Raw genomic sequence first — 72089 nt, 5'->3', positions numbered from 1 at the left:
ACTGTAGGATCTGGGGTGAGGTGGCAAATTGTATCTATATACTTGGCTTGGCAATAGGAAGCAGATTGTGTTGTTTTAGTGATTAGATATTTTTGACCTGTAATGCCTTACAAATATCACCGATGGGACTCCTACTGTTTTGTTCTGCAGATCATTTTGGATAGGAGTGTACAAGATATGATTTGTAAGTTTCCAGTTAACACGAAAATACTTGTGTTGATAGAGTGGAGAACAGTCATAGCCTACAGGATGACATTGATCTGTTGGGAAATGAGGCAAAGTGGTGGCAATGGAATTTAATCTTTGGAAGTGTGAGGTGATGCACGTGGGGTGGACTAATAAGGAGTTGGATATAGACAATAAAAGGCAACGACTTAGACACATTCAAAATGATGGAGGAACTTGGCAGGTCAGTCAGCATCTATAGAGGCAAAAGAATAGTCAAGGTTTCAGGTTGAGTCTCTTTATCATGACTGGGATATCCAGGGGTGAGTTACAGACTGGAATCTAATCAATAGGTTCAGGGTGGTCTATATATAGAATAGTGGATCCCTGGACTATGTTGCAGGCTGGGATCTAATCAATGGGTTCATGGTGTTTTTTATATTGAATAATGGATACCCAGGAGTGAGTTACAGGCTAGGATATAAGCAAGGGATTCAGCTGGTATCCATACCAATCTGTCATGGTGAGTGTTGGTAAAGACTGAACCCAGGTCCGGAGGAACGACAGAGTCCCATGTACAGTTTGAATACAGAGTTAATACATTGGAATTCCAAAATTACTTCAGTGGCTCAACTAAGTGACACACTGAGACGAAATGTTCTCAAACTTGACCCACTTAAATGATCACAGAACACAGAAAGCCCTTGCCAGTCAAAATCAATTTGTGAAGATTAAACCGAAAATACCAGGGATTAATGACTCGCATCAAGACAACAATTCACAAATTCAGCTGCTCTTTGTAACCTTCAGCACACAGTGCCCCCTGTCTCCCCCCACAGGCCGGAGGTGCTCATTACATACAATGCTCAATATCTGGGAGCAAGAAACAGGCTGGAATCTGATAAAGAGGTTATGTGGTTTATATGTAAAATACTGGGTACCCAGATGCTTCAGATTCCAGCATCTATAGTCCCTCACATCTCCAAAGTGTACCTAGGGGTTGGGTGAGCAGTAAGGTATGTTTGGATGGAGGCAGGGATCAAGTAACAGTGGACATTTCACAACATATAGAACCCAGTCTCTAACATCTCATGTCAAATGATAAGGTCAGATGATGAAAACAGTTCCCACATTCCTTTCATTGTAGTTATTATTTACAGTCAGCTGCTTACATTTTGCTGTGGGACAGCATCGTACAGCTGGAAGGGGCCTGTCGCGGTCAGTCTCTTTATTTATTTATTGAAATACAGCAACGAAAAGGTCCTTCGAGCCATGACGCCCAGCAAGCCTTGATTAACCCTAACCTAATCAGCAGACAATTTACAATCACCAATTAAACTAACAATTGAAACGTCTTGTCTTTGGACTGTGGGAGGAAACTGGACACACAGCCCAGGGAATCATCCACTATCACCGAATGATTCCTTACCTTCAGCTGTCGGATAGCAGTCTCCCCTCTTGCTTACTCCGAACACTCTGATTCATTCGCTCTTGCAGAAGCTTCAGGGACTCTTCCAACTTTTCCTGAAAGTCAGAAGATGCAGAAGATCTGAGAAATGAACCTGCCGAATCTGCTGACCGAAATGGGGTGGGGGGTGGCAGAGGACTGGGGGGTAATCCCTGAACCCGTGGGGGAAATAGAATCATTCTTTCAAACCTTCCTACCAGTCATGGTCACCTCCCCTTCACCCTTCATCTCCTAGTCCCTCTCTCTCATTCCCTTCCTCAATATTGTCCATACCCCATTCTGCCCCTCCCCCACCACGCTGCATTTCCCCATTCTCCCACACCTCCCTCCTGTTCGATCGTCTCCAATCTGATTCTATTTGTCTTCTTTCTACTGCTGCCTCACCTCAACCTCTCCCCTCCACACCTCCCAATTCTGCCCGATAAAGTTCAAAGTAAATTTATTATCAAAATGTTTCTACATCTTATGTTGTTTAAGATTATTTTCCTTAGAAGCATTTACTGGAAAATTAAGATATAAATAGAGTTTATGAAAACCTATATGAGTCCATTGGATGTGGAATCAGTTCAGTGTTGAGGTGAGTGAAGTTATCCACAGTGTTTCAGGAGCCTGACTGACCTGGTGACTAGTACCTCTCGTACCTCCTTCCCAACGGCAGCAGCCAGAGAGCATGGTCTGGGTGAGAACCCACCTCCCCTCCCTTGCAGCCTCTCAGCTGTCAGACATCCCTCATCTACACTCCTCTTTCCGCCTCTCCCCATTCCTTCCTTTACCCTTGACCTTTTCTTCCTTCCCTTTCCCTTGCCATATTCTCCGATTTTCCTCCCGTTCAAAACGTCTTTTCCTTCGTTCTCAAACAACTCTCTCACCTCTAGACGGGACAATCCCGTATCCCTGCTCTGTCCCTATTGTTTTCCTTCCTCCCCGACCTTCATCGCCCTCTCTCTGCGCTCTCCACCTTCTCAAAGTTTCCCTTCTCCGTCTCCCTGTACTTTCAGCACTTACCCACCCGCCCCTCTCCCTGACCGCATGGCGATGAGTTCAGGCGGGCGATCTCGCACCTTGTGCCCCTGGGCTGCCTCCTTTATCAGGATGACATTGTGCATCTTGTGCTGTGCAGACAGGCCACACACCAGGCAGATCATCTCCTGCTCCTCCTGACAGAACAGTTTCAGCTTCTCGTCGTGCACCTGGCAGACAAACTCCTCCTACCGCTCGGCCGCCCCCACCCTCAGCTGCCTGACCTTCTCCGCGACGTTGCTCAGGATGTGAGCGGGCCTGGTGTTCCTCTGGGCGAACACCTGCCGGCACTGAGGGCAGGAGACATTCCCCGAGACCCTCTCCCAAACCTGAGAGATGCACGCTGCGCAAAAGTGATGTCCGCACTCCAGAGAGACCGGATCGGTGAACACCTCCAGACAAATGGGACACGTTAATTCCTGGACCAGGTTTGCAGAAGCCATCTTACTCCTCTCTCCCCTACTAGGAACTTTCAGTTTCAATTCTGAGTAAGTGTAGCACTTCCTGTTTTGACCCCTTGTCACCTGCGAGAGGCTGCTGATGTGGAATTGCAAACAACAGGAATTCTGCAGATGCTGGAAATTCAAGCAACACACATAAAAGTTGCTACAGGCCAGGCAGCATCTCTAGGAAGAGGTGCAGTCGACGTTTTAGGCCGAGACCCTTCGTCCTGAAACGTCGACTGCACCTCTTCCTAGAGATGCTGCCTGGCCTGCTGCGTTCACCAGCAACTTTTATGTGTGACGTGGAATTGCTGTTGGTTTATTCTGCCACAAGTCCCGAGCCTGTCTTGCAGACTCTTCACGCAGATCAGACTATTTCACCGCGTGTGGAGGTAGAGAATAACAGAATGCAGAATGAAGTGTAACAGCTACAGAGAAAGTGCAGAGCAGGTCAACAATAAGGTGCAATGTCATAACGAGGTAGATCGTGAACTCAGGGGCTGTACTCGCGTCTTTCTGCAGATGCTCAGTAGAGAGCATTCAAACATGTTGGTATGAACGGTATGGACACTCCACTGCGGTGGGCAGGAGACTCTGTAACAGTTTAAAAACATACAAACATAGAAAACCTACAGCACAGTACAGGATCTTCGGCCCACAAAGTTGTGCCCAACATTACCCTAGAAATTACTAGGCTTACCTATAGCCCTCTGTTTTTCTAAGCTCCATGTACCTATCCAAAAGTCTCTTCAAAGACCCTATCGTATCCGCCTCCACCACCGTTGCCGGCAGCCCATTCCATTCGCTCACCACTCTGAGTAAAAAAACTTAACCCTGACATCTCCTCTGTACCTACTCCCCAGCACTTTAAACCCGTGTCCTCTTGTGGCAACCATTTCAGCCCTGGGAAAAAGAATCTGACCATCCACACGATCAATGCCTCTCATCGTCTTATACACCTCTATCAGCTCACCTCTCATCCCCCGTCGCTCCAAGGAGAAAAGGCCGAGTTCACTCAACCTATTTTCATAAGGCATGCTCCCCAATCCAGGCAACATCCTTGTAAATCTCCTCTGCACCCTTTCTATGGCTTCCACACCCTTCCTGCAGTGAGGCGACCAAAACTGAGCATGGTACCCCAAGTGGGGTCTGACCAGGGTCCGATATAGCTGCAACATTACCTCTTGGCTCCTAAATTCATTTCCCGATTGATGAAGCCCAATACACCGTACGCCTTCTTAACCACAGAGTCAGCCTGCTCAGCTGCTTTGAGTGTCCTATAGACTCGGACCCCAAGATCCCGCTGATCCTCCACACTGCCAAGAGTATTACCATTAACACTATATTCTGCCATATTTGTCTTACCAAAATGAACCACTTCACACTTATCTGGGTTAAACTCCATCTGCCATCTCTCAGCCCAGTTTTGCACCCTATCAATGTCCCGCTGTAACCTCTGACAGCCCTCCACACTATCTACAACACCTCCAACCTTTGTGTCATCAGCAAACTTAGTAACGCATCCCTCCACTTCCTCATCCAGGTCATTTATAAAAATCAGGAAGAATAAGGGTCCCAGAATAGATCCCTGAGGCACACCACTGGTGACTGACCTCCATGCAGAATATGACCCGTCTACAACCACTCTTTGCCTTCTTTGGACAAGCCAGTTCCGGATCCACAAAGCAATGTCCCTTTGGATCCCATGCCTCCTTACTTTTGCAATAAGCCTTGCTTGGGGCACCTTAGCAAATGCCTTGCTGAAATCCATATACACTACATCTGCTGCTCTTCCTCCATCAATGTGTTTAGTCACATCCTCAAAAAATTCAATCAGGCTCGTAAGACATGACCTGCCCTTGACAAAGCCATGCTGACTATTCCTAATCATATTATGCCTCTCCAAATGTTCATAAAACCTGCCTCTCAGGATCTTCTCCATCAATTTACCAACCACTGAAGTAAGACTCACTGGTCTATAATTTCCTGGTCTATCTCTACTCCCTTTCTTGAATAAAGGAACAACATTTGCAACCCTCCAATCCTCCGGAACCTCTGCCGTCCCTATTGATGATGCAAAGATCATTGTCAGAGGCTCAGCCATCTCCTCCCTCACTTCCCACAGTAGCCTGGGGTACATCTCATCCAGGCCCGGCGTCTTATCCAACTTGATGCTTTCCAAAAGCTCCAGCACATCCTCTTTCTTAATATCTACATGCTCAAGCTTTTCAATCTGCTGCAAGTCATCACTATTATCACCAAGATCCTTTTCCATAGTGAATACTGAAGTAAAGCATTCATTAAGAATCTCTGCTATCTCCTCTGGTTCCATACACACTTTCCCACTGTCACACTTGATAGGTCCTATTCTTTCACATCTTATCCTCCTGCTCTTCACATGCTTGTAGAATGCCTTGGGGTTTTCCTTAATCCTACCCACCAAGGCCTTCTCATGGCCCCTTCCGGCTCTCCTAATTTCCTTTTTAGGTTTGTCAAAACTACCCATCGACAACAGCCTACTCGCCATCAAGGACTTAAATAATTAAAGGGGCTGGAAGTATCATGAAGGATCCTACCCAAACTGCTCATGAACTCTTTGTCTCACTCCCATGAGGGAGGGGGCTGCATAGCATCTACACCAGGAGCACCAGGCTCAAAAACAGTTACTTTCTGCAAGCAGTAAGGCTGATCAATACCTCCATCCGTTTACCCACACTACACCTTCCCCCACCCCAACACCACTACTTCATCATTTCCTGTCGGTCACCTCATGTGAAGATACTCCTGTGCCGAGCGTCACTTTCAATCTGTGTGTGTGAGCGATCTTCAGTATTTATATTTATTATTTTTTTGAAAAAATTCTTTGTCTTATTGGAGGTGTCTGTGGTGTATCGGTATCCGCAAAAGGACTTCGGAACGAGAGGTCCTGGGCTCCAATCCGGCCGGCACCTTTCACACTTTCTATCGGTGCCAGGTTGAGCGTCGAGCTGGTATTCGATCTCGTAACACAACCAAACGATGAAAAAATGGCAAGGTCGCCACCCGATGCGCCAAACAGGACGTAGGGAGGAACCTGACCTTTCTTTACCTTATTATTTTCAGTGATACATCAAACCCAGAGTAACAATTATTTTGTTCCCTTTTACATCTGTGTACTGGAAACAAAATTAAACTGTCTTGAATTTATCACACCTGCGAGCCCGTTAATAATCTTATAACTGTGGCACAGAAGCTGGCCTTAAGCCTGGTGGTACAGTATATGCTTTCAGACTTTCGTACATTCTGCTCGATGAGAGCAAGGAGTTCCTTAGACCATGCTGAAATTCAGAAGACTGAGAGAAGAACTGACAGCAGTATATTTTTTCTTTAAATTTTAGTAGAATCATATTTTAACAAAATAAACTTTATTCGTAATAAAATATTTACAAGATTCAACCATGCGATGACCTTCCATTTGTTACATTTACTGCCAATGCTTTCTGAACTGATGTCTATGAATGATATGATTTGCATTCACACTCTTCTCTTCAAATCTTTTTATTGTTATTATATTATTCAAAAATAACATGAGTACATCAAAGTAAACAGCACTTACAATGTCTCAAGGGGGAAAAAAAGCATTATTTTAAAGATTGAAAAATTTTTGGTGATAATAAAAAAACCCTACCTAGCAGAAAAAGTGGGGGAAAACCCCCATTAGGTGCACAACCCCGGAACCATGCGTCATACCAAAAAACTTCTAAAAATAAACATCAAACCGCCAGCAAAAAAACCCAAAAAATTTACAATTAGATCGTGGAGGGAATCTATCAATTAACTCAAATGATAATAGCGAGCAAATGAACCCCATCTTTTCTCAAATCAAATAGAGGTTCAAAGGTTCGACTTCTAATTTTCTCCAAACGAAGACATAGTATCACTTGAGAGAACATTGTGACAAAATGGGAGCTGATGTATCCTTCCACTTCAACAAAATGGCCCTCCTGGCTATCAATGTAACAAATGCAATAACATAAACAACAGGAATTCTGCAGATGCTGGAAATTCAAGCAACATACATCAAAGTTGCTGGTGAACGCAGCAGGCCAGGCAGCATCTATAGGAAGAAGCGCAGTCGACGTTTCAGGCCGAGACCCTTCGTCAGGACTAACCGAAGGAAGAGTGAGTAAGGGATTTGAAAGCTGGAGGGGGAGGGGGAGATGCAAAATGATAGGAGAAGACAGGAGGGGGAGGGATGGAGCCAAGAGCTGGACAGGTGATAGGCAGAAGGGGATACGAGAGGATCATGGGACAGGAGGTCCGGGAAGAAAGACGGGGGGGGGTGACCCAGAGGATGGGCAAGAGGTATATTCAGAGGGACAGAGGGAGAAAAAGGAGAGTGAGAGAAAGAATGTGTGCATTAAAAAGAGTAACAGATGGGGTACGAGGGGGAGGTGGGGCCTAGCGGAAGTTAGAGAAGTCAATGTTCATGCCATCAGGTTGGAGGCTACCCAGACGGAATATAAGGTGTTGTTCCTCCAACCTGAGTGTGGCTTCATCTTTACAGTAGAGGAGGCCGTGGATAGACATGTCAGAATGGGAATGGGATGCGGAATTAAAATGTGTGGCCACTGGGAGATCCTGCTTTCTCTGGCGGACAGAGCGTAGATGTTCAGCAAAGCGGTCTCCCAGTCTGCGTCGGGTCTCACCAATATATAAAAGGCCACATCGGGAGCACCGGACGCAGTATATCACCCCAGTCGACTCACAGGTGAAGTGATGCCTCACCTGGAAGGACTGTTTGGGGCCCTGAATGGTGGTAAGGGAGGAAGTGTAAGGGCATGTGTAGCACTTGTTCCGCTTACACGGATAAGTGCCAGGAGGGAGATCAGTGGGGAGGGATGGGGGGGACGAATGGACAAGGGAGTTGTGTAGGGAGCGATCCCTGCGGAATGCAGAGAGAGGCGGGGAGGGAAAGATATGCTTAGTGGTGGGATCCCGTTGGAGGTGGCGGAAGTTACGGAGAATAATATGTTGGACCCGGAGGCTGGTGGGGTGGTAGGTGAGGACCAGGGGAACCCTATTCCTAGTGGGGTGGTGGGAGGATGGAGTGAGAGCAGATGTACGTGAAATGGGGGAGATGCGTTTAAGAGCAGAGTTGATAGTGGAGGAAGGGAAGCCCCTTTCTTTAAAAAATGAAGACATCTCCCTCGTCCTAGAATGAAAAGCCTCATCCTGAGAGCAGATGCGGCGGAGACGGAGGAATTGCGAGAAGGGGATGGCGTTTTTGCAAGAGGCAGGGTGAGAAGAGGAATAGTCCAGATAGCTGTGAGAGTCAGTAGGCTTATAGTAGATATCAGTGGATAAGCTGTCTCCAGAGACAGAGACAGAAAGATCTAGAAAGGGGAGGGAGGTGTTACTCACTCTTCCTTCGGTTAGTCCTGACGAAGGGTCTCGGCCTGAAACGTCGACTGCTCTTCTTCCTATAGATGCTGCCTGGCCTGCTGCGTTCACCAGCAACTTTGATAAATGCAATAACATGTTGGTCGGACACAGAGATACCACGGATATTTTGAGGAATTATTCCAAAAAGCACAGTTAATTCGTTAGCTTGTAAATTAATTTTAAGTGCTTTAGAAATTGTCGAAAAAACTGACTTCCAGAACTGTTCTAGTATAGAACAAGACCAAAGCATGTGTGTCAGTGTAGCTGTCTCAGTTTTACTTCTATCACAATAACTATCAACAATAGGAAATATTTTAGACAGTCTCTCCTTCGTCAAATGGTAACGATGTACAATTTTAAATTGAATCAGTGAATGACTAGCAAAGATGGAAGAAGAGTTAACCAGCTTCGGAATCCGCGTCCAATCCTCTGTCATAAAAGTCAAATTGAGTTCCTTCTCCCAATCTTGTTTAATCTTAAATAAAGGACGCCTATCCTATTGTAATAATACATTATAAATTCTTCCAATACAACCCTTCATCGAAGGGTTCATACTCATAATAGTATCTAACAGGTCAGCCTCCAATATGTAAGGAAAATTACTTAAATATTTTTGTAAAATCTCTAACTTGAAGGTATTGTAAAAAGTGTGAGTATGAAAGAAAATATTTATCAACTAATTGTTCAAATTTGTGTTGGGCATGTGGCCAAGTGGTTAAGGCATTCATCTAGTGATTTGAAGGTCACTAGTTCAAGCCTCAGCTGTGGCAGCGTGTTTGTGTCCTTGAACAAGGCACTTAATCACACATTGCTCTAGTCTGTGCGAGGAGTGGTGCCCCATACAGACTTCCAATCTGTGCCTCATAAGGCAGGAAAATGCCCGACGGAGGCCTCTCATGGTCTGAGTCAACGTTCCCCCTCCCTCGATGTTCCCTCCCTGTTCAAAAGACATCAATCTATCTTCTTTAAATAAATCCAAAAAAGAATTAATACCTTTATTTTTCCAAAGTAAAAAAATTGGATCACTCAAAGAAGGCTTAAAAAATAATTTCTGTAAAATAAACTACAAAGTTTATATTTTTTAGGATTAAAAAAATTGCGGAACTGGAGCCAAATTTGTAAAGAATGCTGAATCACAGTATATAGGTTTAAATTAGCAACTTAGCTAATAGTATAGGTAAAGCAACTTCCAATAACGAGGTTAAATAAAACTGTTTCCCAGCTTTCAGTTCCAGGTCTACCCAAATTGGCTGATCGTTCTTATCAACCCAATATAACCAAAAGGACATGTATCACACATTAACAACCCAGTAATACATTCTTAAATTAGGCAAAGCGAGACCTCCGTCCTTTTTCAACTTTTGTAAGTGACATTTACTAATTCTTGGTCTTTTATTATTTCAAATAAAAGATAAAGTAACAGAATCAATCCGATCAAAAAACTTCTTAGTCAATAAAACAGGGATATTCTGAAATAAATATAAAAATTTTGGTAAAATCACCATTTTAACTATATGGGTACGACTGACAAGTGAAAATGTAAGTGGACTCCATCTACTAAATAAATACTTCATAGAGTCTACCAAGGAAATGAAATTAGCTTTATAAAGATCCTTATTTTTTTTAGTGATTATAACACCTAAATATCTAAAAGAGTCTGTGACTTTAAAAGGAGTATTATCATATATAAGAGACAGATTCATTTAAAGGAAACAATTCACTTTAACTAAAATTTATTTTATATCCTGAATAATCACCAAATTCATTGAATAATTTTAGTAAGGCAGGAATAGATTCTTTGGGATTGGATATATAAACCAATAAATCATCAGCATAAAGAGAAATCTTATGAATGGTCTCATTCACAAAAATCCCATGAATATTTTTGGCTTCACGAAGAGCAATAGCAAGGCGTTCTAATATTAAATTAAATAACAAAGGACTTAATAGACAACCGTCTTGTCCCCCGTGAAAGCTGAAAAAAAGGAGACCTACAGTTGTTAGTGACAACAGTAGCAATAGGAGCTTTATATATCATTCTAAATCAATTATTAAAATTAACACCAAAGCCAAATTTCTCTGAAACATTAAATAAATATTTCCATTCGACTCGATCGAATGCTTTTTCAGCATCCAAAGAGATGACGCATTGTGGAATTTTAAAAGAGGACGAATATATAATATTAAGTAGTCTCCGAATATTTAATAAAAGAATAACGACCCTTTATAAAGCCTGTTTGATCTTTAAAAATAATTTTACCCAAAATATTCTCCAACTGATTGGCCATTATCTTTGACAGAATCTTAGCATCGACATTCAATAATGAAATAGGTCTATATGAAGCACAGTAAGTAGGATCTTTATCTTTTTTAAGAATTAAAGAAATAGAAGCCTCATAGAAAGTAGAGGGTAAATCACCTTTCACAAAAGAATCCTTAAACATTTCCAACATATCCGGAGAGAGCAATTTTTCAAATTTTTTATAAAATTCTACAGGATAGCCATCAAGTCCAGGGGCCTTACCAGATCGCATTGAAAAAATAGCTTTATGAATTTTGACTTCAGTAATTTGGGCATCAAGAGTTTTTTGATCCTCAACAGAAATTTTAGCAGAAGCAATCTTTCGTAAGAAAGCATTCATATCAGAACAGTCTACTTGACATTGAGACTTATAAAGTTCAGTATAAAAATCCTGAAAAATCTTATTAATTTCTTCATATTCCCAAGCCAGGGTACCATCTTTCCTATGAATTTTCAAAATCTGCCTTTTGGCTCTAGCCATTTTTAATTGAGATGCGAGCAATTTATTTTTATCTCCAAACATATAAAATTGGCTCTTTAACTTAAGCAAATACAGTAGCCTTCAATGGGATGAGTTAATAATAGGTTATATTGCGATTGAAGTTCTACCCTTTGTTTAAATAAATCAATATTAGGGGAAATTGTGTAAATATTACCTAATTCTTTAATTTGTTTTGAAATCTTATCTAGTTCTGCTTTAGTCTGTTTTTTAAGCTTAGCTGAATAAGAAATGATCTGACCACGTAAAAATGCTTTAAATGTATCCCATATAATTAAAATGGACGTAACCCCTATATTATTAAAAAGAAAAAATTCTTTTATCTGGATTTCAATGAAACTGACAAAGTCAGAAATTTGCAATATTGTCTGAGACATGTGCCATGGTGAGTGGGCAAGAATGACATCATCAAATTCAAAAGACAAACTTAAAGGTGCATGATCAGATATAGCAATAGCGTCATATTCACAGTTTTTAACACTAGGCAAGAAGCGGGGACCGATTATAACATAATCAATCCGCGAATATTTTTATAAACATGTGAAAAGAAAGAATATTCTCTACTATCGGGGTGCAGATACCTCCATAATTCAATCAATCCGAAATCGATCAAAAAGGAGTTAATAAGTGACGCAGGGAGTGATTTGGAACTCGCTGATCGGTTGAGCTCTTGTCAATCATAGGATTTAAACAACAGTTAAAATCCCCACCTATTATCAACATATATTCATTTAAGTCTGGCAGTAAAGCAAAAATCTTTTTTAAAAAAGAAGGATCATCTACGTTAGGACTGTACAGATTGACCAAAACAACTTGTCTGTTACAGATCACTCCTTTAACAATTAAAAATCTACTATTAGAATCTGACTCAATATCCTCTTGAATAAATATATTGGATTTAATAAGGATAGCCTTTAGTTTTACTCTGAGAGGTAGAGTGGAACTGTAAACCTCTCCACCATCCAAAAAATCTATTTTGATCTCCCGTCCTGATATGTGTCTATTGAGCAAAAAATTCTATCAGGTTGGAATCGGTTAATAATTTTAAAGTATTTTTTCATTTGATAGGATGATTCCAACCACGTACATTCCAACTTATTACATTAATCGATTTAAATACCATACTATAATTTTATTCTACTTTATACATACGCAGAGCACATACCAATACGGGACGATCAAAAATGGTGATGATGAAGAATACAACCACAAAGAAAACACGCATGCTGTGGAACCATCTACTGAGAAAAAACTCCTTACTCTAACCCCACCCACCTCTCCGAAAGCCCAAAGAAAAGGCAAGCAACCTATGGTAGAATACAAAGCCAGGGACCACTCTGTCTGTACGGGAAAAAAAACTTCATTAAAAGAATTTTCTTTCCCTCTCCCGGTTAGTAAAAAAAACTGTGCGACCTTGTAAGAAAAACGATAAAGTCTCAACAAAGGAAAGTATTTACATTCCAGCATCTATTAAACAAGAAAGAACCAAAATAATATTATCTCTTAAAAAGAAACCAGAATAATCAGCGCCATTTTGAAGTTTAACATTAAATCCCTACAAACTTTAAATTCAGTTATAAGATGCTATAATAAAGCAGGAAAAAAGTTAATAGCGTATTTAACCCAACTAAATTTTCAAAAATACTAGTTAATAATATCATAAATAATTAAATCTTCCCAGATATATATATATATATATATAAAGAAGCCCCATTAGCAGGAAAAAACTACCAATTAGTTAATTAAGAAAGGAACAAAAAAAAACATCAAACCAGATATTAGGTTAAATAAACAAATCCCTTTATCTTCCTTTCTCAGTCGAATGTGCGAGTAACTTGGACCATAACTCTTCTTTCCAAAAGAAAACTAATAATATGCAATAATGAACAAATCTCATTTTCTTTTATTAGTCTCTCAATGGAATATCCAAGTAACCTTCATAAATCTTCTTTTCGAAATGTGAATAATATGTAGATAACCAAACAACCTTTCAGATAGTTCATTCAGTAGCAGCGTTGGTAGTGGCAGCAGGTATAGTTTGAACGAAGTCCAGTGCGGCTTTTGGATCAAAAAATGTACGGGGAGGAGAGTTGGGAGGCAAAATTTTAATTCTTGTCGGGTAATGCAAAGAAGGAAACAGTTTCTTATCATATGCCTGTTTCATTACCAGAACAAATCTTGATCTTTGTTCCATTACCTCCCTCAGATAATCTTCATAAAAACGGAGCTCAGATTCCTTGAATCTAAAAACTCTGTTTTCTTGCCTGTCGCATTATTTGATCTTTAATTTTAAAGTGATGAAAACAAATCAAAATAGATCTTGGTTTATTTGGATCTTTAAATTTCGAAGTAAATACTCTGTGTGCTCTTTGTATGGCAGGCGCTGTGATAATATGGTTGGAAATAAAGTATGAAAAAGCTTAGTAAAGTAAGCAGTTAAATCTCCATCTTCAGCTCCTTCTTGCAACCCAACAATTCGTATATTCCTTCAGCGAGACCTAGTTTCCAGGTCTATAATCTTATTTTGATATCTTTCCAGACGGGTTGTAGCTTCAAACAATTTTTGCTTAGTTATCTTCAATTCCTTTTCGTGTGTAATAACTTGAGTTTTCAAATCTTTAAGTTTTCCCAGAAGTGACTTCATTTCATTACTATTCTTTTCCAGTTGACCTTTAATTGCCCTATTCTGATCTTTAATTGAATTCAGTGTCCAAATGATATCTTCAGCCCGTGGTGGCATTTTGTCAGATCTTTCCTTTTGCACCTTTCCTTTCCCATTACCTTTGTCACTAGGTTCAGACAAGTTCTTCCCACTTCTTGTAGACATAGACATATTGTTCCCCCTCAAGAATCAGCAAATAAAACTGGAGAGAAACAAAACTAAGAACAGCACAAGATTGCTGCTACTCCATTCGCAGGCAGACATGGTCTCCTTGCATACACACTCACCAACAGCCCTGCTGCCAAACCTGTGGCTCTCCGGGGATGATATACTACTATGATAATTGAGGGGCTTCCTTGCCCCATGCTGCCCCTCCCTCTCTGGTACAAGAAGATCCCTACGCTGTGTTCCTGTCCCACCGAGCTCTTGCGGTGGCTGCAATGAGCGTCAGTGCGTCCCTCAGCACGTACTCCTGCGGCCTGGAATGCGCCAGTTGACAGCATCCCTCACGGACACCTCGATGTGCCGGCAGATAAAATTATGAAAAGGAGAGATGAGACAAAAGAATGAAAGTTATTTCCAATGGTCAGTGAGACTGGAACAAGGGGGCATAGCCTCAAGATTAGGGGGAGCAAATTCAGGACAGAGATAAGGATAAGCTGATTTTCCCAGACAGTGGTGAATCTGGAATTCTTAGCCCAGGAAAGCAGTAGAGACTACCTCATTAAGTAAATATTAAGATACAGTTAGATAGGTATTTGCATCGGAAGGGAATTAGGGTGATGGGGAAATGGCAGGTAGGGGGAGGTACAGCTCCCTCATAGAAGATCAAAGATCTCCGGAACTCTCTTCCTCAAAGGTGATAAAAGAGGAATTTTCAAAACAGTTTTAAGATGGAGGCAAAGGACAAAAGGTTGCTATGATGAGGTGGGACTGCAGAGTTGAACTGATCAGCTACGACCCCATTGATCAAGGAACAACTTTATTCACCAGATACATTTCCATGTATTAGGAATTTGCTGTGGTGTGTTGATCAGGATGTGACATGAAACAGAAAACAGCAACAATCTGCAATAATATCGAATTATGTAAACAGTAAAGTTATAGGTGAAATACAAATATGAAATAAAATGTTTGTAAATACATAAATGCCAGCTTGTATTTACAATGTAAACAGGATGATAAAATGTGCTTGAAAGTCTTTACAGTGCAGTGCAGTGCCGGGGGTAAAACACAGATGAGGTGTGGAGGCTCCGAGACTGGTTGATCAGATTAACTGTATAATGGGAGAAAAGTGATTTTAATAGCACCATGGAGTTTTACAGATTTTCCTGCCCACATGCAAATATGACAATACAGGACTGGGTGGACAAATGGTCTCTACCTATTCTTCATCCACAATAATGCTCTCAGCAGGTTTGCCTCGAGCCCTCCTTGTAAAAATAACCTCCTGTCTCGGGATAAAGCAGTTCTCCTGAATTCCTCAGCTGACTGACAGTGGGCTAATTATTTTGAGCCGGTGGTGACAGGCTTGCTGTGGTCATATTCCATACAGACACCAGGTGACAGGGTTGCAATTCCTGTTTTAAAACATAGAAACATAGAAAACCTTCAGCACAATACAGGCCCTTTGGCTCACAAAGTTGTGCCGAACATGTGCCTATCTTAGAAATTACAAGACTTTCCCATTGCCCACTATTTTTCTAAGCTCCATGCACCTATCCAAAAGTCTCTTAAAAGACCCGATTGTATCCACCTCCACCACCGTTGCCGGCAGCCCATTCCACGCACTCACCACTCTCTGAGTAAAAAGCTTATCCCTAACATCTCCTCTGTACCTACTCCCCAGCATCTTAAACCTGTGTCCTCTTGTGGCAGCCATTTCAGCCCTGGGAAAAAGATTCTGACTATCCAGACGATCAATGCCTCTCATCATCATATACACCTATATCAGCTCACCTCTCATCCTCCGTCGCTCCAAGGAGAAAAGCCCAAGTTCACTGAACCTGTTTTCATTTTGACCCTGTGTGACCAGAGACAAGTCTGCAGACATGGAATTGTTGTTGGTTTCTTATTGTCACATGTACTGAGATACAGAGAAAACCTTGTCTTGCATACTCTTCATACAGATCACGTCATTAGAGTGTGCATAGAGGTAGAACAGTAAAAGAACATAGATCAAAGTTCAACAATTATAGAGAAACAATAAGTTGCAAGTTCATAATGAGGTTGATTGTGAGCTCAAGAGTCTATGCTAATTAAGCAGCAAACCAGTTAACCAACTACAATGAAAATCCAATGCAGGTAGACAGTAAGGTACAAGATCATGACAACTGTCTCAGGCATGGAATGACTGTCACAAACCAAGCTCCACACCTCACCCCAGCCCCGCCGTCAGATGTTGGTGGCTCTGTCTGCCCTTTGGTCCATGTGCAACAACCAAAAGAAGTCTAACTGACTCCCAGGCCACGCAGACAGGATTGTCACTGGAGTGGAGAGAAGTCTGTGGCTAGGTGGTTGTTGGTGCTGCCCAGAGATCGGTGCTTGCAGATCCGCATGGAGTTGGGGATTGGCATTGATGTTCTCCTCTTGTAGGAGGAATGGAAGGTTGGGAAGGAAAACCAGAGCTTAGAGTCTGGGTGTCTGAAGATATTGATGAGTTGCTGGACTGGAGGAGATTACAAAATAGTGAGGGGGTGATGCTGTGGGAGGGATCTGAAAACAAGAGTTTGATGAAACACTTCAAATCTAGGGGGCAGTGTAGCTTGGTGAGAGTGGTGGTGACAACATTCTTGTTGTGGACATGGTCGTCCAGTAACTTTGGAGTCAGATGTTGTGTTTGCAGGTGTTGTCACTGAGTAGATGAGACACGGGGGTGGGGGGGGGTCTTGGCAGGGGTATCAGAGACAAGGGGTGTATGTGGTGGGGGTTGGGGTAAGAAGACATTGATCTCTGTAGTTTTAGACTCACCTTTAGAAGTGTTCAGACCCCCACCCCACCTGTTTTACAGGCTCCACACCTTCAGGTACATTATCTGTGCAATACAGTGTTCATCAGCTCATTATCTTCTCCATGCATCCACTGACATCTGGAGTGTTTCATATCGGGATTGGAATTCTGGAGATACTGGGAATTGGGGAGTACCTTCTCAACATCCACTGACCAATTGCCCACCTTCTGATCTGTGCACAGTGAACACTCCCCGTCCTCAGCTCCAACACGATAGGTACATTGGGAAAGATACCTGTACTGTGGAGGGGTAAAGGCAGCCTGGTGAGGGTATTAGAAACGTAGACTGCAAAAAAGTTATTTGGAAATCTTTGGGTGCAGTGAGGCAGGGGAAGGGATAGTGATGAATAATTCAAATGTGAAAGAGAAAATGATCTGGAAAAGTGATACTGGAAAGGTGTCTTCATTGGGGGGGAATCAAGAACAAGGGAGAAATCCCTCTGGGAGGAGAGGGCGAGCAACTTCAAATTCCTGTGTGTTAACGTATGAGATGACGTATTCTAGGCTCAGCATGTTAAATACAATCACAATGAAGGTGAGTCAGTGACTTTACTTTATTCTTTGCTTTATTAGGAGGGTCAGACCGTCACCAAGCATTTTAAGAAACTTCTACAAGTGTCCTGTTGACAGTTTCTGTGGTTGCATTATGGTCTGATACAGGTATTTGAACATGCAGGAATGTATGAAGCTGCAGAGTAGTGACTCTGTCCAATGCGTCAAGGACACATCACTCCCCACCTTTGGTAGTATTTACATGAGACACTGCCTCAAGAAGACAACATCTATCGTCAATGATCCGTATCGTCCAGGCCAAGTCATCTTCTCACAGTCACTATCAGACAGGAGCTACAGAGGTCTGAAATCCCACACCAACAGGTACAAGAACAGCTGCTTCCCTTCAGCAATGGTCCCCTCAGTCAATGGTGAGGCTTCACAGCATAAGATCCATTGGGAACCCCTGCTTTAGAAAGACACGCTCAAAACGATGGAGCAACACATCAGGTCAGGCAGCGTCTATACAGGCAAATGAATTGTCAAGGTTTCCAGCTGAGTCGCTTTATCAAAACTGTGATATCCAGGGGTGAGTTACAGACTGGAATCTTATCAATGGGTTCAGGGTGGTTTATATATAGAATAGTGGATCTCTGGAGTAGGTTGCAGGCTGGGATCCAATCTCAGGGTTCAGGGTGTTTTCTATATAAGATAATGGATACTCAGGATTGAGCTACAGACTGGGAAGTAGTCGAGGGGTTCAGCTGATAGCCATATAAATCTGTCATAGTGAAGTCTGGCATTAACTGAACCCAAGTCCGAAGCAACAACAGAGTCCAATGTAGAGACGGAAACAAGAGATCATACATGGGAATTCCAGCAGAATATCCGTGGCTTGACTGAATGACCCCACAAGACGAAACAATCTCTAAACGAGGATCCCTTAAATAATCACAGGATGCAGCAAGTCCATACTGGTCAAAATCAATTTAACATGATTAAGCAGAAAACACCAGGGATTAACCACTCTCGTTAAGAGAATAATTTACAAATTCAGCTGCTGTTTGTAACCTTCAGAGCACAGTGCTCTCCGGCTCCTCAGACAGGCCGGAGGAGCTCATTACATAAAAGGCTGGATATCTGGGTGCAAGTAACACAACTGGAGTCTAATAAATATTAGAGATTCAGATGGTTTAGATATAGAATACAGGATATCCAGATACTACAGATTCCAGCATATACACTCTCTTGCGTGTCCAAAGAATACCCAGAGGTTGGGTGAGCAGTAAGGTATGTATGTATGGTTGTTTGGATGGAGGTTTGAACCAAGTGACACTGGACATTTTACAACATACAGAACCCAGTCTCCAACTTCTCATGTTGTGGTAAACCATATATATGTTGTAACTGGGTTACCTGTCTGGACATGCCCCTCTGCTGACTGCCCCTGTGGCTCCTCCTACAGATTCCTGAATAAAGCTGATTTCGCCTTACCCCTCCCCCTCATTCCAGGGGCAGACACTCAGCATGGAGGTCGTATTGTACAGCGAATAAAAGCCTTTCAGTATTTTACCCAACTTCAGTCTTTTGGAGTTATTGAAGGTGCTTCACATGTCAAAAAATAAGGTCAGGTGATGAAAACAGTCCACACATTCCTTTCATTGTAGCTATTATTTACAGTCAGCTGCTTGCATTTTGCTGTGGGACAGCATCGTACAGCCGGAAAGGACCTGTCACTGTCAGTCTCTTTATTGTCTGGTTGAAACAAGGCGTAGCGAAGGCCCATTGAGCCACACTGCCCTGCAAAGCCCCGATTTATCCCCAGCCTGATCACCAGACAATTTACAATGACCAATTAACCTACCAACTGAATCGTCTTTGGACTGTGGGAGGAAACTGGACGGGTAACCCAAGGAAGCATCCACAAACACCGAATAATTTCTTACCTTCAGTTGCCAGATTACATCCTCCCCTTCCTGCTGACTCCGAACACTCTGATTCATTTGCTCTTGCAGAAGCTTCAGTGAGTCTTCCTTAAAGTCAGAAGATGCAGAAGAAGACCTGAGAAAGGAGCCTTCCCAGGATGCTGGCCTTCTCCATTTATCCTCCAGTCTCTCTCTCTCTCATTCCCTCCCTCAATGCTGATGCGCGACAGAGAGCGTTCTCACCTGTATCACTGAATGGTGTGGAAGCTGTACTGCGGCGGGCCAGTCGACAGCATTCCTTCACGGACATCTTGATGTGCCGGACAGTAAAAGCAGTTAAAATTATGTAGAGGAGGGGTAAGACAAAGGAATGGAGGTTGTTTCTACTGGTGGGTGAGGCTGCTCTTCCCAGACAGTGGTGAATTTGTGCAATTATTTGCCCCATGAAGCAGTGGAGACTACCACATTAAGTAAATATTTAAGACCCAGTAAGATACATGTTTGCATAGCGGGGGGATTTGGGTGATGCGGGAAAGGCAGGTTGGTGGAGGTGCAGCTCTCTCATACAAAATCGAGGGTGTCGGTGCTCTCTTCCTCAAAGTTAGTGGAAGTGGAGTCTTTGAAGCAATTTTGAAATGGAGGTAAAAGGTTGCTGTGATCAGGTGGGACTGCAGAGGTGAGCTGATCAGCTACCTTCTTGATCAAGGCACAAATGTATTCACCAGATACATTTCCATGTATTAGGTATTTGCTGTGGTGTGTTGATCAGGACGTGACATGTAACAGAAAACCAGCAGCATTCAACAACTATAATCAATTATGTAACCAGCAAAGTTAGAGGTGAAATACGAATATGAAATTAAATGTGTGTAAATACATAAATGGCAGCTTGTACTTACAATGTAAACAGGATGATTAAAAGTGCCTGGGGGCTTTACAGTGCAGTGCAGTGACGGGGGTAATAGACAGAGGAGGTGTGGAGGATCAGATTAACTGTATAACGGCAGAAACATTTTTTACATGGAGTGAAGTTTTGTTTGAATAGCCCTTCGGAGCTCAATAGATTTTTCTGCCTGCTTCTTAATTCTCGACACATGCAAAGATGGGAATACAGGACTGAGCGGAGAAGTGGTATTATTTTGAGCCTGTGGTGACGTGTCCTGATGAAGGATCTCAGATCGAAAACTCGGCTGTTCACTCTATTCCATAGATGCTACCTGATCTGCTGAGGTCTTCCAGCATTTTGTGTGTCTGTTGCCGAGGCTCGCTGTGGTCATATTCCGTACAGTCACCAGGTGGCAGTATTGCACTTACTGTTCGGATCCTGTGCGACCCGTGAGAAGGCTGAACACGTGGAAATGATAATGCCACATGTACGGGGACACAGAGAAAAAGGTTGCCTTGCATACTGTTCAGACAGACAAAATATTACAGCATGTATAGAGCCAGAACAAGAATACAGATTAAAGTTACATGGTTAACAGTTGCAGAGAAACACACACAGAATAGACAATAGACAATAGACAATAGGTGCAGGAGTAGGCCATTCGGCCCTTCGAGCCAGCACCACCATTCACTGTGATCATGGCTGATAATCCACAGCCAGTATCCAGTTCCTGCCTTATCCCCATAACCTTTGATTCCGCTATCTTTAAGAGCTCTTTCCATCTCTTTCTTGAAAGCATCCAGAGAATTGGCCTCCACAGCCTTCTGGGGCAGAGCATTCCATATATCCACCACTCTCTGGGTGAAAAAGTTTTTCCTCAACTCCGTTCTAAATGGCCTACCCCTTATTCTTAAACTGTGGCCTCTGGTTCTGGACTCACCCATCAGCGGGAACATGCTTCCAGCCTCCAGCGTGTCCAATCCCTTAATAATCTTATATGTTTCAATAAGATCCTGGAGTAACTCAGCAGGCCAGGCAGCATCTATGGTAAGGAGTGCAGTCGACGTTTCAGGCCGAGACCCTTGCTTGTGTAACATGCTGTAATGTTTCACTGCTAGTGCAATGCCTTCTCTATAGCAGCAATGCTTGGGTTATGACTAGAGATAAAGGGGTTTTGAATGTTGGGGTATCTAATGAGAGGAATGTTGTTCTTTCTTGTGAGTCTGGAAGAGAGATTTTCGTGGTCGTTTGCTGGGGAGAGATGAGGAGAGAAGACACGAATGGAGAAAGTTGGTTGACTGCCAGATGGAATGGACTTGGAGCGAGGGTCCGAAGGTCAGCGACGATCCGAGGAGGTCGAAGGTGGACAACTGGCTTATCAGTGAGCTCCAACATTGTTTCATGAGAATGGACCCTTTTGCTTTTATTTGTTTTTTTTTTACTAACTATATAGTCAAAGTAAGAATTATATAGCTCAATCGTTTAATCGCATATTGTGTACTGTTTGTTATTTCAGGGTACTGATTTGTAATGGGGACACAGTGCACAGCATCCACCCAGACGAGATTTCTAAAGTTTGGCCGGGCCGGGACCTATATTGAGCTGCTAGCTGAAGCGAGCATTACACTTGAATTTGCAGCACCTGCAAACTTTCTCTTGTTTTATAACCATGGCATAGAAGCTGGCGGTAGGTGCTTTAAGACTTTCTGTCCCATGGGAGGGAGGAGTCCTCTGGAACTCGCTGAAGAATGGGAGAGATCCTATCAAAACACTGACAATTATGAAAAGGATAGATATAGAGGCAATAAAGCTGTTTTCATGGGTATATGAGACAAGAAACAGGGGACATAGTCCTCTGAAGGTGAGGATGGGAGAGCAGATTCAGGATTATGAGGAGATAATACGTTTCTCAGAGAGAGTGAATCTGTGCAGTTCTCTTCCCGGGGAAGTTGCAGGGGCCACCTCATTAGATATTCTTCAGACACAGTTACAGTAGATTTGATTATTACGTGGCAGAGAATTTATTGTCATGGGGAAAATGTAGATAGGTGGATCTGAGTCTATGGTCAGGTCAGCCCTGATCTTATTGAATGGTGAGCAGATTCAAAGGCCAGATTGCCTACATTTGCTCTGATATTCCAATGAGAAGAGAGAGTGTCGAGTGTGTGGCTGGTTGTCCGGTGGCATTACCCTGGAATAGAAGGTTGTTGGTTCAATTCTGGGCTCCGGCAAAGTTCCCTGCATTCCCAAGGAATCACCTACAAATTTCTGATTCATTAACCTCAAACCTGTCTACACTGTTAGTGGGTACAAAGTACTGAAGTCGATTTTGGTGGAAACTCTGACATTGACCTTGGTGTCCTGGGCATCATTTACTTACCACTATTGCCAGACCTGGTCATACCCACACTACGTTCTGTGGGGTCTTGCTGCCCAGAGGCTGCCCATCTACTGTACTGCAAAATCCCAGTCCTTTATCCCAGGGGCAGCAATGACCAATATCAGAGAACATCTGTTTATGGTGAGTGGTTGAAAGTCTCGGGGAGATGTCAGATGCCTGGTTTTCAGCAGGTGTCTGGAATGCATTGCCGGAAGAGGTTGATACAATAGGGACATTTATAAAACACTCCAATAAGTCCATTCAAGTGAGAAAATTAGAGAGAGGAGTTATATTATTTCTGGACTGGGTTTATATAGGTTAGCACAACGTGATGGGCCAAAGGGCCCATACTGTACAATACTGTTCTGTTCTACTTTCATAAACATCTGCATCATAAAACTAGCTTCACTGTGTTTGAAGCACTGAGAGACAAGCTGAGGAGGGGAAAGGGACTATGGAAATGTAGTTTTTTTCTTCCTTGTTTTATCCTGAAACCAAAAATAAACTCTAATTCAGATTTCATGGATCTTCTGAAAAGGAGAGAAACTGGACAAAGTATTGGTAACTAATAAGATTGACCTTGTAATGTTGAATCATGTGTTTTCTCCCTGTCTCCTGTATATTGCCATCCAACATCTCAGTGGTTTACTTAACGGATACCAGAATGAAGTGAGTTGTCTCAGGAGGAAAGGTTCCATCAGCTCAGGATTTGTTGGAGATGTGAAATAAAAATGGAAAATGCAGGAAACACTCAGCAGGTCAGGCAGCAGCTGTGGAGAGGGAAACTCATTTGATATTTCTGATCTGCTTATGTGTTTGCAACATATTTTCATTTATCTTCGGCACTCTAACCTTTAGTGTAGAAGAGAGAGAGGTGAGTGATTGGATTGGAATTGGCTTATTTTTCTCAAATGTACTGAGGTGCAGTAAAAAGTGTGACCTGCATACTCTTCATACAGATTAAATCATTACACAGTTCATTGAGGCAGAATGAGGTAAAACAGTAACAACTACATTGAAAATCCAATGCAGGTAGACAATAAGGTACAAGATCATGACAACTGTCTCAGGGTAGACTGACTGTCACAAAACAAGCTGCACAACAGGAGAACCACCACGCCCCCCCCCCCCCCGATCCTGCCCTGGCATCAGATGTTAGTGTTTCTGTCTGCCCTTTGTGCCGTATGGAACAACCAAAGGAATTTTAAGTGAGTCCCAGGCCACGCAGACAGGATTGTCACTGGCGTGGAGAGAAGTCTGTGGGTAGGTGGTTGTTGGTGGTGCCCAGAGATCAGTGCTTGCAGACCTGCATGGGGTTGGGGATTGACATTGATGTTCTGCTCTTGTTGGTGGAATGGGAGGTTGGGAAGCATAGAGACGGTGGGAAGGAAACCCAGAGTGTGGGTGTCTGGGAATTGGGAAGTATATTCTCAACATCCACTGTCAAATTGCCCAACTTCTGATCTGTACACAGTGAACACTCCCCATCCTCCGCACCAACACGATAGGTACATTGGGAAAGATACCTGTACTGTGGATGGGTAAGGCAGCCTGGTGGGGGTATTGGAAACACAGACTGCAAAAAAGTTATTGGGAAATCTTTGGGTACAATGAGGCAGGGGAAGGGATAGTGATGAATAATTCAGATCTGAAAGAGAAAATGATCTGGAAAAGTGATACTGGAAGGGTGTCTTCATTGGTGGGGAAATCAAGAACAAGGGAGAAATCCCTCTGGGTGGAGAGGGCCAGCAATTTCAAATTCCTGTATGTTAACGTAGGAGATGACTTATTCTAGCCTCAGCACATAAATACAATCACAAGGAAGGTGTGTCAGTGTCTTCACTTTATTAGGAGGTTCAGATTGTCATGAAACAGTTTAACATACTTCTACAAATGTCCTGCTGAGAGTATCCTGTGGTTGCATTATGGTCTGGTACAGCAATTCAAACATGCAGGAATGTGGGAAGCTGCAGAGTACTGGACCCTGTCCAATACATCACTGACACACCCCACCCCACTTTGGTCGTTCTTACATGAGACACTGCCTCAAGAAGGCAAAATCTGTCACTGACGATCCCGACCGTCCAAGTCATCTGCTTGCACCTACCATCAGACAGGAGGTACAGAGAATCAGTTCTCACATGCTGGTCTGGACCTGAAACATTAACTATGTTTCCACATTGCAGAGTGCTCCGATTTTTCTGGTTGTATTTCAGAGAATCGGTGCAGTGAGATCTGCTCAGTGGGTCCAGGGAAGTCTGAGACCTCGGAGAACGTGTCCCACTGTGTTAAGTGGTGAGCAGTGTGAGTGGTTCAGAGTTTTTGCCTGATTTGTTATCACATGGATTTAAGATGAGACAAAGTTTTTCAGTGAAACTGTCTGTGTAAGTGTGGAGGTGACACATATTGTCAGCATTGTAAAATGACACTTGGCCACGCTCATAATCCAGGTAAACCCCCAGTTTTCGGAGTTTTATTTCCAGATGGGAGATGACATTTGGTATCTTCACTGAATTAGAAGAGACATCAATAACCCACTGTCCCTGTTCCGGTGTGTAGGAGATGCTTCCATTCCTGTTTACAGACTCTGTGCAGACACCCACAACCCAGCTAATCTTATATCCAACATACACCTCCCAGTAGTGCCTCCCAGACATGAAACTCTGTGAACTCAAAACACACAAATCTTCTACAAATCTTCTCGGGTGATCCTGACGATTTTGATCGGTGGTCACGTACTGCACACTCATCAGATCCTGAGAGAGGACGAGATCATTGTGAGCTGTATCCAGGTCCAGTGTTAGCCGCTCTGGCACTGAAACAAAACAGTTACAGTGAGAAAACCAGATGGAACCTTCCAGCTGAGATGACACTTCACCTGTGAGTCTGTTGGGTTTATACACCGTGTCCAGTGCTCCCCATGTGGCCTCCTGTATACCGACATAGATTGGGAGACCATTACACTGAGCACTTAGGCTCCATTGGCCAGACAAAGTGGGATCACCCAGTGGTTCTCCCTCGACTGTCTCAATGAGACCACACTCTGGCTGGAGGAACAACACCTTATATTCAGTCTGGGTAACACCAACCTGATGGCATGAACATTGATTTCTCAAACTTCCAGTAATGCAACCCAACCCTCTCCTTCACCATTCCCCATCCTCTTTTCCCCCTCTCAACTTATCTCCTTGCCTGCCCATCACCCCCTCTGGTGCTCCTCCTCCTTCTCTTTCTTCCATGGCCTTCTGTCCTCTCTCATCGTTCATCCTTCCCCAGCCCGGTATCTCTTTCACCAATCAACTTCCCAGCTATTTAATTCGTCCCTCCCTCTCTCGGTTTCACCTATCACCTTGTGTTTCTCTCTCCCCTCCCCCACCTTTTAAATCTACTCCTCGTCTATTTTTTCTCCAGTCCTGCCGAAGGGTCTCAGCCCGAAATGTCAACTGTACTTTTTTTTCCATAGATGCTGCCTGGCCTGTTGAGTTCCTCCAGCATTTTGTGTGTGTTGCTTGGAAGTGCCAGGATCTGAGCTGACAGTGATGACCATCGTCTCCTCCCTCAGCCTAGGAAGTGTGGGGCCCCTGGAGGAGATTTCAATCCCCATTGATCCCTCCATCCTACTTTACACTGTACAATGTCACAGTGAGTTATTTGTTACAGAGTAGTTCAATCCCCTTCCTCTGCCCAGCTGACTGTATTCTATGATGTTTTATGTGGCTGCAGTTCTCTTTTTAAAAGCTAAACAGGACAAGCCATGACAGCTCCATTCCCAGTGACACAGCAGCCCGTGAGGGGCCAGGGCCCAGTGGAATTTTATTATTTAAACTGCAGATGCTGGAGATGTGAACCCAAAACAGAAATGTATCAGTACAGGCAGCATTTCCCATGGTAGAGTGATCAAAAACAAGAGGGTGGAGGTTTAAGGGGAGGGGAAGGAGATTTAAAGGTGATATGTGGGGTAAGTGCTTTAAACAGAGATTGCTTGCTATCTGGAACATTCTCCCAGAGGAAGTGGTGGAATCAGATACAATTGCCAGGTTTAAGAGACATTTAGACAGACATGTGAAAAGGTCAGGCACAGAGGGATATGAGCCAAATGTGGGCATGTGGGATTAGTGTACAGTAGATGGCCAGAGTGGGCTGAAGGCTTGCTTCTGTACAGTAGAACTCTACGACTCTGTGAATAACCAGGACTGGGAAAAAAAAAGTCAAAAAATGCAGATGCTGGAAATTTGAAATAAGAACAGAGAATTCTGGAATCATCAGATCAGGTTGGAACTGTGAAAAGAGTGTGGAAAAACTGTGAATTGATATTTTAGGTTGTAACAACGATTTGTACTTAGAAGTTGATTTGTGGCAAATTCAGCACCAGATATCAAGGGTATCACTACTTGAAACTACAGGTCAGTGTCAGAATAAGCGGCAAAGCGTTCGGATTTGAAAGGAGGAGAAATTTCTTCCCTCGGAGTGAGTTGAACCTCAGGAATTCTCTTCTCGCAGAAGCCAATTCTGTTTAAGTCACAGAATTTATGAAGGATGGAGGTGGATCAATCTCTAGATATGAAATGTATCGGGGGTAATCTGAGAGATGAGGGATGGTGGAACAGACCTGATGGGCCGAGTGGCCTTATTCTGCTCCTATGTCTTATGGTCTATTAGGAGAGAGCAGGACCAAGGTATTGAGACTGATGATCATCCATGATTGTGTGTGTGGATCAGTGACGATGTTTGCATGCTCCAGTGTTGGCTGATAAATGTGATGGATGTGCTGAGTTGGGCTTCAAATGTGCTGAAGGCTTCCACGGGGCTGCACAACAAGGGACAACCTGGGGATTATCCTAGGAAACACTGGCTGGGAGATGCAATGGGTTCACCTGTAAGCTGCCTCTTTGGAGGCAAAACTTTGAGCAATATGTATTGCCAAAGGTGAGATATCCCTAAACTGAGTGTTCCAATCCATCAATCAGTGATGGAGGGAATTGAAGCTGCCTCAACTAGGGATGAGGTAGGGAAGGGTGTTGGGGAGGTTCTGGATGCATTACAAGACAGTGCATATGTCAGGTTGTGTGTGTCAGAAGCAGAAATGTTGTACACAATGAACACATGCCTGATAATCAGAATCGGAATCCTTTAATATCGCCAAATATGTGGACACATATAGGGAATTTGACGCAGGTTTCTCTGAGCTCTCGCTGTAGAGAATTAAAAAACAAACAAAACAATAATGCGAATGGTCGTGAGCTATATACAATGAGGTATACCTGTGTATGTACAGGTGGACTTGGTCTATAATAGACTAAAATTCAAGTGTTCATAAGACTGATGGCATACGGAAAGAAACTGTTCTTGTACCTATTTGTCCTGGCATACAGTGATCCAAAGCGCCTACCAGAAGGAAGGAGTTGGAACAGGTGATGTCCAGGGTGTGATGGGTCTACAATGATGCTGCTCGCTCGCTTCCTGACTCTAGATGCGTATAAGTCCTGGATCGAGGGCAGCTTCACACCAATAATCCTTTCCGCAGCCCTGACGGTTTTTTGGAGTCTATTCTTGTCTTGTTTGGTAGCTGATCCAAACCAGACAGTGATGGATGAACAGAGAACAGACTGGGTTATTCCTGAATAGAATTGAATCAGCAGCTCCTGAGGCAGGTTGTACTTCCTGAGTTGACGTAGGAAATACAACCTCTGCTGAGCCTTTTTGATAAGAGTGTCCCTGTTGGGTGTCCACTTCAGGTCCTGGGAGATTGTGACACCCAGAAACCTGAAGGTCTCCACAGCAGACACAATACTGTTGAGTATAGTGAGTGGGGGGAGTATTGGGGGGCTCCTCCTGAAGTCATAAGGAATGGTAACTAATAAATGCAGAGGGTGGCATCTGGAGTTTCTGGAATTACAGTAGAGAAGGCGGGGCAGTGGGGAGAAGGGGAATTACAGAGAAAGAGAAAGATACCTGGTGAAACCACGGCTCTCATTTCCTTCCACACTTTGAGATACCTCAGTCTTCCTTCAGCCACATCCTCAGGAAGATCGACAGACACCACTCCAGGACTGGAAACCGGCAACTCACACCTACAAGGTCAGGGACAGAAATTAGTGACACACATTATCAAAGACTCTGTCTGCACTTCTCACAGCCTCAGTAAACAGCCAACATCATCAGAAACCCCTCCCACCCTGTACACTCTCCCTTTTCCCCACTCTCCCTTTTCCCCACTCCTCCCATCAGAGAGAAGGTACAAAATCATCAGATCACCAGGCTTAGGGAGAGTTTCTATCCTGCTGTTGTAAGACTATTGAACAGCCCCCTTGTATGATATAATGGACTGAAGACCTCACCATCCATCTACCACGTCACGGCCTTGCAGCTTATTGTCTGTCTGCACTGCACTCTCTCTGTAACTGTAACACTTCATTCTGCACTCTTTTGCTGTTTTCAACTGTAATACAATACTGTGCAAAACTTTAAGACACATTTACACAGCTAGAGTCCCTAAGACATTTGCACAGTACTGTAGTAATTTTCTGTATTGCACTGTACTGCAGCCGCAAAGGAAAAACATAACAAATTTCAGGGCATATCTGAGTGATGATAAACCCGATTCTGGTATGGGTTTCTATTGTGGACTGACAGTGGGAAGGGGGCAGGGAGAGGGGAATCCTGGTTGGGACAAGGGGAAGGGAGAGGGGACAGAGCAGGATGCACCAGAGAGACGTTCTGTAATGATCAATAAAGGAATTGTTTGAAATCAAATGACCTTGCTTGGTGTCTCAGGGGTGGGTACGTCTGCACCCGTGTCACCATCCCTCAGCACTCCTCCTGTCTCACCTGTGCCACACACTTCCCATGACTCTCCACTCTCCACTCCCAACATTCTTTGCTCCCACCACACTTACAAACTCGCTCTCCACTCCATGTTAACATAGTACTGTGTACAATGCTCTTCCGAGTAGAAAATAAATTTTTAGTTGACCTTTCTTGGGGGAGAAAAAATACAGACAGTTAAGCTTAGCTTACCTTTCTTGAAATTACTCTTTCTTTCTCTTGCATAAATTTTAAACAACTCATAAGGCAAACATAATAAATGTCTCAGTTCTGGGTCGAACTTGAGATCAGCACACATGAATTTCACCTTCAACTGAAATGAGACAATGTCTTTCCTTACTCGTGATGCTTGTTAAACAAGAAAAAGCTTGCTGACACATGTAAGAAGTTGAAAACTGCAACAAAATGTTCATTGCTTTCCAATGAATGGCTTGAAACTTTTCTTTCACAGAAATCCAGAACTTGTCCCGGGGCAGGTCAGTAAATCTCATCTTGAGTGCACGATCAGACTGCATCTCACAAAGTTCTTCCTCTTCTCTCAAAGTCAAGTTCTCAGGCTGAGCAGAAGATTCAGAGAAACGGTCTCTCATCTAGTCATGCACTTGTGTTGAAAGGGAGGAAAAATACTGTTCAATTTTGTTCTGCAGTTATTCTAGGTGGTTTTCAAAAAGACTCGTGACTTTCTGATATCCTTCCTCACACTCAAGCACAAGCAGCTGTGGAAACATTTCAAGGTTTTTGCAACATGATTTTTCCAAAGATTCAGTTTCTTTTTAAATCTAAGATTCTTGTCACTTGAAGTCAAAACGTTTTCTCCAGTGCTTTGCAGAGACTTATTTAATTGGTTCATATGATGAAGAATTTCTGTTAAGTTGGAACATAGCTTATTATTAACATCCTCAATCAAAAATCAATTAATGAGAACTAGAAGTGATTTTTATATTTATAGCGATAAATTGGGTAAATTACTGGCTAACCAATTGAAATTTGATTCGGTTAAACGTCAAGTTACTAAGATTCACAAACAGGATGATACTTTCACAGTTGATCATGCTGGGATAAACCAAACCTTTCAAGAATTTTATACCTCTTAATATCACTCTGATTTTCCTCATGATTCTAATTTCATGCATGATTTTTTAAGTAAATTGAGTTTTCCGAAACTATCACCCGAAGATTGCTTATCATTAGAAACTTCCATTTCAGAGGAAGAAATAATAACTGCAATCTCTTCATTGAATTCCAGTAAAGCACCCGGTCCAGATGGGTTTACAGTGGAAATTTTTAATTTTTTTTCCTCCATTCTTTCTTCTAAGTTGTCTAGAATATTCAAGGAAGCAATCAGTTTAGGTAAATTACCACAATTGTTTTAGGAAGCCTCTATTTCCTTAATTCTTAAAAAGAATAAAGATCCTACTGATTGTGCATCATACAGACCGATATCTCTTCTGAATGTAGACTCTAAAATTTTTTCAAAAATTCTAGTAACTAGGTTGGAGAAGGTGTTACCTCAAATTATCTCCATGGATCAAACCGGATTTATTAAAAATCGTTATTCATCCTTTAATATTAGGAGGTTAATGAATATTGTTTATAACCCCTCACCTATTACCCTGGAATGTATTATCTCATTAGATGCTGAGAAAGCCTTTAACAGAGTTGAATGGCCTTATTTATTTAATGTTCTTGAGAAATTTAATTTTAATTTGACATTTATATCTTGGATTAAATTGTTATATTACTCCCCGGTAGCCTCGGTTTGTACAAATAATTATAGATCTCCTTTTTCTCGTCTTTTTCGTGGTACTAGGCAAGGTTGCCCTCTTAGTCCTTTACTATTCAATATTGCTCTTGAACCTTTAGCAATTGCTATTCGTGACACGCCAAATATTGTTGGTATTACCCGTGGAAATGAAATACATAAATTATCATTATATGCAGATGATTTGTTGTTATACATCTCTAACCCGGAGAAGTCAATTCCTGCTATCTTAGATCTGTTAGCTCAATTTAGTAACTTCTCTGGTTACAAATTGAATCTTAAAAGAGTGAATTATTCCCTTTAAATAAGCATGTACCTATTTATGGATGGTTACCATTTAAATTGGTTACTGATTCATTTATATATTTAGGGATAACAATTACAAAAAAATATAAAGATTTATTTAAAGCTAATTTTTTACCTTTAATTGATCAGATTAAACTTTTATTTACTAAATGGTCACCAATCTCTTTGTCTTTGATTGGTCAGATTAATGCTATTAAGATGATCATTTTGCCCAAATTTTTGTATATATTCCAATCGGTTCCAATTTTTATCCCAAAATCTTTTTTTGATAATGTAGATTCAAAAATTTCCTCATATATTTGGCAGAATAAAAATCCTAGGTTAGGTAAAAGGTATCTACAGAAATCTAAAAAGGAGGTGGGGGGGCTCGCCCTCCCGAATTTTAGGTTGTATTACTGGGCAATTAATATTCGATATTTAAAATTTTGGTTACGAGATTTGGACGTATCTTTAAACCCTTATTGGGTAAATCTTGAATCTAATTCATTACAAGGGTTTTCCTTGGGTTCGGTTTTAGGAACTTTACTTCCTTTTACTTCTTTTAAATCATATAAACAAATGAACAACCCAATAGTTAAGCATACTTTACGTATATGGTTTCAATTCTGAAGATTTTTTGGGTTTAATCGATTTATTCTAGCAAGTCCTATTATATCAAATTTTCTTTTTCAACCTTCCACGATGGATCAAGCTTACTTTGATTGGAAAACCAAAGGTATAATATCTTTTCACGATTTATTTTTGGATAATTGTTTTATGTCTTTTGATCAACTCTCTAATAAATATAACTTACCCAGATCTCATTTTTTCAGATATCTACAGATTAGAAACTTTTTAATTACTGTCTCCCCTAATTTTCCACACCTATATCCAATGGACACTTTGGAAAAAATCTTAGATTTAAATCTCCCTCAGAAAAGTGTAGTAGCAATTATATATAATATAATTATGAATCTATGTCCTGATGCTTCTAATAAAATCAAAGCTGACTGGGAAAGAGAACTTGAGATTAATATACCGACCGAAAAATGGGAAAAAATTCTTCAGTTGGTGAATTCATCCTCTGTATGTGCTAAGCAAAGGTTGATACAGTTTAAAGTACTGCACAGGGCTCATATGTCCAAAGATAAACTATCTTGTTATTACTCTTATATTAATCCAATATGTGACAGATGCCATTCCGAGATAGCTTCTTTAACCCACATGTTTTGGTCATGTCCCTTGTTGGAGAAATATTGGAAAGATATTTTTGATATTATTTCAATGGTCCTAAATATAGACTTACAACCTCATCCAATTACTGCTATCTTTCGACTACCAATGATAGACTTAAATAATTTAACCTCTTCATCACAAAGGATGATTGCATTTCTTACTTTAATAGCTAGAAGGTCCATTTTGTTGAATTGGAAAGAGATTAACCCTCGTACTGTATTTCATTGGTTTTCACAAACTATGGTGTGGTTGAATTTGCAGAAAATTAGAAGTGCGGTTTATGACTCCTCCATTAAATTTGAAAAAACTTGGAGGCCATTCATTCAGCATTTTCATTTGATGTAATTTGATCATTTCCAAACTTGTTTTATCTCTCTGTACTGTTGTTGGAGGGGAATGGAGTCGTCGACACAAAGGTTTTCTTCTTTTCCATTTTTAAGTTGTTAGTTTTGTCCAAGTCTTTTAGTTTAGTTGATTAATTTTGTTTTTCTTTGGGGATGGGGTTTGCTTTTTTTTTTCGTTTTGTTTTTTTTTTCTTTTTCATGTTTTTTTCCAGTTTTTTTTTTGCTTTGTATTATCCATTGTTAGTTCTACATGATTGGGAGCTTTGTTAATTTACACTATTTGATTTTACAATTACTTTTTTTAAGTGTAACAATACATCTCCTACTATTTGTATTATTGCTATGTTTTGTTTCTATATTTTGAAATTAATAAAAAGATTAAAAAAGAAAGAAAGTTTTGTTCTGCAGTTATCCAAGTGGTTTTCAAAAAGACTCGTGACTTTCTGATATCCTTCCTCACACTCAAGCACAAGCAGCTGTGGAAACATTTCAAGGTTTTTGCAACATGATTTTTCCAAAGATTCAGTTTCCCTTTAAATCTAAGATTCTTGTCACTTGAAGTCAAAACATTTTCTCCAGTGCCTTGCAGAGACTTGTTTAACTGGTTCATATGATGAAGAATTTCTGTTAAGTTGGCTAGTTTATGGAGCAGTTCTTCATCTTCAAAGCACTCAGCAAAATCTGGCCTATTATTTTCTTGAAAGCACTCCTGCAATTCAGCTTTCAGCTTAAACACCCTGTTGAGAACTTCCTCTGTGAAGCCACTGGATTTCCACATGTAACAGGAGACTGGTTTGCTCCTTGTTGAGGTTTTCATACAGTTTTTCAAACATTCTCGAGTGAACTGGTCTTAAAGCTACTAAATAAGTTGCTTACATCAAAGTTGCTGGTGAACGCAGCAGGCCAGGCAGCATCTATAGGAAGAGGCGCAGTCGACGTTTCAGGCCGAGACCCTTCGATGAAGGGTCTCGGCCTGAAACGTCGACTGCGCCTCTTCCTATAGATGCTGCCTGGCCTGCTGCGTTCACCAGCAACTTTGATGTATGTTGCTTGAATTTCCAGCATCTGCAGAATTCCTGTTGTTTGCGTAAATAAGTTGCTTCCTATATTATTTTACTGACTGTGACATTATATTCAAAAGCTGGAATCTCTTTGATTCCAATAGTCATTTAAAATAATCAGCACTTTTACGTTTCATACAGTTGTGATTTGTCGTTAACTGTCTTTTCAATTTTGCTGGAGCCATTGCTACATTTGTAAGTTGTTTGCCCAGACTAGGCACAATGGAATCAGACAACTAGGATCACCAGTCCGTGTAAAACCCATTGATAGGTAGTTTTAATGTAAAGATGGACCTTTATTTGTGTCCGTTGTTGCACTAGTGCAGTGAAATGACTCAGAAGATTGAAATTCTTCACCATTAACCTTATCAGAATTGTCCGTAGGCCTAGGCTAGAATCCTCCTCTTCCATCTCATACCTCCACTTCAAAAATCGCCACACTGGGCCATCCCGAATGAAAATTTCTCTTACTTTCTATACACTGGTACTTTGTTTGCTCCCATCAGTCAGTCGGTGGTGTGTCAGGGGAGGGTGTGGGAGGTAATTCAGGAGGGAGAGGCTGACGTCACAGCCCAAGTTGGGCGAGTCTATTCAATGCTTGGAAAATGCACTTCACACTCAACAGACTACCAGCCTCCCCTCTGAAATACAATGTTCACCAGTTATCAGCCTACCATACTACCATCCATGCACTACAATGCTCACCAATTATCAGCCTACCGTCCTCCCCTCCGTGTAATACAGTGCTCACCAGTTACAAATGACCTCCCCTACCTCACGGTAAAAATTGAGAATGCACTCAAGCAAATAAAAATGGCCCGGCAGTGCATTCCCATACTGGGCTGAGAGACCTCTAACGAGATTGTGAACGGGTCTGCTCGGTCACTGCCCACCACTGTGAGTGCTCGCATCACACGTTGTACTTAGTTCAAAAAACAAAGTTTTTTTTTACATGATCTCTTGTGGAACCCCTAGCAACCTTTCACGGAACCTCGGTCAAGAAACTGAGCGTTAGAGACACAACAGCACCCGGTGTCAGAACTTCAGCTAAAACTTACTCACCTCTTCAAAAGGGCTTGAATATCCTGAGGGGAAAGAGAGAGAATAGGATTGAGTGAAACTGTCCTTGAAACTCTCTGGAAGGGTTGGAGTATGAAGGCTAGACACTCAACCAGAGGAAAGACTCAGGAACTAATTTGATTGTTTTCCACAGCAAAGCCCTTCACTCTGAGGTTACCTCTCTACGTCCTCCAATACCTTCTTCTCTTCTCAAATACAGAACTGTTTGAACAGCTACTTCCCTTCAGCCATTCAGCTGAAATCAGCAAAACCCAAATCACGACAGTTTATCATCACTGTGACCACTTTGATCACTTGCACTAAAATGAACTTTGTTTTAATTATATTCTTCCTTATAAAAGTTGTGTATAATTTATGTTTCAATTATGTTGTGAGGAGGGGCCGCTTTCTAGGATCAGAAAAGGCTGCAGAAGGTTGCAGACTCAGTCAGTTCTATCATGGGAGCTTGCCTCCCCAGTATTGAGGACTTCTTTAAAAGGCAATGTATCAAAAAGATGGCATCCATTATTAAAACAAAACAAAACACTGGAGGGTGGAGTGTCTCTGTCAGTGAGGCATCTCTCCAGCTCTCTCTCTCTCTCGTGGTCCTGATGCAGTGATGCACCACACTGGGGAATGGGGACTAGCACAGGGTCTGTGGTTGGGTGGGAGTGCAGAGTGGGGAGGGACTGGGACCAGGCCTGGAATGGGACAACTGGGGACAAATGTGGGAGGTTGAAATGCAGGGTAGTGGGATGCAGTGGAGGGGAAAGAATGGGCAGAGAGTGTGTTAGGGAAGAGGGAAGCACAGAGAGGGAGAAGAAAAAGGGACAGGGGAGGATGGGGAGGGGAAGGAGATGAGGGAAGGGGGAGAAAGGTGGATGATGTGAGACTGCATTGGTGGTGAATTGATCAGCAGCAGCTGGGGCAAATACAGAGTTGGTTGTTACACAAGGGAGAGGTAGGTGGGACCGGTTTTGGGAAAGGAGTATTTGGAGGAATGACATCATCTGTGCCTGTGCAGACACAGGAAACACGGGGTTGCCATTGTGATTCAGGACAGCCCATTCCCAGAACAATTTCCACACTTATTTATTTAGACATACAGTGTGAACAGGAGGTTCCAGCCCGATGGGCCATCCCACCGAGTAGCCCAACAACTTTAACCCAGTCTAAACCAGCCCACTAACTGATACGTCTTTGAACTGTCGGAGGAAACCCACATGCACATGGGAAGGAGTACAAACTTTCTTTCTTACAGAGGACACTGGAACTCAACTCTGAACTCCAACACCTTGAGATGTAATCGCGTCACGGTCATCGCTATGCTACCATGCCACCCCGCGCCCCCCCCCATGGTATTTATTTGGACTCAATCAATCCTCACCCCCATGGTGCTGACGGCGCCACCTGGTGATGATTCAAGCAATTGCTCTGGGATTTCCACATTCAGAGAATGATCTCCATTCCAGCAATCACACAGGGGTCAAACCCAGGGACAGGATGGCAAGGGCAGGGTGTGAACCCACCGCTGGTTATTCTCTGAACGTTTCTGAGTTTCTATTGAACTGACTGCATTCAGGAAACCAGTATTAACCCTAGTTGCCCATATAATTAAATTCACTCACAGGTATTTATGACAGTTTGGATCCCCCAGACAAGAAAGTGACTCATCCTGTACCTTGAGGAGCCCATGGGGATCGTCAATTTCCAATCTCACTTTTACACCTTGTATCACTGCTTTAAGTGAAGAGATTTCATCGACGGTTCTCTTTAAGTTGTTTTCCAGTTGTGTTAGGATTTTGTCCGCTTCTCTCTGCAGCTCTGCTTCCATCTGCTGTTGCCTCTCACGCAGGAACTGGTGCATCTTCTCAAATTCAGCCCTGATCTCACAGCTCCGTCCATCAACCTGGTCCTGAGTTAGAGTGAGGTTAGCAGAGAGTCACTGGCCAAATATAATTCATGCATTTGAATGATTTATTTTCTAAATAACACATTTGGTGCTGCTTGGAGTGGTTATTTACACTGGGGTCAGGGTTGCTTTTTTTTTTAAAAGTAAAAAATGGGCGCTGATTGAAGTGGGGTCAGAATAAACAATCATAGACAGAATAATTGACCAAAATCCAATCCCAAGTATCTGACTGGATCTCTGGGATTGATCCCCATTCTGGAATCGAAGAGAGAACAACATGCAGTGAAGAGGACAGTTCAAGTTGTCCTTTGGGACTTCAGTAAAGTGACAAGATTCCACATGGGAGGATGTTTGGAAAGGTTACACCGTAGGATATGGGGTGAGGTGGCAAATTGTATCTATAGACTTAGCTTGGCAATAGGAAGCAGATTGTGTTGTTTTAGTGATTAGATATTTTTGACCTGTGATGCCTTACAAATATCACTGTTGGGACTCCTACTGTTTTGTTCTGCAGATCATTTTGGATAGGAGTGTACAAGATATGATTTGTAAGTTTCCAGTTAACATGAAAATACTTGTGTTGATAGAGTGGAGAACAGTCATAGCCTACAGGATGACATTGATCTGTTGGGAAATGAGGCAAAGCAGTGGCATTGGAATTTAATCTTTGGAAGTGTGAGGTGATGCAAGTGGGGTGGACTAATAAAGAGTTGGACATAGACAATAAAAGGCAACGTCTTAGACATTCAAAATGATGGAAGATTAGTCAGCATCTATAGAGGCAAAAGAATAGTCAAGGTTTCAGGTTGAGTCTCTTTATCATGACTGGGATATCCAGGGGTGAGTTACAGACTGGAATCTAATCAATAGGTTCAGGGTGGTCTATATATAGAATAGTGGATCCCTGGACTATGTTGCAGGCTGGGATCTAATCAATGGGTTCATGGTGTTTTTTATATTGAATAATGGATACCCAGGAGTGAGTTACAGGCTAGGATATAAGCAAGGGATTCAGCTGGTATCCATACCAATCTGTCATGGTGAGCACTGGTAATGAGTGAACCCAGGTCCGGAGGAACGACAGAGTCCCATGTAGAGATTGAATACAGAGTTAATACATTGGAATTCCAAAATTACTTCAGTGGCTCAAATGAATGACACCCTGAGAGGAAATGTTCTCAAAACTCGACCCACTTAAATAATCACAGAACACAGAAAGCCCTTGCCAGTCAAAATCAATTGTGAAGATTAAACCGAAAATACCAGGGATTATTGACTCACGTCAAGACAACAATTCGCAAAGGGTCTCGGCCTGAAACGTCGACTGTACTTCTTCCTATAAATGCTACCTGGCCTGCTGCGTTCCACCAGCATTTTACGTATGTTGCCTGAATTTCCAGCATCTGCAGATTTCCTCGTGTTTGCGTTTTTAAATTCACAAATTCAGCTGCTCTTTGTAACCTTCAGCACACAGTGCCCTCCGGCTCCCCCCACAGGCCGGAGGAGCTCATTACATACAATGTTCAATATCTGGGAGCAAGAAACAGGTCTGATACCTGTGAGTCGACTGGGGTGATATAGTGCGTCTGGTGCTCCCGATGTGGCCTTTCATATATTGGTGAGACCCGACGCAGACTGGGAGACCGCTTTGCTGAACATCTACGCTCTGTCCGCCAGAGAAAGCAGGATCTCCCAGTGGCCACACATTTTAATTCCACATCCCATTCCCATTCTGACATGTCTATCCACGGCCTCCTCTACTGTAAAGATGAAGCCACACTCAGGTTGGAGGAACAACACCTTATATTCCGTCTGGGTAGCCTCCAACCTGATGGCATGAACATCGACTTCTCTAACTTCCGCTAAGGCCCCACCTCCCCCTCGTACCCCATCTGTTACTCATTTTTATGCACACATTCTTTCTCTCACTCTCCTTTTTCTCCCTCTGTCCCTCTGAATATACCTCTTGCCCATCCTCTGGGTCACCCCCCCCCTTGTCTTTCTTCCCGGACCTCCTGTCCCATGATCCTCCCGTATCCCCTTTTGCCTATCACCTGTCCAGCTCTCGGCTCTATCCCTCCCCCTCCTGTCTTCTCCAATCATTTTGCATCTCCTCCTCCCCCTCCAGCTTTCAAATCCCTTACTCACTCTTCCTCCAGTTAGTCCTGACGAAGGGTCTCGGCCTGAAACGTCGACTGCGCCTCTTCCTATAGATGCTGCTTGGCCTGCTGCGTTCACCAGCAACTTTGATGTATGTTGCTGAAGTCTGATAAAGAGGTTACGAGGTTTATATTTAAAATACTGGATACCCAGATGCTTCAGATTCCAGCATCTATAGTCCCTCGCGTCTCCAAAGTGTACCCAGGGGTTGGGTGAGCAGTAAGGTATGTTTGGATGGAGGCAGGGATCAAGTAACAGTGGACATTTCACAACATATAGAACCCAGTCTCTAACATCTCATGTCAAATGATAAGGTCAGATGATGAAAACAGTTCCCACATTCCTTTCATTGTAGTTATTATTTACAGTCAGCTGCTTACATTTTGCTGTGGGACAGCATCGTACAGCTGGAAGGGGCCTGTCACTGTCAGTCTCTTTATTTATTTATTGAAATACAGCATCGGAAAGGTCCTTCGAGCCATGACGCTCAGCAACCCCCGATTAACCCTAACCTAATCAGCAATTTACAATCACCAATTAGACTACCAATTGAAACGTCTTGTCTTTGGACTGTCGGATGAAACTGGACACACAGCCCAGGGAACCATCCACGATCACCGAATGATTCCTCACCTTCAGCCGCCGGATCACAGTCTCCCCTTCCTGCTGACTCCGAACACCCTGATTCATTCGCTCTTGCAAAAGCTTCAGTGATTCTTCCAACTTTTCCTGAAAGTCAAAAGATGCAGAAGATCTGAGAAATGAACCTGCCGAATCTGCTGATCAAAGTGGGGGGGGGGGGGGTGGTGGAAGAGGACTGGGGGGGTAATCCCGTGGGGGAAATAGAATCATTCTTTCAAACCTTCCTACCAGTCATGTTCACCTCCCCTTCACCCTTCATCTCCTAGTCCCTCTCTCTCATTCCCTTCCTCAATATTGTCCTTACCCCACTCTGCCCCTCCCCCACCATCCTGCATTTCCCCATTCTCCCACACCTCCCTCCTGTTGGATCGTCTCCAATCTGATTCAGTTTGTCTTCTTTCTACAACTGCCTCACCTCAACCTCTTCCCTCCACACCTCCCAATTCTGCCCGATAAAGTTCAAAGTAAATTTATTATCAACGTGTTTGTACGTCATCATATGTTCAGGAAAATAAAGATATAAGTAGAATTTATGAAAAACCACATGAGTCCATTGGATGTGGAATCAGTTCAGTGTTGAGGTGAGTGAAGTTATCCACAGTGTTTCGGGAGCCTGACTGACCTGGTGACTAGTACCTCTCGTACCTCCTTCCCAATGGCAGCAGCCAGAGAGCATGGTCTGGGTGAGAACCCACCTCCCCTCCCTTGCAGCCTCTCAGCTGTCAGACATCCCTCATCTACACTTCTCTTTCCACCTCTCCCCCTCCCCATTCCTTCCTTTACCCTTGATCTTTTCTCCCTTCCCTTTCCCTTGCCATATTCTCCGATTTTCCTCCCGTTCAAAACGTCTTTTCCTTCGTTCTCAAACAACTCTCTCACCTCTAAACGGGAAAATCCCGTATCCCTGCTCTGTCCCTATTGTTTTCCTTCCTTCCCGACCTTCATCGCCCTCTCTCTGCGCTCTCCACCTTCTCAAAGTTTCCCTTCTCCGTCTCCCTGTACTTTCAGCACTTACCCACCCGCCCCTCTCCCTGACCGCACGGCGGTGAGTTCAGGCGGGCGATCTCGCACCTTGTGCGCCTGGGCTGCCTCCTTTATCGGGATGACATTGTGCATCTTGTGCTGCGCAGACAGGCCACACACCAAGCAGACCATCATCTGCTCCTCCTGACAGAACAGTTTCAGCTTCTCATCGTGCTCCCGACAGACAAACTCCTTCCTCCGCTCGGCCGCCCCCACCCTCAGCTGCCTGACCTTCTCTGCGACGTTGCTCAGGATGTGAGCGGGCCTGGTGTTCCTCTGGGCGAACACCTGCCGGCACTGAGGACAGGAGACATTCCCCGAGACCCTCTCCCAAACCTGAGAGATGCACGTTGCACAGAAGTGATGTCCGCACCCCAGAGAGACCGGATCCGTGAACACCTCCAGACAAATGGGACACGTTAATTCCTGGACCAGGTTTGCAGAAGCCATCTTGGTCCTCTCTCTCCCCTACTCGTAACTTCCACATTCAATTCTGAGGAAGTGTTGCACTTCCTGTTTTTGACCCCATGTGACCTCTGAGAGGCTGCAGCCTTGGAATTGCTACTGGTTTATTTTACCACAAGTACCGAGCCTGTCTTGCAGACTCTTCACACAGATCAGACCATTTTACCGAGTTGTCACAATGGGGGGCGCTGGGAACGGACCTAAATGCAAGACACATTAAGTACAAGGAACAGGACTTGTCTGTATCCGTCAGGTCCCTAGTCTAGTCAGGTCCCTACTCTAGTGCGGGATCCTCGAGGCTGGGGTTCTGGGAGCCCTGCTGCGGGATCCTCGAGGCTGGGGTTCTGGGAGCCTGGCTGTGGGATCCTTGAGGCTGGGCTTCTGGGAGCTTCTCCTGGGCAGGACGCGGAACTTCACCCCGCAGAGGCAAAAACTGGGAGGGTCGGACCCAACTGCAGGGTAACACCAAATGGCCTGCTTACCCGACAGAGGCAAGGGACAGGGAGGGACAGAACCAACCACAGGGTAACAGCAAATACGGCCTGGCTTACCCAACAGAGGCAAGGACAGAAAAAGAGCTCAATCCAGGGTGGCTCTCAGACTTGGGCCAGCCAGCAACCTTGGCTGGCTACAGAAACAGCCAAATCCATACCACAATGACTGCTCCGATGAGTGGCAACAAGGCTCCATGAAGCAGTGGTCCTTCAACCAGGCCGAGAGATCACAAATGGTTTCACTAGCCTTCCATCAGCAGATTGCTCCAAAGGGGACTAACAAGACAAACCAGCAACCCACACTCAACCCCAAGGCTACTTAGATTCCAAGCCCCAAGATGGGAATCAGATGCCTATTATTAACTCAACCAATCAAGGGACAGCTGGAAGAGCCGGAGTCCTGAGTCCACGGACCGGACCGTGAACCGGAATGCGGAGTTCACGGACCAGACAATGACATGGTGTATAGAGGTAGAGAATAACAGAATGCAGAATGAAGTGTAACAGCCACAGAGAAAGTGTAGTACAGGTAAGCAATAAGGTGCAGGGTCATAACGAGGTAGATCGTGAACTCAAGGGTTGTTCTCTCACGTCTTTCTGCAGATGTGCAGTAGAGAGCATTCGAACATGTTGGTATGAATGGTTTTGACACTCCACTGTGGCGGGCAGAAGACTCTGTAACGGTTTGTCAATACTACCCATCGGCAACAGCCTACTCACCATCAAGGACTTATATAAATAAAGGGGCTGGAAGTATCATCAAAGATCGTACCCAAACTGGTCATGAACGCTTTGTCCCACTCCCATGAGGGAGGGAGCTGCATAGCATCCATGCCAGGAGAACCAGGAGATAAACTGTGAGTGAAGAACAATGAGAGAAGAACTGACAGCAGTATGTTTTTTTAACATAGAACATGGAATAGTACTGCACATACAGGCCCTTCGGCCCACAATGTTGTGCCGACCCTCAAACCCTGCCTCCCATATAAGCCCCCACTTTAAATTCCTCCATGTACCTGTCTATTGGTCTCTTAAATTTCACTAGTGTATCTGCCTCCACCACTGACACAGGCAGTGCATTCCACGCACCAACCACTCTCTGAGTAAAAAACCTTCCTCTAATATCCCCCTTGAACTTCCACCCCTTAACTTAAAACCATCTCCTCTTGTATGGAGCAGTGGTGCTTGGAGTTTGATCTTTTAAAGTGTACCACCTGACACTTCTCCGGGTTGAACTACATCTGCCACTTCTCAGCCCACTTCTGCATCCTATCAATGTCTCTCTGAAATCTTCGACAATACTCTATACTATCTACAACACCACCAACCTTTGCATCATCTGCAAACATGCCAACCCACCCTTCTACCCCCACATCCTGGTCGTTAAAAAAAATCACGAAAGTAGAGGTCCCAGAACTGATCCCTGTGGGACACCACTAGTCACAACCCTCCAATCCGAATGTACTCCCTCCACCACGACCCTCTGCCTTCTGCAGGCAAGTCAATTCTGAATCCACCTGGCCAAACTTCCCTGGATCCCATGCCTTCTGACTTTCTGAATAAGCCTACCGTGTGGAACCTTGTCAAATGCCTTACTAAAATCCATGTAGATCACATCCACTGCACTACCCTCATCTATTTGCCTGGTCACCTCCTCAAAGAACTCTGTCAGGCTTGTTTTCTTTTTTAAATTGATATAGAATCATATTTTAACAAAATAAACTTTATTCATAATAAAATATTTACAAGATTGAACCATGCGATGAGCTTTCATTTGTTACATTTGCTGTCAATGCTTTCCGAACTGATGTTTATGAATGATATGATTCACATTCACACTCACCAACAACCCTGCTGCCAGTCCTGTGGCTCTCCAGCACAGTATACTGCTACGATAATTGAGGGGCTTCCTTGACCCACGCTGCCCCTCCCTCTCTGGTACAAGAAGATCCCTACATTGTGTTCCTGTCCCACCGAGCTCTTGCGGTGGCTGCAATGAGCGTCAGTGTGTCCCTCAGCACGTACTCCTGTGGCCTGGAATGCGCCAGTCGACAGCATCCCTCACGGACATCTCGATGTACCGGCCGGTAAAATTATGAAAGGAGAGATGAGACAAAAGAATGAAAGTTATTTCCACTGGTCAGTGAGACTGGAACTAGGGGACATATCCTCAAGATTAGGGGGAGCAAATTCAGGAAGGAGATAAGGATAAGCTGATTTTCCCAGACGGTGGTGAATCAGGAATTCTTAGCCCAGGAAAGCAGCAGAGGCTACCTCATTAAATAAATATTAACATACAGTTAGATAAGTATTTACATTGGAAGGGAATGGGGAAATGGCAGGTAGGCAGAGGGGCAGCTCCCTCAGAGAAGGTCAAAGATCTCCGGAACTCTCTTCCTCAAAGGTCATAAAAGAGGAATCTTCAAAACAGTTTTAAAATGGAGGCAAAAGACAAAAGGTTGCCATGATCAGGTGGGACCGCGGAGTTGAGCTGATCAGCTATGACCCTGTTGATCAAGGAACAGCTTTTGTGTTGCCCTTAAGACATTTATTTGACTTTGTTGGGTCTACGCTTTAAATGATTTGTTTGTAACTATTTTCTAGTTAAAGTTAAAGGTTGATAATTATGTTATAGTCGAACAAAGGTAAATTCATTGTCTATGGTATATCGCGGCATGTGATGACGTCACCTCCGGTTTCGCCGTGTCTTACATGTAACTTCCGGTTCGGAGAAGGTGAGAATGTAGGTGCCATGTGTGCAGCTTGATCGTGAGGAGGCAAACACGAGGAATTCTGCAGATGCTGGAATTTCAAGCAACACACATAAAAGTTGCCGCTGAACGCAGCAGGCCAGGCAGCATCTCTAGGAAGAGGTCCAGTTGATGTTTCGGGCCGAGACCCTTTGTCAGGACTAACTGAAAGAAGAGCTTGTAAGAGATTTGAAAGTGGGAGGGGAGGGGGAGATCCGATATGATAGGAGAAGACAGGAGGGGGAGGGATGGAGCCAAGAGCTGGACAGTTGATTGGCAAAAGGGATATGAGAGGATCATGGGACAGGAGGCCTAGGGAGAAAGAAAGGGGGAGGGGGGAAGCCTAGCGGATTGGCAAGGGGTATAGTGAGAGGAACAGAGGGAGAAAAAGGAGAGAGAGAAAAAGAATGTGTGTATATAAATAAATAAATAACTGATGGGGTACGAGGGGGAGGTGGGGCATTAACAGAAGTTTGAAAAGTCAATGCTCATGCCATCAGGTTGGAGGCTACCCAGATGGAATATAAGGTGTTGTTCCTCCAACCTGAGTGTGGCTTCATCTTTACAATAGAGGAGGCCGTAGATAGATATCCTTCAAATAGACAACTTCAAATTCCTGTGTGTTAACATATGAAATGATTTATTCTAGGCTCAGAACATAAATACAATCACAAGGAAGGTGAGTCAGTGACTTTACTTTATTAGGAGGTTCAGATTGTCATGAAACAGTTTAACAAACTTCTACAAATGTCCTGCTGTAAGTATCCTGACAGGTTGCATTATGGTCTGGTACAGCAATTCAAACATGCAGGAATGTGGGAAGTTGCAGAGTACTGGACCCTGTCCAATACATCACTGACACACCCCACCCCACTTTGGTCGTATTTACATGAGACACTGCCTCAAGAAGGCAAAATCTGTCACTGACGATCCCGACTGTCCAAGTCATCTTCTTGCACCTACCATCAGACAGGAGGTACAGAGACCTGAATTCCCACACCACCAGGTACAAGAACAGTTACTTTCCTTCAACCAGTCAGTTGTTAAACCAACCTGCACAACACTAATCACTCCAGATTAGCAAAACCTCACCCCTTCCATCAATTTGCACCAAAATGGACTTTGTTTTTCTTGTCTTCATATTGTGTTCCTCCTGTAAATACTGTGCATAATTTATGCTTGATTAGTTTCCCTTGTGAAAGCTGTTTCTATGATACCGTGTGCCTGTGTTGCTGCCTCGGGTTTATCATTGCACCTGTGCAGACATGTACTTGTGTATGTGACAATAAACTACCTTGACTTTGACAAAACTAAACCTCATCCTGGGACTGCATTTCCAGTACATTTCATCACACACGACGTACTGGATGTGTGGAACACTCTGAATACTGCTGAGGTCATCAATAAAGATTAATGACATGTTCAAACCCTTTTCACGGACTTTCTGAGTTCCACCTTAGTTTCACTGGGCTTTAAGGATCTCTGTTTTATTGGACCAGACTCTTTGCCTATCAGTGACACTATGGAGAGAAGTTAACGATCGAGGGCTTGTCTCTTTCAGAACTAGGCAGCAATCTCCCCAAAAGCTTGAGAGGCAACAGCTTCCCTGTCATTGCTCTAGCTATGAGCCCGAACCTCCATCCCCCATTTTGTTTCCATTCCGTTCACTGTTTCCCCAATGTAACCAGCTCAGACACACTGTCAGTTCACTCGGCAGGTCAAATGTTTATTACACAGAGAATATCTGCACATATTCACACTGATTGCTAGAATCAGATATCACAATTCCAGAGAACAGTCCACTTCATTCTAACACAATGTGCACCTGAACTGCAGTCGGTAGGAGAGAGTGTGAGAGAGCTGGGAAGGAGACACCGAGACTAATTTACAGATTAGACGTCAATATGAACAGCCTCACCTGTCAGTAGCAATGGCAGAGAATCAGTTCTCACGTGCTGGTCTGGACCTGAAGTATTAACTATGTTTCCCCCACTGCTGAGTGCTCCGATTTTTCTGGTTGTGTTTCAGAGAATCGGTGCAGTGAGATCTGCTCAGTGGGTCCAGAGAAGTCTGAGACCTCGGAGAACGTGTCCCACTGTGTTAACTGGTGAGCAGTGTGAGTGGTTCAGGGTTTTCGCATGCTTTGTTAGTATATGGATTTAAGATGAGATAAAGTTTCTCAGTGAAGCTGTCTGTGTAAGTGTGGATGTGACACATATTGTCAGCATTGTAAAATGACACCTGGCCCCGCTCGTAATCCAGGTAAACCCCCAGTTTTCGAAGTTTTATTTCCAGATGGGAGATGACATTTGGTATCTTCACTGAATTAGAAGAGACATCAATAACCCACTGTCCCTGTTCCGGTGTGTAGGAGATGCTTCCATTCCTGTTTACAGACTCTGTGCAGACACCCACAACCCAGCTAATCTTATATCCAACATACACCTCCCAGTAGTGCCTCCCAGACATGAAACTCTGTGAACTCAAAACACACAAATCTTCTACAAATCTTCTCGGGTGATCCTGATGATTTTGATCGGTGGTCCCGTACTGCACACTCATCAGATCCGGAGAGAGGACGAGATCATTGTGAGCTGTATCCAGGTCCAGTGTTAGCTGCTCTGGCACTGAAACAAAACAGTTACAGTGAGAAAACCAGATGGAACCTTCCAGCTGAGATGACACTTCACCTGTGAGTCTGTTGGGTTTATACACCGTGTCCAGTGCTCCCCATGTGGTCTCCTGTATATCAGTGAGACCTGACGTAGATTGGGAGACCATTACACTGCGCACATGGGCTCCATCCGCTAGAAGAAGTGGGATCACCCAGTGGTTCTCCCTCGACTGTCTCGATGAGACCACACTCTGGCTGGAGGAACAACACCTTATATTCAGTCTGGGTAACTCCAACCTGATGGCATGAACATTGATTTCTCAAACTTCCAGTAATGCACCCCAACCCTCTCCTTCACCATTCCTCATCCCCTTTTCCCCCTCTCAACTTATCTCCTTGCCTGCCCATCACCCCCCCCACCCCGGTGCTCCTCCGCCTTTTCTTTCTTCCATGGCCTTCTGTCCTCTCCTATCGGTCACCCCTCCCCAGCCCGGTATCTCTTTCACCAATCAACTTCCCAGCTATTTAATTCATCCCTCCCTCTCCAGGTTTCACCTATCACCTTGTGTTTCTCTCTCCCCTCCACCGCCTTTTAAATCTACTCCTCGTCTATTTTTTCTCCAGTCCTGTCGAAAGTTCTCAGCCCGAAACGTCAACTGTACTTTTCTCCCTTGATGGTGCCAGGCCTGCTGAGTTCCTCCAGCATTTTGTGTGTGTTGCTTGGAACTGCCAGGATCTGAGCTGACAGTGATGACCATCGTCTCCTCCCTCAGCCCAGGAAGTGTGGAGACCCTGGAGGAGATTTCAATCCCCACTGCTCCCTCTGTCCTATTTAACACTGTACAATGTCACAGTGAGTTATTTGTTACAGGGCAGTTCAATCCCATTTCTCTGCCCAGCTGACTGTATTCTATGATGTTTTATGTGGCTGCAGTGCTCTTTTTAAAAGCTAAACAGGACAAGCCATGACAGCTCCATTCCCAGTGACACAGCAGCACGTGAAGGGCCAGGACTGAGTGGAATTTTATTATTTCAACTGCAGATGCTGGAGGTGTGAACCCAAAACAGAAATGTATCAGTACAGGCAGCATTTCCCATGGTAGAGCGATCAAAAACAAGAGGGTGGAGGTTTAAGGGGAGAGGATGGAGATTTAAAGGTGATCTGTGGGGGTAAGTGCTTTACACAGAGAGTGCTTGCTATCTGGAACATTCTCCCAGAGGAAGTGGTGGGATCAGATACAACTGCCAGGTTTAAGAGACATTTAGACAGACATGTGAAAAGGCCAGGCACTGAGGGATATGAGTCGAATGTGGGCATGTGGGATTAGTGTACAGTAGATGGCCAGAGTGGGCTGAAGGCTTGCTTCTATACAGTAGAACTCCACGACTCTGTGAATAACCAGGACTGGGTGACAAAATCTGTGCTCAAATAAAAATCGAAAAATGCTGATGCTGGAAATTTGAAATAAGAACAGAGAATTCTGGAATCATCAGATCAGGTTGGAACTGTGGAAAGAGTGTGGAAAAACTGTGAATTGATGTTTTAGGTTGTAACAACGATCTGTACTTACAAGTTGATTTGTGGCAAATTCAACACCACATATCAGAGGGTATCACTACTTGAAACTACAGGTTAGTGTCAGAATAAGGGACAAAGCCTTCGGATTTGAGAGGAGGAGAAATTTCTTCCCTCGGAGGGAGATGAACCTCAGGAATTCTCTTTTCACAGAAGCCAGTTCTGTTTAAGTCACAGAATTTATGAAGGATGGAGGTGGATCAATCTCTAGATATGAAATGTATCGGGGGTAATCTGAGAGATGAGGGATGGTGGAACAGACCTGATGGGCCGAGTGGCCTTATTCTGCTCCTATGTCTTATGGTCTATTAGGAGAGAGCAGGACCAAGGTATTGAGACTGATGATCATCCATGATTGTGTGTGTGGATCAGTGACGATGTTTGCATGCTCCAGTGTTGGCTGATAAATGTGATGGATGTGCTGAGTTGGGCTTCAAATGTCCTGAAGGTTTTCACTGGGCTGCACCACAAGGGACAACCAGTGGATTGTCTGAGGAAACACTGCCTGGGAGTTACAGTGGGCTCAGGTGTAACCTGCCTCTGAGGGGTAAACAGTGGAGCAACACAAAATGGTAAAGAGGAGGTGTCCCTAAAATGAGTGTTCCAGTCAATGGATCAGCGATGGCGGGGAGGGAAACAGTCTCAACAAGGCTGTTCCATATGGGGGCAGCAGGCGGGGGTTCTTGGGGAGGGTCAGGAAACATTTCAGGACATTGCTTATGTCGGAATGTGGGTGTTTGAAGCAGAAATGTTGCACACATTGAACAAATGCCTGATGAGGGATGGTAACTGATAAATGCAGAGTGTGGATCTGGAGCCTTGGAGTATCAGGTATTACAGGGGAGAAGGCGGCGGGGCAGTGGGGAGAAGGGGAATTACAGAGAAAGAGAAAGGTACCTGGTGAAACCACGGCTCTCATTTCCTTCCACACTTTGAGATACCTCAACCTTCCTTCAGCCACATCCTCAGGAAGATCGACAGACACCACTCCAGGACTGGAAACCGGCAGCTCACACCTACAAGGTCAGGGACAGGAATTAGTGACACACATTACCAAAGACTCTGTCTGCACTTCTCACTGCCTCAGTAAAGCAGCCAACATCGTCAGAAACCCCACCCACCCTGTACACTCTCTCTTCTCCCCACCCCTCCCATCTGGGAGAAGGTACAAAATCATCAAAGCTCACCACCAGGCTCAGGGAGAGTTTCTATCCTGCTGTTATAAGACTATTGAACAGTCGCTTGTACGATATAATGGACTGAAGACCTCTCCGTCCATCTACCTCGTCATGGGCTTGCAGCTTATTGTCTGTCTGCACTGCACTCTCTCTGTAACTGTAACACTTCATTCTGCATTCTGTTGTTGTTTTCCATTGTAATACAATACTGTGCAGCAGTTTTCGGCACATTTACTGTATATAGTTAGCGTGCCGAAGACATTTGCACAGTATTGTAGTAATTTTATATATTACACTGTACTGCCGACACAAAAGAATAAACAAATTTCATGCCATATGTCAGTGATGATAAACCTGATTCTGATATGGGTTTCTATTGTGGACTGAGAGTGGGAAGGTGACAGGGAGAGGGAAATCCTGGTTGGGAAAAGGGGAAGGGAGAGGAGAGGGATCTAGAAGCACCAGAAAGACATTCTGTAATGATCAATAAACCATTGTTTGAAATCAAATGACCTTGCTTGGTGTCTCAGGGCTGGTTGTGTCTACACCTATGCCACTCACTGCCAGCGGACTCCTTCTCTGCCAACTGTCCCACACCCTCCCATTGTTCTCCACCCTCTCCATTCCCAACAGAGGTTTACAAACTCGCTCTCCATTCCACATTGACAAGTCAGTATTGTGCAAAATTCTTACACTGCTGTAAAGCAATAACCTGTACAGAAAACATGCAAAATGAAGTTTCATGTAACAATAATAAATCAACTGCCAATATACATTAGAGACACAACAGCAACCTGGTCTCAGAATTTCAGTTAAAATTTACTTACCTCTTCAAAAGGGCTTGAATATCCTGAGGGGAAAGAGAGAGAATAGAATTGAGAGACACAGTAGCTGAAAATCTCTGGAAGGATTCACAGTGAGGGCTGGAGTACAAAGGCTAAACACTCAGCCAGAGGAAAGACTCAGAAACATGTGATTGTTTTCCTTTTTTCCATCTTTGCCTGAATTAGCTTTTGAGGACTGAATTTAAATAATGTTCCATTGCAAGACCCTTCACTCTGAGGGTGACTTCTCTAAATCCTCTTCTCTTCTCAAGAATTGAACTGTTTGAACAGCTACTTCCCTTCAACCATTCAGTTCCTTAAGCCATCAGCAAAATCCATTCACTACAGTTTAGTATCACTGTGACCACTTTGAACTCTTGTATTGAAATGGACTTTGCTTTAACTATATTCTTTCCCTGTACAAGTTCTGTTTCAATTGTTGTGAGGAGGGTCACTTTCTAGGATCAGTAAAAGATGCAGAGGGCTGAAAACTCAGGCAGCTCTCTCACAGCACTCCCTTCCCCAACACTGAAGACATTCTGAAAAGGCAATGCATCAAAAAGATGGCATCCATTATTAAGGGACCTCTCACCCAGCACATGCAGAGATTACTGTCCTGGAGCTCCTGCTTTTCATCTTTCTACCTAACTCTCTATATTCTCACTTCAGAACATCCTCTCTTTTCCTGCTTTTTGGTTTGTACCAATACACACCAAAAGCTCTGGATGTCACCTTCCCACTTCAGAACTTTGTGGAACTGATCCACCACATCGCTGACCCGAGTTCCTGGGAGACAACATTCCACCAGGGTGTCTCTTTCATGTCCACAGAATCTGCTTTCCGCTCCGCCAACTATGGAGACCCCTATCACAACTGTACTCGTCTTCTCCCCACTTCCCTCCTGACCCACAGAACTGCAGCTTCCCACATTGGTCATTCCCTCTAATAGCATCTAAAGCCGTATACTTTTTATCGAGGGGAACGGCCACAGGAAAACTTGCACTGGCTGCCTGATTACTCTACCTCCACTGACACTCACCCAGATATCTGTCTGCTCTAACTAAAGGGTGAGTACCTCCCCGCAGCTCCTCATTTTCCCATGATATGGAGGTCATGAGCTGCAGCTCCAGTTCCCTAAGACAGTCTCTAAGGAGCTGCAGCTCAAAGCACTTTGCCCAGGTATAGTTACTAAGGAGACTGGAGATCTCCCAAATTTCCAACATCTCACTCAAGGAACATGCCAGTACCTCCAAATCCATCCTCCGTGCACTAGCTCCATGTACTAACAGAGAAAAAAACCCCACAGAATGCAGTGTGGGTATGACCAGGTCTGACAGTAAATAAGTAAATGTTTTGGGGTCAATACCTGAATTTCCACTGACAGGGAGTCCAGTACTTTGTATCTACTCAGATTAGTAAATCAGCCATTTGCAGGTGATTCTTGGGAATGCAAGGATCTTTGCCGGAGACCAGAATTGAACTAACAACCTGCTTACTGCGATAGTGCCACTGGTCAACCAGCCACACGCCAAACCTTCTCTCTTCATTCTGCACTGTATTTCAATCAGACAATAAAAAGACTGACAGTGACAGGTCCTTTCCAGCTGTACGATGCTGTCTCACAGCAAAATGTAAGCAGCTGACTGTAAATAATAACCACAATGAAAGAAATGTGTGGTAAACCATGTACATAGGTTGTAACTGGGTTACCTGTCTGGACACGCCCCTCTGCTGACTGCCCCTGTGGCTCCTCCCACAGACCCCTGAATAAAGGCAATTGTGCCACTGCTCCTCTCTCAGTCCAGGACAGACATACAGCATGGACGAGGACCCATTTTACTGTTAATAAAAGCCTTTCAGTATTTACACTACTTCCAGTCTTTTGGAGTAATTGATAGTGCATAGAAGGTTGGACTGTTTTCATCACCTGACCTCATTGTTTGACATGAGAAGTTGGAGACTGGGTTCTGTATGTTGTAAAATGTCCAGTGTCACTTGGTTCAAACCTCCATCCAAGCAACCATACATACATACCTTACTGCTCACCCAACCTCTGGGTATTCTTTGGACATGCAAGACAGTGTATATGCTGGAATCTGTAGTATCTGGATATCTTGTATTCTATATATAAACCATCTGAATCTCTAATATTTATTAGACTCCAGTTGTGTTACTCGCACCCAGATATCCAGCCTTTTATGTAATGAGCTCCTCCGGCCTGTCTGAGGAGCCGGAGAGCACTGTGCTCTGAAGGTTACAAACAGCAGCTGAATTTGTAAATTATTCTCTTAACGAGAGTGGTTAATCTCTGGTGTTTTCTGTTTAATCATGTTAAGTTGATTTTGACCAGTATGGACTTGCTGCATCCTGTGATTATTTAAGGGATCCTCGTTTAGAGATTGTTTCATCTTGTGGGGTCACTCAGTCAAGCCACAGATATTCTGTTGGAATTCCCATGTATGATCTCTTGTTTCCGTCTCTACATTGGACTCTGTCATTGCTTTGGACTTGGGTTCAGTTAATGCCAGACTTCACTATGACAGATTTATATGGATGCCAGCTGAACCCCTTGATTACTTCCCAGTCTGTAGCTCAATCCTGGATATCCATTATCTTATATAGAAAACACCCTGAACCCTGAGATTAGATCCCAGCCTGCAGCCTACGCCAGGGGTCCACTATTCTATATATAACCCACCCTGAACCCATTGATAAGATTCCAGTCTGTAACTCACCCCTGGATATCACAGTTCTGATAAAGCAACTCCACTGGAAACCTTGACAATTCATTTGCCTGTATAGACGCTGCCTGACCTGATGTGTTGCTCCATCATTTTGAGTGTGTTTTTCTAAGGCAGGGGTTCCCAACCGATTTTATGCCTTGAAGCCTCACCATTGACTGAGGGGACCATTGCTGAAGGGAAGCAGCTGTTCTTGTACCTGTTGGTGTGGGATTTCAGACCTCTGTAGCTCCTGTCTGATGGTGACTGTGAGAAGATGACTTGGCCTGGACGATACGGATCATTGACGATAGATGTTGTCTTCTTGAGGCAGTGTCTCATGTAAATACTACCAAAGGTGGAGAGTGATGTGTTCTTGACACATTGGACAGAGTCATGACTCTGCAGCTTCATACATTCCTGCATGTTCAAATACCTGTATCAGACCATAATGCAACCACAGAAACTGTCAACAGGACATTTCTGGAAGTTTCTTAAAATGCTTGGTGATGTCTGACCCTCCTAATAAAGTAAAGTCACTGACCCACCTTCACTGTGATTGTATTTAACATGCTGATCCTAGAATAAGTCATCTCATACATTAACACACAGGAATTTGAAGTTGCTGGCCCTCTCCACCCAGAGGGATTTCTCCCTTGTTCTTGATTTTCCCCCCAATGAAGACACCTTTCCAGTATCACTTTTCTAGATCATTTTCTCTTTCACATTTGAATTATTCACCACTACCCCTTCCCCCACTTCATTGTACCCAAAGATTTCCCAATAACTTTTTTGCAGTCTGTGTTTCTAAAACCCTCACCAGGCTGCCTTATCCCTCCACAGTACAGGTATCTTTCCCAAATTACCTATTGTGTTGGAGCTGAGGATGGGGAGTGTTCACTGTGTACAGATCAGAAGGTGGGCAATTGGACAATAGATGTTGAGAAGGTACTCCCCAATTCCCAGTATCTCCAGAATTTCAAATCCCAATATGAAACACTCCAGATGTCAGTGGATGCATGGAGAAGATAATGAGCTGATGAACATTGTATTGCACAGGTAATGTACCTGAAGGTGTGGAGCCTGTAAAACAGGTGGGGTGGGGGTCTGAACACTTCTAAGGGTGAGTCTAAGACTACAGAGTTCAATGTCTTCTTACCCCAACCCCCACCATATACACTCCTTGTCTCTGATACCCCTGCCAAGACCCCCCCCACCCCCGTGTCTCATCTACTCAGTGACAACACCTGCAAACACAACATCTGACTCCAGAGTTACGGGACGATCATGTCCACAACAACAGTGTTGTCATCTCCACTCTCACCAAGCTACACTGCCCCCTAGATTGGAAGTGTTTCACCAACCTTGTTTTCAGATCCTACCCACAACATCACCCCCTCACTATCTTGTAATCTCCTCCAGTTCAACAACTCACCGATATCTTCAGACACCCGCACTCTAAGGTCTGGGTTTCCTTCCCACCGTCTCTATGCTCCCAACCTCACATTCCTCCAACAAGAGGAGAACATCAATGCCAGTCCCCAACTCCATGCAGGTCTGCGAGCACTGATCTCTGGGCACCACCAACAACCACCTACCCACAGACTTCTCTCCATGCCAGTGACAATCCTGTGTGAGTGGCCTGGGAGTCAGTTAGAATTCTTTTGGTTGTTCCACACAGCACAAAGGGCAGACAGAAACACCAGCATGTGACGGCGGGTCTGGGGTGAGGTGTCCTCCTGTCGTGGAGCTTGGTTTGTGACAATCAGTCCATGCCTGGGATAGATGTTATGATCTTGTACTTTATTTTCTACCTGCATTGCATATTCCTTGTAGTTGTATCTGTTTTACGTTGTTCTACCTCGATGCACTCGGTAATGATTTAATCTGTTTGAACAGTATGCAGGTCACACTTTTCACTGCACCTCAATACATGTGAGAAAAATAAGCCAATTCCAACCCAATCCCTCTCCCTCTTCTACACTAAAAACTAGAGAGCACAAGATAAATAGAAACAATTTGTCAAGCTGAGCAGACTGTTTCTCTCTCCACAGATGCTGCCTGACCTGCTGAGTGTTTCCTGCATTTTCCATTATAATTTCAGTTCTCCAGTGTCCTGCAGTTGTTTTTTTTTTAATTCCCCAAGTCTCCAGCACACTTTGTCCTGAGACAACCAACTTCATCCTGGTATCAGTCAAGTAGATATTCGGGATGCTGGAGTGAAAGGTACAGGAGTCAGGCAGAGACAGGTGACTAACCTTTACAGGGAGAATCTTTTCAGTTAATAATGTTTCAAGTCCAGTTTTTTCCCATTTTGTGAAATACTATGAAATCTCCTCCATTCTTCCAGCAAGAGAGGACTCCTCCCTCCCATGGGACCAAAAATACAAAAGCCTGAAAGCACCTACCACAGGCTCAAGGACAGCTTCAATACCATGGTTAATATTAACTGCTTCATTGGTTAGGTAGCATAGACACCTGACCTCACAATCTACCTTGCACCTTATTGTTTCTCTGTAACTGTTGAACTTTATGTGCACTGTAATGATGTGATCTGTATGAGGAGTATGCAAGACAAAGTTTTCTCTGTATCTCAGTACATGTGACAATAAGAAACCAACAGCAATTCCATGTCTGCAGTCTGAAAGCACGTGCTGTACCACCAGGCTTAATTCCAGCTTCTGTGCCACAGTTATAAGATTATTAACGGGCTCGCAGGTATGATAAGATTCAAGGTAGTTTATGTTGTTTCCAGTACATAGATGTAAAAGGGAACAAAATAATTGTTACTCTGGGTTTGATGTATCACTGAAAAATAATAAGGTAAACAAAGGTCAGGTTCCTCCCTGCGTCCTGTTTGGCGCATCGGACTGTGACCTCGCCGTTTCTTCAGCGTTTGGCTGTGTTTCGAGATCGAGTTACCAGCTCGACGCTCAACCCGGCACCGATGGAAAGCGTGCCAGGCACCGGCCGGATTGGAGCCCGGGACCTCTCGTTCCGAAGTCCTTTTGCTGATACCACTACACCACCGACACCTCCAATAAGACAGAGATTTTTTTCAAAAAAATAATAAATATAAATACTAACGATAGCTCACACACACATAGATTGAAAGTGACGCTCGGCACAGGAGTATCTTCACATGAGGTGACTGGCAGGAAATGGTAAAGTAGTGGTGTTGGGGTGGGGGAAGATGTGGTGTGGGTAAATGGGTGGAGGTGTTGGTCAGCCTCACTGCTTGCGGAAAGTAACTGTTTCTGAGCCCGGTGTTCCTGGCGTAGATGCTACGCAGCCCCCTCCCTCATGACCAGTTTGGGTAGGATCCTTGAAGATACTTCCAGCCCCTTTATTTATGTAAATCCCTGATGGCGAGTAGGCTGTTGCCGATGGGTAGTTTTGACAAACCGTTACAGAGTCTCCCGCACGCCGCAGTGGAGTGTCCATACCGTTCATACCAACGTGTTCGAATAATCTCTACCGAGCATCTGCAGAGAGACGTGAGAACAACCCCTTGAGTTCACGATCTACCTCGTTATGACCCTGCACCTTATTGCTGACCTGCTCTGCACTTTCTCTGTAGCTGTTACACTTCATTCTGCATTCTGTTATTCTCTACCTCTATACACAGTGTAATGGTCTGATCTGTGTGAAGAGTCTGCAAGACAGGCTCGGGACTTGTGACAGAATAAACCAACAGCAATTCCACGACTGCAGCCTCTCAGAGGTCACACGGGGTCAAAAACAGGAAGTGCAACACTTACTCAGAATTGAAACTGAAAGTTCCTAGTAGGGGAGAGAGGACCAAGATGGCTTCTGCAAACCTGGTCCAGGATTTAACGTGTCCCGTCTGTCTGGAGGTGTTCACCGATCCGGTCTCTCTGGAGTGCGGACATCACTTTTGTGCAGCGTGCATCTCTCAGGTTTGGGAGAGGGTCTCGGGGGATGTCTCCTGCCCTCAGTGCCGGCAGGTGTTCGCCCAGAGGAACACCAGGCCCGCTTATACCCTAAGAAACATCGCGGAGAAGGTCAACCAGCTGAGGGTGGGGGCGCCCGAGCAGAAGGAGGAGTTTGTCTGCCGGGAGCACGACGAGAAGCTGAAACTGTTCTGCCAGGAGGAACAGGAGATGATCTGCCTGGTGTGTGGCCTGTCTGCGAAGCACAAGATGCACAATGTCATCCCGATAAAGGAGGCAGCCCAGGGGCACAAGGTGCGAGATCGCCCGCCTGAACTCACCGCCGTGCGGTCGGGGAGAGGGGCGGGTGGGGAAATGCTGAAAGTACAGGGAGACGGAGAAGGGAAACTTTGAGGGGTGGAGAGCGCAGAGAGAGGGCGATGAAGGTCGGGGAGGAAGACAGACGATAGGCACAGAGCAAGAGATAAGGGAATGCTCGGTTCAGAAATGAAGCAGCCAGGGTGTGAAAGAAAGGGACTGACAACATTGGGACGTGGGTGAGGGGAGGGCGGGGAAGGCAAGGTTAATAGAGATGTTTGAGAACGAAGAAAGAGGTTTTGAACGGGAAGAAAATCAGAGAATATGGCAAGAGAAAGGGAAGGACGAAAAGGTCAAGGGTAAAGGAAGGAATGGGGAGGGGGAGAGGCGGAAAGAGGAATGTAGATGAGGGATGTCTGACAGCTGAGAGGCTGCAAGGGACTGTGGATAACTTCACTCAGCTCAACACTGAACTGATTCCACATCCAATGGACTCGTATAGGTTTTCATAAACTCTATTTATATATTTATTTTCCTGTAAATGCTTCTGAGAAAATCAATCTCATGCTAACATAAGATATACAAACACTTGGATAATATATTTACTTTGAACTTTATCGGGCAGAATTGGGAGGTGTGGAGGGGAGAGGTCGAGGTGAAGCAGTTGTAGAAAGAAGACAAATAGAATCAGATTGGAGACGATCCAACAGGAGGGAGGTGGGGAGAATGGGGAAATGCAGCATGGTGGGGAGGCAGAGTGGGGTAAGGACAATATTGAGGAAGGGAATGAGAGAGAGGGATTGGGAGATGAAGGGTGAAGGGGAGGTGACCATGACTGGTGGGAAGGTATGAAAGAATGATTCTATTTCCCCCATGGGATCAGGGATTACCCCCCCCAGTCCTCTTCCCCCCCCCCCACCACCACTTCAGTCAGCAGATTTGGAAGGGTCCTTTCTCAGATGTTCGTCTGCATCTTCTGACTTTCAGGAAAAGTTGGAAGAGTCCCTGAAACTTCTGCAAGAGCGAATGAATCAGAGTGTTCGGAGTAAGTGGGAAGGGGAGACTGCGATCCGGCAGCTGAAGGTAAGGAATCATTCGGTGATCGTGGATGGTTCCCTGGGCTGTGTGTCCAGTTTCCCCCCACAGTCCAAAGACAAGACGTTTCAATTAGTAGTTTAATTGGTCATTGTAAATTGTCTACTGATTAGGTTAGGGTTAATCGGGGTTTGCTGAGCATCATGGCTCGAAGGACCTTTTCGATGCTGTATTTCAATAAATAAATAAAGAGACTGACAGTGACTGACCCTTCCAGCTGTACGATGCTGTCCCACAGCAAAATGTAAGCAGCTGACTGTAAATAATAACTACAATGAAAGGAATGTGTGGACTGTTTTCATCATCTGTCCTTATCATTTGACATAAGAAGTTAGAGACTGGGTTCTTGAAATTTTGAAATGTTGTGAAATGTCCGCTGTTACTTGATCCCTGCCTCCATCCAAACATACCTTACTGCTCACCCAACCCCTGGGTACACTTTGGAGATGTGAGGGACTATAGATGCTGGAATCTGAAGCATCTGGGTATCCAGTATTTTACATATAAACCTCGTAACCTCTTTATCAGACTCCAACCTGTGTCTTGTTCCCAGATATTGAGCATTGTATGTAATGAGCTCCTCCGGCCTGTGGGGGGAGCCGGAGGGCACTGTGCGTCGAAGGTTACAAAGAGCAGCTGAACTTGTGAATTTAAAAACACAAACACGAGAAATTCTGCAGATGCTGGAAATTCAGGCAACATATGTAAAATGCTTTTGGAACGCAGCAGGCCAGGCAGCATTTATAGGAAGAAGTACAGTCAACATTTCGGACCGAGACCCTTTTTGAATTGTTGTCTTGAAGTGAGTCAATAATCCCTGGTATTTTTGGTTCAATCTTCACAAATTGATTTTGACTGGCAAGGGCTTTCTGCATTTTGTGATTATTTTTAATGGGTCGAGTTTTGAGAACATTTTGTCTCAGGGTGTAACTCAGTTGAGCCACTGATGTACTTTTGGAATTCCAATGTATTAACTCTGTATTCAATCTCTACATGGGACTCTGTCGTTCCTCCGGACCTGGGTTCAGTCATTACCAGCGCTCACCATGACAGATTGGTATGGATACCAGCTTGAATCCCTTGATTATATCCTAGCCTGTAACTCACTCCTGGGTATCCATTATTCAATATAAAAAACAACCTGAACACCTGGATTCGATCCCAGCCTGCGACATAATTCAGGGATCCACTGTTCTTTATATAGACCACCCTGAACCTATTGATTAGATTCCAGTCTGTATCTCACCGCTGGATATCCCAGTCATGATAAAGAGACTCAACCTGAAACATTGACTATTCTTCTGCCTCTATAGATGCTGACTGATCTGCTGAGTTCCTCCATCATTTTGAATGTGTCTATCTAAGACATTGCCTTTTATTGTCTATATCCAACTCTTATTAGTTCACCCCACGTGCATCACCTCACACTTCCGAAGATTAAATTCCATTGCCACTGCTTTGCCTCATTTCCCAACAAATCAATGTCATCCTGTAGGCTATGACTGTTCTCCACTCTATCAACACAAGTATTTTCATGTTAACTGAAAACTTACTAATCATACTTTGTACACTCCTATCCAAAATGATCTGCAGAACAAAACAGTAGGAGACCCATCAAAAATATATGTGACACGATCTGCTGCCTACTGCCAAGCTAAGTTTATAGATGCAATTGGACACCTCACCTCAGATCCCATGGTATAAACTTTCCAACGATCCTCCCATGTGGAACCTTGTCACTTTACTGAAGTCCCAAAGGACAACTTGAACTGTCCTTATCAGTGCATGTTGTTCTCTCTTCAATTCCAGAATCGAGTTCAATCCCAGAAATCCAGTCAGATCCTTGGGATTGGATTCTGGTTGATTATTCTGTCTACGATTGTTTATTCTGACCCCACTCCAATCAGCACCCACTTTACTTTCAAAAATAAAGCAACCCTGACCCCAGTGTAAATAACCACTCCAAGCAGCATTGAATGTCTTATTTGGAAAATCAAACATTCAAATCAATGAATTATGTTTGGCCAGTGACTCTCTGCTAACCTCACTCTGATCCAGGACCAGGTTGATGGACGGAGCTATGAGATCAGGGCTGAATTTGAGAAGATGCACCAGTTCCTGCGTGAGAGGCAACAGCAGATGGTAGCAGAGCTGCAGAGAGAAGCGGACAAAATCCTAACACAACTGGAAAACAATTTAAAGAGAACAGTCAAGGAAATCTCTTCCCTTGAAGCAGTGATACAAGACGTAAAAGTGAGATTGAAAATTGACGATCCCCATGGGCTCCTCAAGGTACAGGATGTGTCACTTTCTTGTCTGGGGGATCCAAACTGTCTTAAATACCTGTGAGTGAATTTAATTATATGGGCAACCAGGGTTAAAACTGGTTTCCCAAGTGCCGTCAGTTCAATAAAAACTCAGAAACATTCAGAGAATAACCAGCGGTGGGTTCACACCCTGCCCTTGCCATCCTGGCCGTGGGTTTGACCCCTGTGTGATTGCTGGAATGGAGATCATCCGCTGAGTGTGGAAATCCCAGAGAAATTGCTTGAATCATCACCAGGTGGCGCCGTCAGCACCATGGGGGTGAGGATTGATTGAGCCCAGATAAATACCATGGGGGTGAGGATTGATTGAGCCCAGATAAATACCATGGGGGGCGCGGGGTGGCATGGTAGCATAGCGATGACTGTGACGTGATTACGTCTCAAGGTGTTGGAGTTCAGAGTTGAGTTCCAGTGTCCTCTGTAAGAAAGAAAGTTTGTAATCCTTCTCATGTGCATGTGGATTTCCTCCAACAGTGCAAAGACATACCAGTTAGTAGGCGAGTTTAGACTGGGTTAAAATTGTTGGGTTGCTCGGTGGGACGGCTCATTGGGCTGGAACATCCTGTTCCACACTGTATGTCTAAATAAATAAGTGTGGAAATGGAGCCAGGACTGGGCTGTCCTGAATCACAATGGCAACCCCGTGTTTCCCATGTCTGCACAGACACAGATGATGTCATTCCTCTCCAAATACCCCTTTCCCAAAACCAGTCCCACCTACCTCTCCCTTGTGTAACAACCAACTCTGTATTTCCCATGGCTGCTTCTGATCATATCACCACCAATGCAGTCTCACATCGTCCACCTTTCTCTCCCTTCCCTCATCTCCTTCCCCTCCCCATCCTCCCCTGTCCCTTCCTCTTCCCCCTCTCTGTGTTTCACTCTACCCTAACACACCCTCTGCCCCTTCTTTCCCCTCCACTGCATCCCACTACCCTGCATTTCATCCTCCCACATTTGTCCCCAATTGTCCCATTCCAGGCCTGGTCCCAGTCCCTCCCCACTCTGCACTCCCACCCAACCACAGACCCTGTGCTAGTCCCCATTCCCCAGTGTGGTGCATCACTGCATCAGGACCACGAGAGAGAGAGCTGGAGTGATGCCTCACTGACAGAGACACTCCACCCTCCAGTGTTTTGTTTTGTTTTAATAATGGATGCTATCTTTTTGATACATTGCCTATTAAAGAAGTCCTCAATACTGGGAGAGGCAAGTTCCCGTGATATTACTGACTGAGTTTTCAACCTTCTGCAGCCTTTTCTGATCCTAGAAAGTGGCCCCTCCTCACAACATAATTGAAACATAAATTATATGCAATTTTCATAAGGAAGAATACAATTTTAAAAAGTCCATTTTATTGCAAGAGATCAAAGTAGTCACAGTGATAATAAACTGTAGTGATTTGGGTTTTGCTGATTGCTGATTTCACCTGAATGGTTGAAGGGAAGTAACTGTTCAAACAGTTCAGTTTTTGATAAGAGAAGGAAGTATTAGAGGATGTAGAGAAGCGAAGTGTTTTGCTGTGGAAAACGATCAAATTAGTTCCTAAGTCTTTCCTCTGGTTGAGTGTTTAGCCTTCACTCTCCAACCCTTCCAGAGATTTTCAACTACAGCTTCACTCAATCCTATTCTCTCTCTTCCTCCTCAGGATATGCAAGTCCTTTTGAGAAGGTGAGTAAATTTTAGCTGAAATTCTCATGCCAGGTGCTGTTGTATCTTTAATGCACAGTTTCTCAACTGGGGTTCGCTAGGGGCTCTGCGAGAGATCATGTGAAAAGAAACATTGATCTTTGAACTAAGTGCAACACGCGATGCTAGCACTCGCAGTGGTGGGCAGTGACCGAGCAGACACGTTAGCTATCTCGTTAGGGGTCTCTCAGTCCAGTATGGCAAGGCGCTGTAGGGCTATTTTTATTTGCTTGCATCCATTCTCAGTTTTTAATGCAAGATAGGGCAGGTCGTTGATAACTGGTGAGCGCTGTATTGCATGGAGGGGAGGACGGTAGGTTGATAATTAGAGAGCGTTGTATTACACAGAGGGAAGGACGATAGGCTGGTAAATGGTGAGCGCAACATTGCACAGAGGGGAGGATGGTAGGCCGATAATTGGTTTGCGCTGTATTGCATGGGAGGAGCATGGTAGGCTGATAATTGTTGAGTACTGTATTCCACAAAGGAGAGGACGGTAGTCCGTTGAGTGTAAAGTGCATTTTCCAAGCATTGAATAGACTTGCCCAACTTGGGCTGTGACGTCAGCCTCTCCCTCCTGAATTACCTCCCTCAACTTCCCCTGACACGCCACCGACTGACTGACGGGAGCAAACAAAGTACCAGTGTATAGAAAATTGGAGGGAAATTTTCATTATAAAGACGACCCAGTGTGGTGATTTTTGAAGAGGAGGTGTGAGATGGAAGAGGAGGATTCTAGGCCTAGGCCTACGGACAATTCTGATAAGCTTAATGATGAAGAATTACAAAGGCGGGAGGAGAAGATGGCGGCACGACGCAGCTCGCAGTGGCCACTCCGGTGGCGATATCTGTTATCTGTCAAGTAGGGTGCCGTGCACAACCCTGATTTGATGGAGACAGACGTGAGAGCACGGAGGAACATCTGGTGAAATTTCTGAAATGCCTGCTTCACTCCCGCTACTACTGTGTGATCCAGAATCTCCAGAGGGGAAGGCCCCGAGTCCTCGGCATTGCTCGTTGCTCAGCAGCCGGAGCCGGGTCGAAGCTCTCGGCAGAGGATGGTGCTCGGTGCTCGGTGATGGAGGGCTGGTCGGAGGCTCGAAGTTTTCGGATGGACTCAGAGTCGGCTGCGGTCGGGTGCTTCCAATGCATCGGCAAGTTTGCGGCGCTTGGAGGTTCATGGCAGGGAGAGCTTCTCCCTTCTACCGTCTGCGTGAGATGATGGGGTTATCGGGACTTGAGACTTTTTTTTTACAGTGCCCATGGTCTGCTCTTTATCAAATTATGGTATTGCTTTGCACTGTTGTAACTATATGTTATAATTATGTGGTTTTGTCAGTGTTAGTCTTGGTTTGTCCTGTGTTTCTGTGATATCTCTCTGGAGGAACATTTAATGCATGCATTTCTAAATGACAATAAACGAGGACTGAGTATCCTCATAATCTAATCTAATCTTTTGAGTCATTTCACTGCACTAGTGCAACAAATCACAAAAAAAGGTCCTTCTTTACATTAAAACTACCTATCAATGGGTTTTACGTGGACTGGTGATCCAAGTTGTCCTATTCCGTTGTGCCTAGTCTGGGCAAACAACTTACAAATGTAGCAATGCCTCCAGCAAAATCGAAAAGACACCGAACTACAACTCACAACCATATGACACATAAAAGTGCTGATTGTTTTAAATGACTATTGGAATCAAAGAGATTAAAGGTTTTGAAAATAAAGTCACGGTCAGTAAAATGATACAGGAAGCAACTTATTTAGTAGCTGTAAGACCAGTTCACTGGAGAACGTTTGAAAAACTGTGTGAAAACCTCGACAAGAGCAAACCAGTCTCCTGTTACAATTGGAAATGCAGTGGCTTAGCAGAGGAAGAGTTCTCAAAAGAGTGTTTAAGTGGAATGGTGAATTGCAGGAGTACTTTCCAGAAAATAGTAGGCCAGATCTTGCTAAGTGCCTTGAAGGTGAAGAATAGCTGCAGAAACTAGCCCAATTAACAGACATTTTTCATCATATGAACCAGTTAAACAAGTCTCTGCAAGGCACGGGAGAAAGTGTTTTGACTTCAAGTGACAAGAATCTCGGATTTAAAAGGATACTGAATCTTTGGAGAAATTGTGTTGCAAAAGGAAACCTTGAAATGTTTCCAATGCTGCTTGGGCTTGAGTGTGAGGAAGGATATCAGAGCCTTGAGTCTTATTGAAAACCACCTGGAAGAATTGCAGAACAAAATTGAACAGTATTTTTCCCCCTTTTCAACACAAGTGTTTGGCTGGCGGAGGGGCCGTTTCTCTGAATCTTCTGCTCAGCCTGAGCTCTTGACTTTGAGAGAAGAGGAGGAACTTTGTGAGATGCAGTCTGATCAAGCACTCAAGATGAGATTTACTGACCTGCCCCTAGACCAGTTCTGGATTTCTGTGAAAGAAGAGTATCCTGCCATTCATAGGAGATCAATGAACATTTTGTTACAGTTTTCAACTCTTGACATGTGTGCACAAGCTTCATCTTGTTTAACAAGCATCACGAGCAAGGACAGAGATTGTCTCATTTCAGTTGAAGGTGAAATCCATGTGTGCTTATCTCAAGTTCGACCCAGAACTGAGGAATTTATTATGTTTGCCTTATGAGCTGTTTTAAATTTTTGCAAGAGAAAGAAAGAGTAATTTCAAGAAAGTTAAGCTAAGCTTAACTGTCTGTTTTTCCCCCAAGAAAGGTTGGCTAAAAATTCGTTCTCTACTCAAAAGAACATTGACAATTATTTTTGGATTATTATATCTACAACTTTCTGATCATGCCAACGTACCGTGAGCTCTAAATATAATAATTTTTGTGCAGGGGTTCCCTGAGACCTGAAAATTATTTTAAGGGTTCCTCCAGGGCAAAAAGGTTAAAAAAGGCTGTTCTAACATATATTGGCAATTGATTAATTGTTACATAAAACTTTGTTTTGCATGCTTTCCATTCATGTTATTTCCTTACAACAGAGTATTGAGATACTGTACTGCGGAAAAGTCTTAGGAACACAGATATATATAGATATGTGTGTGTGTATATATATATATATATATATATATATATATATATATGTATGTGTGTGTGTATGTGTATATATATATATATATATATACGTATTTGTTAACGTGGAGTGGAGAGCGAGTTTGTAAATATGGTGGGAGCAAAGGATGTTGGGAGTGGAGAGAGTGGAGAGTCATGGGAAGTGTGTGGCACAGGTGGGACAGAAGGAGTGCTCTGGGTGGAGGGGGGATGGTGGCGAGGGTGTAGACACAACCAGCCCTGAGACACCAAGCAAGGACATTTGATTTCAAACAATTGCTTTATTGAACATTACAAAATGGCTTTTTGTTGCATCCCGCTCCCTCCCCCCCCCTTCCCTTGTCCTAACGAGGATTCCCCTCTCCCTGCCCCCTTCCCACTCTCAGTCCACAATAGAAACCCGTATCAGATTCAGGATTACCATCAGTCACATATGGCATGAAATGTGTTTTTTTTTTCTTTTGCGACAGCAGTATAGTGCAATACATAAAATTACTACCGTACTGTGAAAATGTCTTGGGCAACCTCTCTTTACATGTGCCCAAAACTTTTGCACAATATTGCGTTAGAATGGAAAACAACAAAAGAGTGCAGAATAAACTGCTATGTTTGCAAAGAGAGTGCAGTGCAGACAGACAATAAGCTGCAAGACGTGGTAGATGGATGGAGAGGTCTTCAGTCCATTATATCATACAAGGGGGCTGTTCAATAGTCTTACAACAGCAGGATAGAAACTCTCCCTGAGCCTGGTGCTTTGATGATTTTGTACCTTCTATCTGATGGGAGAGGTGGGGAGAAGAGAGAGTGTACAGGGTGGGTGGGGTTTTTGATGATGTTGGCTGCTTTACTGAGACAATGAGAGGTGCAGACAGAGTCTTTGATAATGGGTGTCACTAATTCCTGACCCTGACAGGTCTGAGTTGCCGGTTTCCAGTCCTGGAGTGGTGTCTGTCGATCTTCCTGAGGATGTGGCTGAAGGAAGGTTGAGGTATCTCAAAGTGTGGAAGGAAATGAGAGCCGTGGTTTCACCAGGTACCTTTCTCTTTCTCTGTAATTCCCCTTCTCCCCACTGCCCCACCTTCTCCCCTGTAATTCCTGATACTCATAGGCTCCAGATGCCACACTCTACATCCCTCATCAGGCATGTGGTCAGTGTGTACAACATTTCTGCTTCAAACACCCACATATGGCATAAACAATGTCCTGAATTGCTTCCTGTACCCTCACAAAACCCCCTCCCCTCCTGCCCCAAGTTTGACTCTTCTTGTTGAGGTTTCTTTGCTTCCCTCCATCACTGATCCAGGGACTGGAACACTCAGCTTAGGGACACCTCAGCTTTGGCAAAATATGTTGCTCAACCTTTTCCCTCCAATAGATGATAAGACAGAGTAGCAGAATAAGGCCACTCGGCCCATCAGGTCTGTTCCACCATCCCTTATCTCTCAGATTACCCCCGATATATTTCATTGAAGAGATTGATCCACCTCCATCCTTCATAAGTTCTGTGACTTAAGCAGCATTGGCTTCTGCAAAAAGAGAATTGCTGAGGTTCATCTCCCTCCGAGGGAAGAAATCTCTTCTCCTCTCAAATCCGAAGGCTTTGCCCCTTATTCTGACACTGACCTGTAGTTTTGAGTTGTGATACCCTCTGATATCCGGTGCTGAATTTGGCACAAATCAGTAAATATGAATCTTCATTACAACCTAAAACATCAATTCGTTCTCTCTTTCCATAGTTCCAACCTGATTTGATGATTCCCGAATTCTCTGTTCTCACTTCAAATTTCCGGCATCTGCAGTTTTCATTTTTTATTTGAGCACAGATTTTGTCACCCCATCCTGGTTATTCACAGAGTCGTAGAGTCCTACTGTATAGAAGCAAGCCTTCAGCCCACTCTGGCCATCTACTGTACACTAATCCCACATGCCCACATTCGGCTCTTATCCCTCTATGCCTGGCCTATTCACATGTCTGTCTAAATGTCTCTTAAACCTGGCAGTTGTATCTGATCCCACCACTTCCTCTGGGAGAATGTTCCAGATAGCAAGCACTCTCTGTGTAAAGCACTTATCCCACAGATCACCTTTAAATCTCCCCCCCTCCCCTTAAACCTCCACCCTCTTGTTTTTGATCGCTCTACCATGGGAAATGCTGCCTGTACTGATACATTTCTGTTTTGGGTTCACACCTCTAGCATCTGCAGCTTAAATAATAAATGTCCACTCGGCCCTGGCCCCTCACGGGCTGCTGTGTCACTGGGAATGGAGCTGTCATGGCTTGTCCTGTTTAGCTTTTAAAAAGAGAACTGCAGCCACATAAAACATCATAGAATACAGTCAGCTGGGCAGAGGAAAGGGATTGAACTGCCCTGTAACAAATAAATCGCTGTGACGTTGTACGGTGTTAAATAGGACGGAGGGAGCAGTGGGGATTGAAATCTCCTCCAGGGGTTCCACGCTTCCTGGGCTGAGAGAGGAGACAATGGTCATCACTGTCAGCTCAGATCCTGTCAGTTCCACCTGGTTTTCTTATCGTAACTGTTTTGTTTCAGTGCCAGAGCGGCTGACGCTGGACCCGGATACAACTCACAATCAGCTTGTCCTCTCTCAGGATCTGATGAGTGTCCAGTACGTGACCACCAAACAAAATCGTCAGGATCACCTGAGAAGATTTCTAAGAGAATTTTGTGTTTTGAATTCACAGTGTTTCACGTCTGGGAGGCACTACTGGGAGGTGTATGTTGGATATAAGTCCTGCTGGGTTGTGGGTGTCTGCAGAGAGTCTGTCAAGCGGGATAGAGTGTACCCCTACACACCGGCAGAGGGATACTGGGTTATTCATGTCTCTTCTAATTTAGTGAAGATACCAAATGTCATCTCCCACCTGGAAATGAAACTCCGAAAACTGGGTGTTTATCTGGATTACGAGCGGGGCCAAGTGTCATTTTACAATGCTGACAACATGTGTCACATCCACACTTACACGGACAGTTTCACTGAGAAACTTTGTCTCATCTTAAATCCATGTACTGACAAGCCAGACAACACTGAACCACTCACACTGCTCACCACTTAACACAGTGGGACACGTTCTCCGAGGTCTCAGACTTCTCTGGACCCACTGAGCAGATCTCACTGCACTGATTCTCTGAAATACAACCAGAAAAAGTCAGAGCACTCAGCAGTGGAGAAAACATAGTTAATGTTTCAGGTACAGACCAGCATGTGAGAACTGATTCTCTGCCATTGCTACTGACAGGTGAGGCTGTTTATATTGACATCTAATCTGTAAATTTGACTCAGTGTCTCCTCCCCAGCTCTCTCACACTCTCTCCCACCGACCGCAGTTCAGGAGCAGATGGTGTTGGAATAAAATGAAGCGGACTGTTCTCTGGAATTGTGGTATCTGCATCAAGCAATCAGTGTAAAAATGTGCAGATATTCTCTGTGTCATTATCATTTAACCTGCAGAGTGAACTGACAATGTGTCTGAGCTGGTTACGTTGGGGAAACAGTGAACTGAATGGGAACAAAATGGGAGATGGAGGTTCGGGTTCAGTGCTGGAGGGAGACCGGGGAGTTGTTGCCTCTCAGTTTTTAGGGAGATTGCAGCCTCGTTCTGGAAGAGACACACACTTCCCTCAGTCGTGTCTATGAAAGGCAGAGAGGCTGGTCCAATTAAACAGAGCACTCTTTAATGCCCAGAGAAGGCAACGTGGAACTCAGAAAGTCAGTTTAAATTGGGTTTAATGATTATTGATTACCTCAGCATGATTTACAGCATGCTGTGCATGAAGAAATGTAATGGGAATGCAATCCCAGTGTATGAAGACTTCATTTGTCAAAGTCAAGGTGGAGTTTCTCGTCACATGCACAAGTACATGTCTGCACAGGTGCAACGAAAACCCTGCAGCTGCATCACAGGCACACGGCATGATAGAAACAGCTTTCACAAGAAAAGAACATTTACAGGAAAGAATACAATATGAAGACAAGAAAAACAAAGTCCATTTTAGTGTAAATTGATTAAAGGAGTCAGGTTTTGCTAATCTGGAGTGATTAGTGTTTTGCAGGTTGGTTTAGTAACTGATTTGTTAAAGGGAAGTAACTGTTCTTGTACCTGGTGGTGTGGGACTTCAGGTCTCTGTACCTCCTGTCTGATGGTAGCTGCAAGAAGATGACTTGGACAGTTGGTATCGTCCGTGGCAGATGTTGCCTTCTTGAGGCGGTGTTTCATGTAAATACCGCCAAAGGTGGGTGGGGTGGAGTATGCTAGCAATGCATCTTCTTACACTCCTGCATGTTCGCATATTTCTACCAGACCATAATGCAACCTGTCAGGATACTTTCAAATTAAAATGTTTGATGACACTGAAGCTCTTAATAAAGTAAAGACAATGACACAACTTCCCTGTGATTGTGTTCATGTGCTGAACCTAGGATAAGTCATCTCATATGAATTTGAAGTTGCTGACCGTCTCCATCGAGAAGGAATTCTCCCTTGTTCTCAACTTCTCCAGTGATGGGGACATTTTTCCCAGTATCAATACTATTGGATCATTTTCTCATTCTCAGTTGAATTATTCACTTGCCCACCCAATTGCACCCAAATATTTACCAATATCTGTTTAGCAGCATGTGTTTCTAATACCCTCACCATGCTGACTTACCCCCCCCCCCACAGTATGTGTATCTTTCCCAATGTACCTATAGTGTTGGAGCTGAGGATGAGGAGTGTTCGCTGTGTATAGATCAGAAGGTGGGCAATTGGACAATGGACGTTGAGAAGATACTCCCCAATTCCCAGTATCTCCAGAATTCCAATCCCAATATCAAATATCTCCAGATGTCAGTGGAGGTATGAACAGCATGTGCCGATGAATGGAGACACATTTTCTTCCATTGCACAGGTAATACACCTGAAGGTGTGGAGCTTGTAAAACAGATGCAAGTGAGGGTCTGCAGACTTCCAAAGGTGGGTCTGAGCCATCCATCCTTTCTGATGCCCGACACAAAACCCCTCTCCTTGCCTCCCAACTCCATTTATCCTGACAGGACAACCACCTGAGACTGAACCAGGTACCCTGGTCCTGCAGCCCATGTCCAATCTCACTCTGAGATAGACTTTTGAGCTCAGACCCCACTGAAGCCACCTTTAGTACCTCCACCTGACCAGCCGTCCCCTTCCACACTCTGGTTCAGACCATCTGTTCAGATTCCATCCAATTCTTCCCTGCCAGATTCCAACTTTTTCAGTCCTTCTCCTCCTCCCACTCACTATTTACTGGATCTGGTCAACATTCCATAGCTTAGAAAGTAACACCCACCAAATCCTCCTCACCCACCACCTCTCCTCTCACCGGGATACACTGCTCCCTAGATTAGAAGTGTTTCATCAAACTCTTATTTTCAAACCCCTTCCACAACATCACTCTCTCACTATCTTGTAATCTCCCCTAGTTCAACAACTCGCCAATATCTTCAGACAGCTACGCTCTAAGCTCTGGGTTTCCTTCCCACAGTCTCTCTGCTTCCAATCTCCCATTCCTGCTACAAGAAGAGGACATCAATGCCAGTCCCCAACCCCATGCAGCTATGCAAGTGCCTGTCATAAGGGGGCCACTGGGAGCAGACCCGAATGCAAGACACAGACACTGAAGTACTAGGAACAGGACTAGCTGTGTCAAGAAAGCAAGGAAAGTGGGGCAGAAATGACGCTGGACAAGACACAGGCCTGGACGAGACTAGGATACAGGGCCTGGGCTAGGACTAGACTAGGAAAGTGGGACCTGGACGAGGAACTAGGAACTTGGAACCTGAACAAGGACTCCGAGCCAGAGACTGGACAGGGATCCAGAACCTGGGTCTTGACTTGGGCTCGAACTCCGGATCTAGGCGAGGACAAGACATGGCAAGGCAACAGGACTGAAACACTTCTAACCTAGGTGGCAGGACGCAAAGCTCAGACTTGGTCTTGGGAGACAGGAACACAGAAAAGAGATCCTTGGTCTTGGGAGACAGGAATGCAGAACACAGAGCCGGGACCCCTCCTTGGGAACAGGACATAGGGCCAGGGATCATACTCAGAACACTGAGAGACAGATT

General features: G+C 44.0%; 3 protein-coding genes and 1 pseudogene across 3 annotated transcripts; 1 reads left to right on the top strand and 3 right to left on the bottom strand.

Moving 5' to 3' along the window:
* LOC134346146 (zinc-binding protein A33-like) overlaps positions 1-3096 on the bottom strand; it is a 13015-nt pseudogene extending 9919 nt beyond the window's left edge.
* A 21428-nt stretch (positions 3097-24524) lies between these two features.
* Positions 24525-41434, bottom strand: LOC134346145 (zinc-binding protein A33-like). The gene is made up of 6 exons (XM_063047451.1): positions 41033-41434; positions 39953-40048; positions 36929-37162; positions 35251-35273; positions 28628-28746; positions 24525-25490 (listed from the first exon to the last, which is right to left on the bottom strand). Exons 1-6 carry the CDS (start codon positions 41432-41434, stop codon positions 24964-24966), a joined length of 1401 nt encoding a protein of 466 aa, XP_062903521.1. The 3' UTR covers positions 24525-24963.
* A 5107-nt stretch (positions 41435-46541) lies between these two features.
* Positions 46542-50946, bottom strand: LOC134346673 (zinc-binding protein A33-like). The gene is made up of 3 exons (XM_063048168.1): positions 50889-50946; positions 49781-49899; positions 46542-47320 (listed from the first exon to the last, which is right to left on the bottom strand). Exons 2-3 carry the CDS (start codon positions 49800-49802, stop codon positions 46794-46796), a joined length of 549 nt encoding a protein of 182 aa, XP_062904238.1. The 5' UTR covers positions 49803-49899; positions 50889-50946; the 3' UTR covers positions 46542-46793.
* Positions 50947-57404: 6458 nt separating this feature from the next.
* Positions 57405-70379, top strand: LOC134346669 (zinc-binding protein A33-like). Its single transcript, XM_063048164.1, has 6 exons — positions 57405-57813; positions 58804-58899; positions 60970-61203; positions 62887-62909; positions 66898-67016; positions 68537-70379. The coding sequence occupies exons 1-6, from the start codon at positions 57412-57414 to the stop codon at positions 69058-69060; spliced, it is 1398 nt and encodes a 465-aa protein (XP_062904234.1). The 5' UTR covers positions 57405-57411; the 3' UTR covers positions 69061-70379.
* Positions 70380-72089: the final 1710 nt, after the last annotated feature.

The sequence above is a fragment of the Mobula hypostoma genome, chromosome 5 (genome assembly GCF_963921235.1).
Source record: "Mobula hypostoma chromosome 5, sMobHyp1.1, whole genome shotgun sequence".
In the NCBI taxonomy this organism is placed as follows: Eukaryota; Metazoa; Chordata; class Chondrichthyes; order Myliobatiformes; family Myliobatidae; genus Mobula; species Mobula hypostoma.
This window is presented reverse-complemented; position numbering and strand designations above follow the sequence as displayed.

What these genes read in the sequence shown, in the direction of transcription:
- LOC134346145 (XM_063047451.1), bottom strand. Translation starts at nt 41,434, where the DNA reads ATGGCTTCTGCAAACCTGGTCCAGGAATTAACGTGTCCCATTTGTCTG. An exon ending in ATCCCCATGGGCTCCTCAAG is followed by an intron (nt 35,274 to 36,928) that starts GTACAGGATGAG and finishes CTTTCCCCTCAG; the next exon opens with GATATTCAAGCCCTTTTGAA. An exon ending in GAGAGCCGTGGTTTCACCAG is followed by an intron (nt 25,491 to 28,627) that starts GTATCTTTCTCT and finishes GTTTTGTTTCAG; the next exon opens with TGCCAGAGCGGCTAACACTG.
- LOC134346669 (XM_063048164.1), top strand. Translation starts at nt 57,412, where the DNA reads ATGGCTTCTGCAAACCTGGTCCAGGATTTAACGTGTCCCGTCTGTCTG. An exon ending in AGGCAGCCCAGGGGCACAAG is followed by an intron (nt 57,814 to 58,803) that starts GTGCGAGATCGC and finishes TCTGACTTTCAG; the next exon opens with GAAAAGTTGGAAGAGTCCCT. An exon ending in ATGCAAGTCCTTTTGAGAAG is followed by an intron (nt 62,910 to 66,897) that starts GTGAGTAAATTT and finishes TGACCCTGACAG; the next exon opens with GTCTGAGTTGCCGGTTTCCA.
- LOC134346673 (XM_063048168.1), bottom strand. Translation starts at nt 49,802, where the DNA reads ATGAGAGCCGTGGTTTCACCAG. An exon ending in GAGAGCCGTGGTTTCACCAG is followed by an intron (nt 47,321 to 49,780) that starts GTACCTTTCTCT and finishes GTTTTGTTTCAG; the next exon opens with TGCCAGAGCAGCTAACACTG.